The 72,089-nt window shown below is 38.5% G+C and overlaps 1 protein-coding gene across 1 annotated transcript in view; it reads left to right on the top strand.

Moving 5' to 3' along the window:
- Window positions 1-70,485: 70,485 nt before the first annotated feature.
- DSPP (dentin sialophosphoprotein) overlaps window positions 70,486-72,089 on the top strand; it is a 5,730-nt gene continuing 4,126 nt past the window's right edge. Inside the window, exons 1-3 of the mRNA XM_055296198.2 lie at window positions 70,486-70,536; window positions 71,663-71,746; window positions 71,880-72,089. The exon at window positions 71,880-72,089 is cut by the window's right edge and continues 777 nt beyond it. Of these exons, the coding sequence (XP_055152173.2) occupies window positions 70,486-70,536; window positions 71,663-71,746; window positions 71,880-72,089 (345 nt within the window). The remainder of the gene's footprint in view (window positions 70,537-71,662; window positions 71,747-71,879) is intronic.

The raw sequence follows: 72,089 nt of genomic DNA, 5'->3' as shown, positions 1-72,089 counted from the left end.
AAGTCCTACAGCCTTCATTTTGTCCTACCTCTGTTTCGTGAAGCCCAGGTTGGCAGTATTTCTGCTGATATAACATTCTTAAAAACATTATTGGTTTCCTATGCAATTCATGGGGATCTGGGCCATCAGACAAGAAGGTCCTGCACAGATTTTTCCTGGATAAACCCACTTATATTTCTGGCTCCTGCTGAGAAGGTTGAATCCATGGGTCACACTCACATACCTAATCTCTATAACAAAATGCTGTTTAGCCAAATTCTTGATGTTCTCCCCAGTGCATGCTTTCTCACCATTTGCATTCTGGATAGGCTGAGAATTTCCAAAGTCATCAAGTTCTATTTTGCTTAATAGTTTCTTCCTCCAATTGTCTCTTCCCTCTCATTTTCTACTATAAACAGCAAGAGAAAACCAGGCCACATTTTCCACACTGTGTTTGGAAATCTCATCAGTTCAATATCCAAGTTCATCACTTAGGAGTTCTGCTTTCCACCCAACAGTAGAACATAATTCAGTCAAGTTCCTGCTATTTTATAACCAGAATCGCCTTCCTGCCAGTGTCAAATAACATGTTCATCATTTCCTCTGAGTCCTCACCAGAAGCACCTTAACATTTATATTTCTACCAACATTCTGTTTGTGACAATATACATGTTCTCTAAGATGATAGACAATTTATCTGCAGTTCTCCTTACTTCTTTCTGAGCCCTTCCTGGAATCTCCTCTAATGTCCACATTTCTACCAACAATCTTTTCAAGGCAATCTAGGCTCTTTAAAACCATGTGTCTAGGCTGGGAGTGGTGGCTCACGCCTATAATCCCAGCATATGGGAGGCTGAGGTGGGTGGATCATTTGAGCTCAGGAGTTCGAGACCAGCCTAGCTAACATGGTGAAAACTGGTCTCTATCAAAAATATGAAAATTAGCCTGGCACAGTGGCATGTACCTGTAATCCCAGCTACTTGGGAGGCTGAGGCATGAGAATCCCTCCAACCTGGGAGGCTGAGGTTGCAGGGAGCCAAGATTGCACCACTGAACTCCAGCATGGGTGACAGAGCCAGACTCAGTCTCAAAAAAATGAAAAAAAAAAAAAGTGTCTAAAAATTCTTCCCACTACCACCGTTATCCAATTCCAAATCCACTTCAACATTTTTAGGAATTTGTTATGGCGGTATCCCATTCTCAGTACCAAAATCTGTATTGGTTTCCAAGGGCTGCCATCACAACTTACCATAAACTGTTTGGCTTAAGACAATAGAACTTTATTTTCTCAAAGTTTTGGAGGCCAAAACTCTAAAATCAAGGAAGCAGGACCATACTCTCTCCAAACTCTGTAGGGAAAAATCCAAAAGAATCTAGCCTGATGGTATTTGCTGTGAACATGGACTGTCAGGTTTATTGCCAGAGTGCTAGACATGTGCGTCTGAGTTCCAGCCCAAAGAGTTATGTATATCCAGTGCTGTGATTCAGAATTGGTACATTCTAAATTGAAGAACATTTGGAGTTGAAGTTCACTGCCTGTTGTTTTCTTAACCCTTTAATCCTTCATGCTACCTCCCTATCAGGTGCTAGGCTATCATAAGACATAAAAAAGGCCTGGGGGGTTTTGCTAATCACTGATGCCACTGAATACTACCAGAAATAAGTTCTATTCCTCAAGCTAAATTACACCAATCAAGCCCTGTAAGGAAAGAGAGTGTATTTAAAATCCTTGCTCTCACTGGAGGAAGTATAGCAGAAAATTGATGAGTCAGAAAGACCTGAATCCAAGTTCCAGCTCTGATGCTTCCTAGCTGTGTGATGTTGGGCAAGTTACTTAACCTCTCTCTCTGTGTCTCATTATCCTCATGTGTCCAATAAGGATGATAATAAAACCTGTCTAATAGGGTAGCTGAGAGGAAAAGAGATGATGTTGGCATAGTGCTTTGCCCAATTCATGACTAGACTGGGGTTCAATATATGATAATAATGGCGATGATGATGAAGGCCAATAAGAAAGCTGAATATTGTTGAAGATTGTGTCAAGGAACCTCTGTAATAGGATATAGAACACCTCCTCTTTTCACATGAACTGCTAATACTCTGTGAAGAATGATGATTTTTAGGCAGAGGGGTGAAACATATCCCTTTAGTCAAGCTTTGCAAACACAGCAGCTGCTCACATAAATCCCTTGAGTTTTATGCCGTTGTCTTTTCTCAGACAGAGCCCTCATTTAGTTTGGGAGAATTGGGGTTGGCTGGGTAATAGCAGCATGAGCTATGTAGCTATTCTTTCATTTTGACCTCACCTTGGTATAGACACAGAGCCCAATGTATCAAATCGCCTGGTGTACAGATCTCTTGTCCAAGTGAGGTGCAGCTGGACTTTATATTTCTGTGCATTTGACTTGTAGGCTATGTCTTATTCACCAGGACAGAAGTTTATACTTGGGCCTTCTCATGGGTGAGGTCACTTTGCTGTTATTAGCCAAACACCACTCTTCTCCAAATATCTGATGTTTTCTTGGCTGTAGTGTTCAGTTCCCAGAGCAAGATGTTTTAGACTAAGAAGTACTGCTTTTGCGATGACGTAAACCTATTCTGGAAATTTGTTCCAATGGTTGTGTTTTCTTGTTGGTTTTGAGCAACGGTATTTGTATTTTTGTTGATATTTCCCTTGTGAAGGAGCAATGAGTTTGTTAGATTTTGCATGGTCTGATTGTACAACGTCAGGGATGCAGCTGAGACTTTGTCTCTAGCAAATGTTAGGAGAGCCAAATTCGGACTGTTTAGAGTCTACATCGGCATTAACTGGCCGGCAACTTGAAATGAGACAAAAATGAATGATTTGCACAATGCCTGTCCTCGCTAGCCCAGTATTTCTCAAAAATTTCTTTTCATTATCACTCCCCCAAGGAGCTTTTTGAACATTTTTTTCCTAAATGTCTCCTCCCACCATGAAATTTTAATACTCCAGATATGCTGTATATCTCGTTATATACTATTATCTGTATCTGTGTTTTATATATAAAAGAATAGAATTCTAGCTACCCCTGAGCCAATTTTGCCCTTTTACTAACGATCCTTACCAATTGACTGAAACACATCTCATGCCTGAAAAAAACACAATTTACTATGGGGTAATTCATTGGCAATTACAATTTATAGCTGGAGAAACTGAGTCATGAATGATTTTCTGAGAACTTGATATAATATTTATGACAGCATTCATTACTCTACAAACATTTATAAAAGAACACAGAAGAATAACTTTTTGAATACATTACAGTTACTTTTCTGAGGAAATGCAGTCAAAATCTTTATAATTATAAGCTTTTTGTCCATGTTGTTAGCGCTTCTCATGTTGTGTGCTAAAGTTGGTTGAGATCTGTAAAAGCACAGGGCAAATATTTCCTGCACATGCCCTTTTTCATTCCTATGCTCAAATCCCTGATGAAAGCCCCAAACACTTCACATCTGACTGTTTTCCCTACCTCTGGACTCACATTCACAAATGCAAATTGCCCTCAAGGGCCAGGGAGGCCCCGGAAATTAACGAAGGGGGCCCGAAGTAAGAAAACAACACTCTCCCTACACAGGCAGGGATTACTGGCAGCTGGCCTTTGTGTTAGGAAGACAAGAGGGGGTGCATGGGACTTGGGAAATGGAAAATATGTAGTCCATCTGAAGGTGGCAGCCACTACTCAATTCTTGTAGCTTTATTGTCACAGGGAAATGGCAGCCCAACATTGTCTGATCATTTTACTGTTTTAGAGAGAAACCAGAAATCTAACATTTTATGGGATTATTAAATATTGACCAACAGTCTTTGTGCCAAATAAAACAGGTCTGTGAGCTGGGCTGGGCCACTGAACACTAAGTTTTGAGCACAGTTCCAGAGACTTCCTTCTCTTTCCAACCCAATCTATCTTAAACACTATTTTAAACAATTTCACCCTCTCAAAGTGTAATTCACATCATGTTCCTCTCCTGCTTAAAAGTTTTCAATAGCTTCCCACTGCCTACCAAGTCAATTCTAAACTCGTGAGCCAGGCATTTTAAAGCCATCTGCCACTTTATGTAATATCTTCCCTTCACTTATGTGAACATCAACTTTTTCTCCTTTCCTTGACTTGCTTTTAATTTTCTGCCTCACTCCTTTGACAAAGGTGGCTTCTTCTGCCTGAAACCTTCATGTTTAAATCTTACCAATCTTTCAAAGTCGAACTTTAGATGTCTCCTATCTAAGAAGCCTTCTCTGCTATATCTGAGAAGAGGTTATTTTTTTTCTCTGAATTTCAATAACGTATTATTTTTGATAAAGTGCTTGGAACACTGAGCAGAGTGCGATAGGACAAGTTGGCTCTGAAGGAGTGGTTCATCACCCTCATTTGCCCTTCACTTCCCATCTCTGGCTCTGTCCTGTGTCATAGGGGAATAGCATATTCATTTAATTTTTTCTCTGGCATTTTTCACTTTTCATTGTGTAATACAGTTATTTGTATAGAGGTCCTCTATCCCTTACTAGGTAATAGTTTCAAACAGGGATTCTTTCTTTCTTTTCTTTCTTTCTTTCTTTCTTTGTTTCTTTCTTTCTTTCTCTTTCTTTCCTTTCTTTCTTTCTTTCTTTTTCTTTCTTTCTTTCCTTTCTTTTCCTTCCTTCCTTCCTTTCTTTCCTTTCTTTCTTTTCTTTCCTTGCTTTTCTTTTTCTTTCTTTCTTTCTTCTTTCTTTCTTTCTTTCTTTCTTTCTTTCTTTCTTTCTTTCTTTCTTTCCCTTCTTTCCTTCTGTCCTTCCTTTCTTTTCTTTCCTTCTTTCCTTTCTTTCACTTTCTTTCTTTCTTTTTCTTCTTTCTTTCTCTCTCTCTTTCTCTTTCTTTCTTTCTCTCTCTCTCTCTCTTCCTTCTTTCCTTACCTCCCTCCCTCCTTTCTTTCCTCCTTCCTTCCTTCCTTCCTTCCTTCCTTCCTTCCTTCCTTCCTACCTTCCCTCCTCAGGGTCTTGCTCTGTCACCCAGGCTGTGGTGCCATGGGCCAATCATGGCTCACTGTAGCCTTGACCTCCCAGGCTCAAGCGATCCTCCTACCTCAGCCTTCTAAGTAGCTGGGACTACAGGCTTAAGCTACCAGGCCCGGCTAATTAAAATTTTTTTTTTTTCTAGGGATGGGTGTCTCCCTATGTTGGTCAGGCTGGTCTCAAACTCCTGAGCTCAAGTGATCTTCCCACCTGAGCCTCTCAAAGTGCTGGGATTACAGACATGGGCCATTGTGCCCCGCCGGGGATCATTTCTTATATAACCTTGATTCCCCACAGTGGCAAGTACTTAAATATTTGTAAAATGAGCATTTGCAACTCTATTGATTGCTTCATTCACCAGATCATTCCTTCCCACATGCCCCAAAAGTTCCAAATCTATGGATGTGTTACTTGAAGGGAACCAAATTGAGAGAAGGCAAACAAACTTCAGGAAGAGTATGTATAAGGAACCATCAGGATTCTCATGCATTTGAGTCATTTGTCTACCCTCTTTGGCCCAAATATTGAGCCTTTTAAACATTTAAAAATATTGACCAATGAAGATTTAATATGTTCTATTGACCCTCGTTTTAGCATGCTCTTCAACATCTGCCAATTTTTAAAAACTGGTCTGATATTCTAGAAGGAAAAAAAGAATGAGCAATTTCCAGGTTAACTAACATATATAAAGGAATTTGATATCTCTTTTGCCTTACTGGGCTCCTGGGTACAGGCCACTATACTTGGAAGTGGCCACAAGAGGGGAGTATGAACCACAGTCATCCTTAAATGAATGAGACCAAGGATTCATTCTTTCTCCAGCTGAATGAAGAAAGCCCCATCCTGAACAATAGTCAATTGAATTATCATTCCCTTTCCAGCTGACGATCAAAGACTGAATGTGGATCTGCCCTTTCTGTGTTCACAGAGACTGTAACCTTCACCTCTCAGCTGTCCAATCAGACCATAATCCTGACTGGAAGAAATACTTATGGAGGAGGGCCTGAAGGATGTGCAGTCCCTCTCGCTCAATTTCTCTCACATTATTTTACCTTTGCATGAAACCAGAGCCCTGAGAGAACTGTGTTCCTGGATCATGTTGCTTTGGGTCCTGTAGAATTATTTCTACTGAATTGTGATTTGACCTCCCTCAAAATCTTTGTACTGAGGGAAGCTTTAAGAAGCAGCTGTTTAAAATGTGTTATTAGGCCAGGTGTGGTGGCTCACGCCTGTGATCCTAGCATTTTGGGAGGCCGAGGAGGGTGGATCACCTGAGGTCACGAGTTCAAGATCAGCCTGGCCAACATGATGAAACCCTGTCACTACTAAAAATACAAAAATTAGCTGGGTGTGGTGGCAGGCGCCTGTAATCCCAGCTACTCAGGAGGCTGAGGCAGGAGAATCACATGAACCTGGGGGATGGAGGTTGCAGTGAGCTGAGATCACACCACTGCACTCCAGCCTGGGTAACAGAGCGAGACTCTGTCTCAAAAAAAAAAAAAAAGAGTGAAACTCTGTCTCAAAAAATAAAAATAAAAATAAAAAAATATTTAAAAATAAAATGTATTATTATATCAACATAAAGATGTTGTCTACAAATTCATACAATGTTCTGTTTTTAAGGACCCATGGGAGAAATTTCGCTTAAAACTCAGAATGCAGGAAAAGCTGTTTGTCTTGATATATTGACTTTCTAAATATTTTAACTTATTATGCCTTTCTCTTTCCTTTGACTGCTGGGAGGCTTCATTTATTCAACCAGTATGTACGGAGTGCCCGTATGTGCCAGCTGGTTGCTGGAGATATGATGGGGAGCAAAAGGAGAAGGAATCCTGTCCTCACGAAGCTTCCAGTTTAGAGGAAGAAACAGATATTTATTTATTACTCAGATAAATGCACAAACTGAAAAGTGCTATGAAGGGAAGGGCCCTTGCTATGAGAACATAGCAAGACAGGACTTCATTTGAAGAAGTCTCCTTTGGGCCCGAGGCGGTGTGAAAGTTTCCTAAGGGAAAGGAGGTGGGGTGCTGGCATTCCTGACCTGAAAAGGAACCACCTACTGGGGAGAAGAACTGCATTCTGGCAACTGGAAGAATTCCAGGGAGCTAAAGTGCACTTTATGTGGATGGGGAAGGTGTGGAGCAAGGTTTGTGTGGGGAGTGAAGTTTTGGTGCCCTGTATACACGTTTCTGCTTGCTAATCTTTTTTTTTTTAACTTTTATTTTAATTCGGGGGTCCATGTGCAGGTTTGTTATATAGGTAAACTTGTGTCATGGGGGTTTGGTGTACAGATTATTTTGTCACTCAGATGCTAAGCCTACTACCCAGTAGTTATTTTTCCGGATCCTCTTCCTCCTCCCACCCTCCACTCTCAAGTAGGCCCCAGTGTCTGTTGTTTCCCGCTTTGTGTCCATGAGTTCTCATCATTTAGCTCCCACTTATTTTTAATTTTTATTTTTTTGAAACAGAGTCTCCCTCTGTCGCCCAGGCTGGAGTGCAGTGGCGCCATCACGGCTCACTGCAAGCTCCGCCTCCCGGGTTCACGCCATTCTCCTGCCTCAGCCTCCGGAATAGCTGGGACTACAGGCACCCGCCACCAGGCCCGGCTAATTTTTTTGTATTTTTTACTAGAGACGGGGTTTCACCATGTTAGCCAGGATGGTCTCATTTCCTGACCTCGTGATCTGCCCGCCTCGGCCTCCCAAAATGCTGGGATTACAGGCGTGAGCCACCGTGCCTGGCCTTAGCTCCCACTTATAAGTGAGAACATGCAGTATTAGTTTGCTAAGGATAATGGCCTCCAGCTCCATTCATGTTCCTATAAAAGACATGCTATCATTCGTTTTTAAGGCTGCATAGTATTCCATACAGAACAAAATAGTATTCCATGGTGTATATGTACCACACTTTTAAAAATTCTATCTGGCCAGGTGTGGTGGCTCATGCCTGTAATCCCAGCACTTTGGGAGGCCGAGGTGGACAGATCGCAAGATCAGGAGATTGAGACCATCCTGGCTAGCACAGTGAAACCCCGTCTCTACTAAAAATACAAAAAATTGCCGAGTACCTGTAATCCCAGCTACTCGGGAGGCTGAGGCAGGAGAACAGCGTGAACCTGAGAGGTGGAACTTGCAGTGAGCCGAGGTCGCACCACTGCACTCCAGCCTGGGTGACAGAGGGGGACTCTATCTCAAATAAATAAATAAATAAATAAACATAAAAAAAATTAAAAAAAAATTTAAAAATTCTATCTGTCCCTGATAGGCATTTAGGTTGATTCCATGTCTTTGCTCTTGCGAATAGTGCTGCAATGAACATATGCATGTATGTGTCTTTATGGTGGAATGATTTCTATTCCTTTGGGTATATACCCAGTATGGGATTGCTGGGTCAAATGATAGTTCTGTTTCTATGTGCATGCTAATCTTACCCAGGCTTTTGTTTTACCCTATATCCCTTGATATATTATCTTTTCATAAGAAACATATTTTGTAAAATAAGATGGAATAAATAAAAAGTTATTCAAAATTGCACTATAAGCAGACTCCATCTTGAATTAAATAAAAACAGATTTCACCCCATACCACCCCTGCCAAGGCTCCCTCAGGCCCATGGGTTCTCACTCTTGGACACAAGGTGTACTGTCCCACTCTGGGTGAGCCTGTGGACTTGAGAACATAGGCTGGCTTTGCTCTGCTGGCATCTGAAGGCTCAAGGTATTTTTCCTTCACAGCACATTAGGATCCAGAGTTATAAAGTACTTGCTACTAGATGGATTTACTGACAATTTAGAAATTATAGTCCTGCCTTCTGGTCCTATAAAAAGTTACATCCAGTTCCCTCTGAAAAACACTCCAGGAATAAACAGGCCAAGTGAATAAGGCAGTATTTTATAGTTGCTTTTCTGATCAGAAACCTTCATTCTGCTGGCTTTGCTGAGGATTAGAATGTGTTGGTAAAAGGTTGCTAGAGGAAACCTCTGCGGTTAGGCATTCTTGTCTTCATCTGTCATCTCTGTTCTCAGTATTGATTTGAACCAAGGCCTTAATGGGGACAAAATAGAACATATCAATGTCTATTTCTGAGACCTTACTCATTGTAGTAACACATTTCATTTAACAGAAGGGGGTGGGGTGGAAAGGAAGAAAGAAGAAAATGAATTGTGATACCAGTGAGGTGGTTAGAAATAGGGTTGCTCATCTTCTGCCTCAGCCAGACAGAGCTCTTTGCTGAGCTCCAAAATGCACTGGACATATTGCTGCCACAGGACTTTTGCACTGGCTGCCCATCAACCTGGAATGCTCTTTCTCTATATAACCACAAGCTTGACTTGTTCACCTCCTTCTAGTTTTTGATTGAATATATTATCACCTTGATTATCCTGTTTAAAATTGATGACCCTCTTGAACTCCTGATTCCCTTTACCACATCTCAGAGGTTGGCAAATTTTGACCTCTAACCACCTGTTTTTGTAAATAAAGTTTTATCGGAACACAGCCAAACTCATTTGTTGTTGTTGTTGTATTTTACACCTTGAGTATGACTGCTTTTGTCCAACAATGGCAGAGTTGAAAGACAATGTGGCCCACAAAGTCTAAACAATGTACTACCCGGCCCTTTTCAGAAAATTTGCCAACACTGCCCTGTTTCATTTTCTGTTTCGTTTCTAACCTTCTAACGGTATACACATATCTATATATCTATATCCATCTATATCTATCTACATATCTATATCTTATTTTTATTTTATTCTATTTTTTGAGATGGAGGCTTGCTCTGTTGCCCAGACTGGAGTGCAGTGGCACAATCTCAGCTCACTACAACCTTCGCCTCCTAGGTTCAAGTGATTCTCCTGCCTCAGCCTCCTGAGTAGCTGGGATTACAGGCATGTGCCACCAAGCTAATTTTTGTATTTTTAGTAGAGATGGGCTTTCACCATGTTGGCCAGGTTGGCCTTGAACTTCTGACCTCAGGTGATCTGCCCACCTTGGCCTCCCAAAGTGCTGGGATTACAGGCGTGAGACACCACGCCCAGTCCATCTTTTTTTTTTTTTTTTTTTTTTTAGTTTTGAGATGGAGTCTCCCTCCTCTGTGGCCTAGGCCGGAGTGCAGTGGCGTGATCTTGGCTCACTGCAACCTCCGCCTCTTGAGTTCAAGTGATTCTTCTACCTCAGCCTCCCTGAGAAGCTGAGACTACAGGCATGCGCCACCAAGTCCAGCTAATTTTTTTTTTTTTGTATTTTTAGTAGAGACGAAGTTTCACCATGTTGGCCAGGCTTGTCTCGAACTCTTGACCTTAGGTGATCCACCTGCCTCAGCCTCCCAAAGTGCTGGGATTACAGGTATGAACCACTGCGTCCGGCCTACCCATCTTATTTTTAAAAATCTCCACAGGGGCAGAGATTTTTAATTTTTTTTGTTAGTTCACCAATATATTTAAATATCTAGAACATTGCTCAGTAGATTTTGAGTAATGATTTGTTGGAGGAACAAATGAATAAGTGAATATAAAGTGTCCCACAAAGATTAGACAGTTAGTTTGATCATTATTATTATTTCAATATAACTGCAACTTATGAAAAGGGGAAGATATCCATTACACCAGTGTATATTCTCAACCTAACACGTAGAAAGTTGTGACTATTAGAAGCTCCTCTCAGCTGCTGCAAGAAGCATGCTGTCACAGGCTTGTCTCTGAGCCTTATATACCTGCTTACTTCTGCTAGGACACCTACACAGTCCTCAAATAAACACTAGAGGAAAAGGCTTTTTTATGAAAGTAAACATTTTTTGTCATTCTAAAAGTTTTGGCTTTTGTTGGGGAAGTGCTATTTTCATGTTCAGACAGAGGAATGCCTATTTTTACACTACAGCCAGACAAGACTCAACTATTGAGCCAAATGGGCAGGTGTGTTTTCAAACTATGTCTTTATTTCACTTAGAAGAAGATGGGAAGAAAGAAACTCACCTCTTGACCAACGAAATAAAAGGTTCAGCCTTCTAGTTCCTTTCAGCAGCTGGTAAAATTTTTCATATGGGTTACATTTCTCGATCACGTAAACAAAAACCAATTTACGTAAATTAGTCTCTTGTCAATATGAAATATCTATGTAGTTGCTGCAAAAACATTAAGGTTGGACAGCATCTAACTAGAATTCTAAAGTTTTTTTTTATTTCTGCTGACATTTTGATCGCCACTTCAGTGCTAGTTTTCAAAAGTACAGATATGTCAGCCTCCTTATTATTTGTAGGTGGGTTTTGAGGATAAGAATGAGGAAAGAGTTACATATGGCACAAGTAGGTCACACTCTGAGAGCTGCGCTCAATTGGGGGTGATTTTGCATTTAGCAAAGTCTGGAGACATTTTTGATGGTCACAACTGGGAAGGTGCTATTGGCAGCTTAGTGGGTAGAGGACAGTGCGGTTGTTAAAACAGTCTGCAGTGCCCAGGACGGGCTCTCCCCATCCCCATCCTGCCCCAACCTCCCAACAAATAATTATGCTGTCCAAAATGTCAGTAGTGCCGAGGCTGAAAAATCCTGTCCTGTGATCTAGTTAACATGCTGCCTTTTCCTTTCTCAGCCTTTTGCTTTCTTGTTGCCTAGGTGATGTCATTCCTTACAACCTGGGGTTAATAATAGATGCCCATTTCTTCCTTCACTGGGAGGAAATAAATCATGGTGAGCCATTCAAGCACTGAAAACACCTAAGGAAAAGTGTTATTACTATTCATTAAGAGAGAATTTTGTGTCTCCAAATTTCATGGCTGTATTTCTTCATGATTGCTTAAAAAAAGTTTAAATAATTGAAGGGTGCCTATAATCTATGTGTCATCTGTCCCTTTGTGGGGTTGTAGAGAGAGGGTCACAGAACAGAGGCTGCTGAAATCCACTTTAAAAATCTGCAGCTGATGTGTTTGCTCCTTTTGGTCTTCACTCAAGTAGCTTTTTAGCAGTTTTTCTGAAGGAAATGTTCTCCATCTTAACATAAATATAAATATTACCCTTGAATGTTGAAAGTCATGGCTAAATAATAATACAAAATGAGAACCAAAGGAAAGAATCACTTTACTTAAACATTAATTTGGGCTGGAAAGATAACTTTGTGGTTTTAAACCAGATTCCTGATGTTTTAGGTATCTAAATCCCCAAATTTTTGTCAGAATAAATTGTATTTGTTCATTTTTAATTTTATGGAAGTCTTGGGTTCTCGAAGTCCTGGAGCTTCAGGACCCAATTGGCAAGCATGAAGGGCTGGAAAATTCTATTGTTAACTGACAAAATATCTTTTCACAAGAGTTTATGCAAGCTAAAAGAATATATCTGAAGACAGGATTATGTGCTTTTCTACAAAGTTCTCTTACAGTTTTAAGGGGAGGTTAGTGATTAGGATACGGCACTGGTTTTTTCGTTGTTGTTTGTTATTTTCTTTTGAGATAGAGTCTCGCTGTCGCCCAGGCTGGAGTGCAGTGGCACGATCTTGGCTCACTGCAATCTCTGCTTCCTGGGTTCAAGCGATTCTCATCCCTCAGCCACCCAAAGAGCTGAGATTACAGGTGCATGCCACCATGACTGGCTAATTTTGTATTCTTAGTAGAGATGGGGTTTTGGCATGTTGGCCAGGCTGGTCTTGAACTCCTGACCTCAGGTGATCTGCCCACCTTGGCCTCCTCCCAAAGTGCTGGGATTACAGGCAGGAGCCACCGCACCTGGCCACAGCACTGGGTTTGAAGGAGATCTTAGAGAATAAGTTGTTCCCCTCGGCAAGTTGGAAACACTTTAGATGTAGGAGATTAACTTGGTTAGGTCATGGTCCTTCCCATTGTGTTATTTCTTAGATTTTTATATGTTTTCTTAAAAGAGGAGAAATATTCTGTCTATATTAATTAAATCGGGAGAAAATGAAATCGACCTTCTATTTGCACCCAGTTTCACTCAGAGTAACACCCCAAGTCCTCACATTGGTCTGCAAGTTCTTGAGGCTATGGTGCAGTAACTATGCTGACCTCACCTTTGCTATTGTCTGCCCACTCACTCACCCTGCTGCAGAATGCTGGCCTCCCTGCAGCTCTTCACATCCTTTAGACACACTCTTGCTGGGGAGCCTTTGTGTCTGCTCCTCCTTCTGCCTGGAATGCTCTTCCCTAGTTTGCCTACTTGGCTTACTCTCTCACCAACCTCAAGTCTTTGTTCCAGTTTCTCCTCAATGAGACCTATCTGCCCACACTATTTAATTCTGAAAACCACAGTTTTTCCTTCTTCCCTTTGGTCTTTTAATCGTTTTTCCCTGCCAATTTTTTTTCTCCTTTTTTAAAACGTAGAGGCCAGGCACGGTGGCTCATGCCTGTAATCCCAGCACTTTGGGAAGACAAGGGGGGTGGATCACGAGGTCAGGAGATCGAGACCATCCTGGCTAACATGGTGAAATCCTGTCTCTATTAAAAATACAAAATATTAGCCGGGTGTGGTGGCGGGTGCCTGTAGTCCCAGCTACTCGGGAGGCTGAGGCAGGAGAATGGCTTGAACCCGGGAGGCAGAGCTTGCAGTGAGCTGAGATCACACCACTGCACTCCAGCCTGGGGGACAGAACCAGACTCCGTCTCAAAAAAAATAAAAATAAAAAAAAACATAGAATAATGATCTTTTAACAAACTATTTACTCATTTATAATGCATTGTGTTTATTTCCTGCCTGCCCTTGCTAGAATGTAAACTTCTCAAGGGCAGAGATTTTTGTCTGTTTTGTTCACTATTGTGTCTCAAGAGCCTAAAACAGTACCTGGCTCTGTGTGAAGCCGCACATCATTGTTGAATAAGCAAGTGGGTTGGCTAAGCATAAGCAGGGACAGAAAGGTGTAGTCAGGGCAGAGGCTTTTATGAGGAATTTGTAGCTGTCAAAAGAATAGCTTGAAGGCCAGGTGTGGAGGCTCATGCCTGTAATCCCAGCACTTTGGGAGGCTGAGGCGGGTGAATCTCCTGAGGTCAGGAGTTTGAGATCAGCCTGGCCAACATGGCAAAACTCTGTCTCTACTAAAAATACAAAAAATTAGCTGGGCGTGGTGGTGGGCGCCTGTAATCCCAGCTACTTGGGAGGCTGAGGCAGGAGAATTGCGTGAACCTGGGAGGCAGAGGTTGCAGTGAGCCAAGATTGCACCATTGCACTGCAGCCTGGGGGACAGAGCAAGACTCTGTCTCAGAAAAAAAAAAAAAAAGAATAGCTTGAAGACACCCACAAAAGTAGGACAGAAGGAAGATAAAATGGAGATGGAGGAAACACATACAGATGATCCTTGACTACGATGGCTCAACTCACAATTTTTCAACTTTATGATAATGTAAAAGCTATATACATTCAGCAGAAACCATGCTTTGAGTACACTTACTGTTCTTTTTTTGACTTTCAGTACAGAATTCAATAAATTACATGAGAAATTCAACACTTTATTACAAAATAAGCTTTGTATTAGATGATTTTGCTCAACTGTGGGCTAACATAAGTGTTCTGAGTATGTTTAAGGTGGGTTCAGTTTTCTAAGTGCATTTTTGATTTAGGATATTTTCAGCCTTCAATGGGTTTATCAGGAAGTAACTCCATCATAAATCGAGGAGCATCTGTATTGCCCTTACAATTTTTTCTAGGGTTTACCTTGCTGACAGGTATCTGAGGTATAGGAAAATGCCTGGATATAGGTGCTCAGGGGTGGCTGCTGCTAGTGAATTTTAGGGGAGTGTGTATGTGACAGAGACAAGAGGAAGAAGGGAAGGCATCGCAATGAATATAGCTAAGAAACATCCCATCACTCCCTTGATCTTTCATCCTTCCAACCTTCATGCACTCAACTTTTGTGCTTGTACCTGCAGCACACCATTGGTTTTATTTTTGTAGTCAGACAAAGATGACAAGCATAAGATATCTCTGGATAGAACCTTAAATACCTCTCAGGGCCGTAATGAGACAAAACAACTTCATTTTTACCAGACACAAGACAAAGATGACTGGCTTATCAGACCAAATAATCTACCTGTTCACCCGTGTGGAACTGTTTTAACTCGATATTCCAGTGTGCTCCTGCTGAATTAGAAGAAAGAATGGAAAAGCTATTGGAAGATGAAAAAGTCATGTTAGTTTATGCTTTCCCCAACAAACAGCAGATGCTGCTAGTAAGCATCTTTTATGTGCACAGCTCGGAGCCTGAGCTCTGTATTTCTTTGGGGGATAGGAATCAGGCTGTCTCTGGGTTTAAATCTTGTTTCCACTACTCGCTAGCTGTGTGACTTAAAGAAAGTTATCTGATCTTTTAAATCCCATTTTACCATGTGTAAATAGCACCGTGAGATTATTGTGAAGATGTACGTGTGAAGTGCCTAGCACAGTGCCTTCATAAAGAGCATCTATTAGGCCTGCTCTATAATACAGGCAGTTAGGCTGCCTACTTTCTTTTTTCTTTTTTTTTTTTTTTTAGGTGGAATCTCACTCCCATTGCTCAGGCTGCAGTGCAGAGGCATGAACTTGGCTCACTGCAACCTCTGCCTCCTGGGTTCAAGCGATTGTCCTGCCTTAGTCCCCTGAGTAACTGGGACTACATTTGCGCCACCACGCCAGGCTACATTGTGTATTTTTAGTAGAGATGGAGTTTCACCATGTTGGCCAGGCTGGTCTCAAACTCCTGACCTCAAGTGATCCACCTGCCTCAGCCTCCTAAAGTGCTGGGATTACAGGCATGAGCCACCATGCCCGGCCAGGCTGCCTATCTTAAAATTCTGGTATTATTCTTCACCTCACTTTGCTTCAGCTTCTGCATTTTCTTTTCTTTTTTCTTTCTTTTTTTAAAAAAATATTTTGTAGAGATGGTGTTTCACCACATTGTCCAGGCTGGTCTCAAACTCTGATCTCAAGCGATCTGCCCACTTCGGTATCCCAGAGTGTTGGGATTCCAGGCGTGAGCCACTGCACCTGGTTTCAGAGTCCTTATTTTCAAAGGAGGCAAATTAATTACTATGCAGAATTGTTATGAGGATCCAATGAAATTATTTAGGAAAATAAGAAAGACTTGGCATGTGCAAGTGTGCAGTAAAAGACAACCTTTATTACTATTTTTTTCTATTTTTTTTTTTTTACTTGGTAAGAAAAATACTGTGGTATGTGATATACATAACAGAAAATTTACCAACTTAACCATTTTAAAATGTATAGCTCAGTGGTATTAAATACATTTATAATGTTCAACCATCACTGCCATCCAACTCCAGGACTCTTTCCAACTTGTAAAACTGAAATTCTGTCGGGGCGTGGTGGCTCAGGCCTGTAATCCCAGCACTTTGGGAGGCCGCGGTAGGTGGATCACTTGAGGTCACGAGTTCGAGACCAGCCTGACCAATATGGTGAAACCCTGTCTTTAATAAAAATACAAAAATTAGCCAGGCATGGTGGTGCACGCCTGTAGTCCCAGCTACTCGGGAGAGACAGGAGAACTGTTTGAACTGGGGAGGCGGAGGTTGCAGTGAACCAAGATTGCGCCACTGCACTCCAGCCTGGGTGACAGAGTGAGACTCCATCTCAAAAAAAAAAAGACCAAAAAAACGGAAACTCTATACACATTAAACAATAATACCTCATTCCCCACCCTCCTCCCAGTCCCTGGCAACCATCATTCTCCTTTCTGTCTCTCTGATTTGACCACTACTATAAGTATGTCATATGAGTGGAATCAGTGTTTTTTTGTGACTGGCTTATCTCACTTAGCATAATGTCTTCAAGTTTCATTCATGTTGTAGCACATGTCGGCATTTCCTTCATTTTTAAGGCTGAATAATATTCCATTGTATAAATATCCCACATGCTTATCTATTCAACTGTTGATATACATTTGGGTTGCTATTGTGAATAATACAGCTATGAACATGGGCATATAAACATCTCTTTGAGACCCTACTTTCAATTATTTTGGGTGTCTACTCAGAAATGGAATTGTAATCATATTGCAATTTTATCTCTAATTTTTTGAGGGACCACCATACTGTTTTCCCTAGTGGATGTACCTTTTTACATGTATTCCCATCAACAATGTATAAGAGTTCCAATTACTCTACGTTCTTCTCAACACTTGTAATTTTCTGGCTTTTTCTTTTTGGATAGTGGCCATCCTAATAGATGTAAGGTGGTAACTTGTCTTACTCTTTTGTTTTTGAGATGGGGTGTCATTCTTTCATCCAGGCTGCAGCTCAGTGGTGCAATCTTGGCTCACTGCAACCTCGGCTCAGTGCAACCTCCACCTCTCAAGCTCAAGCGATCCTCCCACCCCAGCCTCCCGAGTAGCTGGGACCACAGGCTCACACCACCATGCCTGGCTAATTTTTTGTATTTTTGGTAGAGATGGGGTTTTGCCATATTGCCCAGGCTGGTCTTGAATTCCTGAGCTCAAGTGATCCATCTGCCTTGGCCTCCCAAAGGCCTGGGATTATAGGCGTGAGCCACCGTGCCTGGTTGGTTAACTTGTCTTACTTTTATCTACAACTCCAATTCCTACTACTATTGCTATTACTACAACCATGGCTGCTGCTTCTACTACATTTATTAAGCAATGTGAGAAAGTTGAACAAAATTAAAAACATAAATTTTACTCTCAAAGAGACTTCTGTTTGTTTTATTTATTTATTTATTTATTTATTTTGAGACGGAGTCTCGCTCTGTCGCCCAGGCTGGAGTGCAGTGGCGCAATCTCGGCTCACTGCAAGCTCCGCCTCCTGGGTTCAAGCCATTCTCCTGCCTCAGCCTCTCCGAGTAGCTGGGACTACAGGCGCCCGCCACCACGCCTGGCTAATTTTTTGTATTTTTAGTAGAGACGGGGTTTCACCATGGTCTCTATCTCCTGACCTCGTGATCCGCCCGCCTCGGCCTCCCAAAGTGCTGGGATTACAAGCGTGAGCCACCGCGCCCGGACTGTTTGTTATATTTAAAACCAATTTTCCTCATCTTCCTATCCATATTCCTTTGTTTATCCCTGAAGTGCAATCACTTACCAATAGGAACTGGTGAATGCCATCAGCATACCAGTAAGAGGAGAGAATGTATTTCAGACTTGCCTCTAGAAGCAGCCATAGAGTTCCTTAATTGCAAATCAGACAGCATCCTGGATTGCAAAAGTTCCTGTTTTCTACTTCATTTCAATTGTGAACTTGGACTTGGTGATATACTGAAAATAATGGAAGGGATGATGAAAAGCTGGCTATAAATGAGAAAGAACTGGTCATTGTGGGAGAGATGGTGAGTTGTCTACCATTATCTGTTTTGTCCTTTTTTCTTTAGCATCAAAACTCCTGAGTCATAGCTGGGCATGCTGCTTTCCAGCTGGAGTCTATATTTCCCACATTCACTTGCAGTAGCTGTGCCCTTATGACTAAGTTCTTGGCAGTAGAATAGCAGCAGAAGTGATGTTTGCCAGTTTCATATCATGCCCTTGAAATAAATGAGTAACACAAATTTATTTTCTTTCTTCTTACTGCCCGAGAGGTAGATATGATGGAGGGTTCTGGGGCAGCCATTTTAGAGCCAGCAACGGAAGGTGTGTAATGGACATGGCGGAGATGCCCTCCCAGTCTCAGATCGTCTATCTATGGACTGTTACGTGTGAGACAGCAATAAACTTCTACCTTGTATTAGCCACTGAATTTTGAGATGTCTTAGCTTAATCTATAACAAATACAGACAAATTAATTCAATAAAACTGGCATTCTACTCAACCACAATAATAAAGACAATTTCAAATAGTTTGAATGTAATGCAGACATTTTCAGAAAGGAAATACATTAGCCTTTGAAGTAGACCAATTAAAATTCAAGAAACCACATTAAGTTTTGAGTTTCCAAGTATTTTCCAAATCTTTTTCTCATAGTTCTTTGTCCCATAATGAAGGTCTAGCTCTAGTGATCAGTGGTGATGCACAGTTATATTTGCAATGTTATCAATTATCAAAGCTCTTTTGGGTTTTTGGTTAAATGCTATTTTGTATGATTAGAACTCTAACAAGTAGCAATGTGATTATCTACATAGCCTGTACTTAGGGTTTTAAAATACTCTGTCCATGGATAGAGTGGTGTTGACATCAAAGTATTATAGACCCTAAAATTTAGAGTAAAAACTACCTCTGCGGTCAGTGCAATCACATGCTGAGGACTCCTAAGTCTGATTTACTCAGGACATGTATTGCTTTCACATTTCACAACAAGCTTTAAAAAAATTCAGTCTAAGGTTGCAATTGGTTACTTACCAGTTTAGAATTATCCTATAATTTAGAGGTAGTTTTCTGCTCTAAGAGAGTGGGTCCACAGTGTCTGTAGGAAGTCAGCATTTTAAAATATAATCAATGAAAATTAATACACTTGGGAATTAGCATGTTAATGGAACTTGAAAGAAGAAGGCTCATATTGCAATGTTACCTTTAGAAGAGGGTAAGTAACCCTTTTATAGAAAGGGGATTAATAGTGGGTCTTTTTCTATAGCATGGTCAATGGCCAAAGAATGATTTCACCTCATAGACTGTAATTGTGATTCATTTGGGAATACCTGAAATGAAGGGAGCTTTCTATCCAGCCGGCTTAGCTTCATAAATATGCCTGTAAGAACATCCCACGTCCTGTACTTTCCTTCTGTAAATATTTGCTCTGAGGTTTGTGCTCTTGGGTGATCCACCAAGCCAGAGGAAATGAGTATACCCTTCCCCTGGGCAAGCTTTGTCTGATATAGTTATACTTGATATGGTAGCTTGTAGATACATCTCTTGGGAGTTTGGCATGGCTCAATGCCTGTATATTCTTCTATCTCTAGGTCAATGAATAAAGTAGCTTCTAGTCCCTAAAGCTGGGAGCAGATCATTGACCTCAGTGTAAGCCATTCACTGAGAGTCAGTTTGAAATAGCCATTCCTGAGCTCAAATTATCACATTTACCTTATACTAACTTTATGTTTAGGAAGCACTATTTTAATTTAAATAGTTCTCAATTTTAAATTGGGCATACAAAGAAAGGAAAGGTAATGCTGTTAAGTAGCATTGGAAAAAATATTGATAATATTAAATGCTGTTGAGAATGCAGAGATACTTAGATCTCTCATACTGAGATCTCTCATAAATTGGGGCAGCTACTCTGGAAAACAGTTTGGCAGTTTCATATAAAATTAAACATTACTTACCATACATTCTAGCATATGCAGTCTTGGGCATTTATCCTAGAGAAATGAAAACTTATGTTCACACAAAAACCTTTACACAAATATTTTCTGCGGCTTTATCTGCAATAACTCTAGGTGGAAACAACCCAAGTGTCCTTCAAAAGGTGGCTGGATAAAGAAACTGATGTAAATCTATACAATGGAATTCTATGCTGAAATATAAAGGGGTGAAGTATTCATATAGCATGTCAGCTTGGATGGATCTTAAGGGTATTACGCTAAGTGAAAAATGCCAGTTTCAATGGGTTACATAATGTATGATTCCACGTATATCACATTCTTGAAATGGTAACATTTTTAGAGATCAGGTAATGGAGACAGATCAGTGGTTGCCAAGGATTAAGGATGGGGATGGAGAGAGGGTGCGGCTATAAAGGGGCATCACAACAGAGCTCCTTCGTGGTGATGGAATCTATATGTGAGACAACATTTCACAGAACTATGCAAGACAATGACTGCATGTGAAAACCAGTGGAATTTGAGTAGTCTATAGTCTAGTTAGTAGTATTCCTGGTTTTGATAATGCATTATACTTAAGTAAGATGTTACCTTTGGGGGAAACTGGGGGAAGGGCCCGCAGGACTTTCTGTACTATTTTTTGCAATTTTTCTTGAGTTTGTAATTATTTCAACAAGTTAAAAATAATGACTACATTAACACATAAGCCATGACAGATTTCTTTCTTTCTTTACTGGGGAGCAATGCAATAGGAGAGAAAATGCCAAACTGCAAATTAAAAGAGTTCTGCTTTTATCTGTCTGTTGCTCTGGGAATATTTCTTCTGAAGAAAGATTTCCCAGGATAAAGTTTGAAAAAAACCACTTCTTAAAAGATTGTGGAAATTTCTTGAGACAATAAAAATCAAATCATGTGAAATCATTTAGTTTTTAATCAAGAAAAGGAGTTGTATTTTAGAAGGTGATCTGATATATTATTTGCTACAATCAAGGGTTATACCTTCCAAGGGAAGTGATTACAAATAGCCACATAATTTAGACATGGCATTAGAATTCGTTGGTTTGTTATGAAATCACAGATGCTGATTTAACCCTAGCTAATATACTGTTTGCTGCATTGCAGAGAAATGAAACTGTTAGAGGACTCATCCTAGGAGTCACTTAAAACTGGCAGTTAGCTGGTAGAGTCATGAGTTTTTGATCTGAGATCCAGATAGACAAGACACAGGATTTGTTGCCAAAGCAAACTGCATCTCCAGATACTCAAGCACTATTTATTTGCATTCATAAAATTTTGCTCTCATTCAGATATTTTGAACTGCAGAGCAGTTTGTGGTGGTTGTCCATTGCCTTGTGTAGCATGTACAAGATGTTTTGTGTAGCATCTGTGGAGGCAAAGCTTTCTTGATAGGCTCTGTACAAATGGGGTTTGGATGGTTCACTGTCTGTGTGCAGCATATCTATCCAGAGCCCCAATTCGTCTCTCCTTCCGGTGACCGATGCCTGATTACTACTGTGGTACCTAGGCAGGGCCTCCGGGTAATTATAGAGTCGGCCCTGTGGTTGTCTTCCAGGAAATGGCAAGTACCAGTTGCCCTAGTGTGTCCCTGCAGACTTCACTCAAGGGACAACAGGAAACAAATGCCATATAAGGGCATCCTGCGGCAGCTGCTGCTTTTTTGAGGACAATTGGAAGGTAGACAGGTTCTCTTTTGCCATTTCCATTACTGCTTTCTAGATCAATTTTAGCTCATTATTAAGAAAAATGTGTGGATATATGATGATCCTCAAAAGGACCTATATGAACTTTTCTTTAATCTTTTCTTTCTTTTTTTTTGAGACAGAGTTTTGCTCTTGTCACCCAGGCTGGAGTGCAATGGCACAATCTCGGCTCACTGCAACCTCCACCCCCCCGGTTCAAGTGATTCTCCTGCCTCAGCCTCGTGAGTAGCTGGAATTACAGGTGCCTGCCACCATGCCCGGCTAATTTTTGTATTTTTAGTAGAGATGGGGTTTCACCATGTTGGCCAGGCTAATCTTGAACTCCTGACCTCAGGCGATCTGCCTCCCTCAGCCTCCCAAAGTGCTGAGATTAGAGGCATGAGCCACCACGCCTGGCTACATGAACTCTTGCACTAGAGTTTTAGATACTTGCTGTTGACTTTCTTCTGTTTACAGTGACTCTGAGAATGTATTTGCAGCTTTTTAAATACTATTAGCTTTCTGCTAAGTCTCCTGGAAAGTCCTTAAAAGAGTTTCTCTGTTTTTATCATTTATTTGAGAGAACAGTAGCTTCATTAGCTTGTAGCCAGAAATAGATTTTAAAGTTATAACTCAATTCCCAGAATTAAATTTATCAGTTGTAGAAATTCAGCTCTGAACCGTTAACTTTTGCTGTATGATGTGAAATGAGAGCAGGAGGGGAGGAAGTATGTTATTGGCAGAAGACAAGTCAGACAGGATCTTCTCAGCTATCCTCATAGTCAATTACTCTTGGAAACTTGTTCCATTTTCCTACCATCAGAGGAAGTTGACAGGATGTCGTAACCTGAAAGGAGGCCGTTGTAGGAAAAGCTTTGGAATGCCATGGAATATTATGTGGCCATTAAAAATAATGAATTAGAGGGCATCCAAATAATTTGCAGGAATTTCTATAAATTACTGTTGAATGAGGAAAACAAGAGGCCAAAGAGTGTGATACTGTATGGAGCACTCAGCACTGTCTCTCTTGTTCGCAGGTTGTACATTTGGCAGGAGTAGCAGCTAAATTAATCTTGATGAATGGGAACCTAGGTTGGACATATGCATAGCCTGTCTCCCTGCCATGATGGCTACTTCATCCACTTGGCTGTCTGACTGGGGTTGCTGATGACAGAGGCTGACTGATGTGAGCTGGCTGAGTCATTTTGTCTATGACTGGCTGTTTGATGTTTCTTCCATGTTGGCACTCTTTGGTGGGTGTTAACATGTCTCATGAAACTCTTCATTCTTCATGCTTGTTCTTTAATGTCCAACTGCATGTCTATTTCCAAGATCTCCTTTTTCTAGATTTTCCAATCTTTTCCTTTTTTAAGCCCCTGTGGTGGGTTGAACAGTGTCCCCCAAAATTCATGTCCACCTGAAACCTCAGAAAGTGACCTTATTTGAAAATAGTGTCTTTGCAGATGCAATTGGTGAAAAATCTTGAGATGAAACATCTTGGAATTGTCCTGAACATATCTTGACTTGTGTTTTTATAAGAAGAGGAGAGCACAAGAGAGATCCATAGGGAAGAAGGTGATATGACAATAGTGGCAGAGATTGGAATGATGAGTCTGCAAGTCAAGGAACACCAAGAATTGCTGGCAATCACCAGAAGCTAGGAGAGAGGCCCGGATACTTTCTTCCTTGGAGCCTCCAGAAGAACGAACCCTGCTGACAACTTGATTTCAGAATTCTGGCCTCCTAAACCATGAAGGAGTAAATTATTTTTATTTTTTTGTGGAGACAGAGTCTTGCTACATTGCCCAGGCTGATCTTGAACTCCTGGCCTCAAATGATCCTCCTGTCTTGGCCTCCCAAAGCTCTGGGATTATAGGAGTGAATCACTGTACCCAGCCAAGAGGGAGTAAACTGAAGCTGCTCAATTTGTGGTCATTTCCATGGCAGCTCAATGAAACTAGTACAGTCCCTGACCAGCTGGCCATGCGTTGGCCACTGTCCATAAGTCCATGTATATTCTAATCTTGGATCACTTTCTTTTTTGTACAAAGTGGGTGATCAGGTACCCAGCTTGAAGCTCTAATCATTTGGAAAATTTCTCTTATCACCACCCTTCAAGGCCATCCCTTAAACTTCTATGACAGCAGACGTCTCTGACAATAAATTTAATATATTAAAACTAAAAAGGTCTGAATATTAAAAGATATTTTTAAGGAAGTGGAAAAATAAACTGAGACAAAATATTCATGACACCCTGGCAAAGAATTGATAGCAATAATATCTAAAGGACCTAAAGGACATCTATAAGCTAATAAAGAATGGCCATACCAGTGATTTAATAATGGACAAAACCATGAATAGGAAGCTCACAGAAGAGATAAAACATATGGCCAATAAACCTATGAAGAGATACTCAAGTTCATTAGTGATCAGTGAAATGGATAACCAAAAATCAAGATGACGATGAGATACTATTTTAAACATGGTAAATTGGCAAGTTAAAAAAGTCTAATAACACAAAATATTGGGAAGGTTGTGGATCAGTAGATTAGTTTATAGTTTGCTGGTGGGAGTGTACATTGGTTCAACCACTTTAGCAAGCAATTTGGCATTATCTCTTAAAGTTGGAGACTCATATATCTATGACGAGTAATTCTACACTGGGCGTATACTCAAAAGAAATAATTGCAGGTGTACATTAGGAGACATCTACAAGAATGTCCATGGAAGCATTTCTGTTTGAAATAGCAAAAACTTTGAAAAAAACTTACATGCCTCATGACAGGAGAAGAGATAAATTGTGGTACCTTCATACAATAAAATATCTTACTGGAAAGAAAATGAATATGAATGATGCTAGAAATATAATTTGAATAAAAACTAAGCTCTCAAAAGGTTACATATACTACAAAACTCGTTTTAAAAAGTTACAAACAACTAAAACTAACCAATATGCTTTTAAAGAAATATTTATATTATGGTAAAACTGTAGTCTAAAAAGCAAAAGGAAGACTATTACAAGTTGCAAGACAGTGGTTACCTCTGGCGGAGGGAGGCAGGGTATGAGATAGGGAAGATAATATTGGAGGATGTTAGAAATTATGAATGTTTTCATTGTCATGCAGGGTGGTGTGTACACAGGTATTTATTGCATAACAAACAAATTGTTCAACAAATAGGTAAATAAATAAATAAATAAATAAATAAGAAGGCCATGCCTGAACCAAGGATGAGACCATGTCATGAACCAAATTTTATGATTAATTAAATTTTAGGCATCCAGCATTAGAAACACAACCACTGGATTTTTGATTGGGCAGAGATGTTTCTGGTTGAACCAGCAATGGAAGCAGGAAGAGCCCTAAACCTGGGGCAGGGGGAGAGACAGGATGGGGTGTGAAAGAGAAAGGAAAGAATCCCCAAGAAAGTCACACAAGTGGCCTAAAGGGAAAGGTTTGTGAGAAATCCCCTGTAGGGGATGGTCCAGGAGCTTGGAAAAGAGAGCTGTCTAGGGGTCCATTTGAAGTTGTTTCCTGTTCTGAGCCTTGGTATAAGTAATCTCCAGTATCCAAAGCCCACAGTAAAACTCTACTACATAGTTAAAATACATAACAAATAGCAAACTCTCTTCATTCAATCACTCGTTCATTATATGCTTATTTATTGGGTTCCTACAGCACGAGGCCCGGCATTTAGCAGCAAACAAAACAGACCAAGTCTTTGTTCTCATGGAGTTAATACATCATTTTCCAGATGATACTAAATGCAATAGCAAACAATTAAGCCGTGTAACAGATTTAGGGAGAGCCGGGAGTGGAGGTGATTTATATCAGTGGTGTTTGGCATGAATGAAGAGAAAGCAAGTGCAGGGATGGCTACCCGTACAGTGGAGTGGGGACAGAGGAAGGGGGATAGATAGTGAGTGGGGATTTGGAATTCTGCAGGAGCAGAGATTTGGCATCTAGGAGAATGTAAGTCCCCTTTAGAGCAAACCGTGGGAACATTGGAGAAGGCTCTGAATTTCCCACCATACGCAGAATTTGGCTTGTATTACTTAGTTTGTAAGTTAAAGGCAAAGTTAATTCTAAAAATTGGAGAACTTGGGGCCTTTGCCATTATACTTCTGTTTTTCTACTTTCTTTTGTGTCAGTGGTTCTTAATCTAAAGGAGCAGTAGAGAGGAGCATGGGCATTTGTGCTTTGGAAGAGCTTTCCCAGTAATTCTGATATACCTCCTCTTCCTGCTTCCTCCCTGCCCCACGTAACTCATGCCTCCATCGGTAAACATTGCTTATTTACAATAGTCATTCCTGGCTTAATTATCCTAGGGTAGCTCAAATAATCTCAGGCTATAATTTTTCCTTAACAAAGTAATAAATAAAATCATTGACAACATATTTAATTAAATATTTAGATTTTTAATTTAAATTTAAACATTTCAAAAGATTGATAACATGTTTAAATTAAAAGCAACCTAGCAGAATATTTATTAGAAAACAGTAGAATTTTTAAATGAAATGCCAGGTTCCTCAATGCCCCACCTTAAGAATCATTGTGTTAGAGTTTGTTTTAAAACCATTTTCTTGATCCTCTTTAACAATGGCTTCATTTTTTATGACAATATTTGTTTCCAGTATGTTGGAAATGAAACTGGACAAAACAGTTAGATGAATGCTGAATTAGCATAAAGGTCTCTTTTTTTATTTCATCTGTGTGTTAAGTTAATGTGTTGAATGCTTAGTACATGCCAGGAAATATTTTAAGCATTTTGTGTGTATTATTTAGTGTTCACAATATCTCCATGAATTGTATTCATTAATATCCCCACATACAAACAGGGAAACTAAGGTCCAGCTTCCTGAAGCTGGTGAGTACAGTGCTAGACTGTCATCCAGGCCGGCTGTTTCCTGAGCTCGTGGCTTTAACTCATTTGCAATACTATCTCCAGTAAATACCAATGCAAGTAATAGAACAATGTCTCAATATTATCCACCCCATGCATTTCACTTATCTCACTTGTTAAAATGCTTTGAAAAATTTGCTACCTTGAATTTTCAAAGTCTTCCAAGTTCATGATTATCAGCTCATGAATGCTAGAAGAAAAGATGATTCACTGCTGTCCAAATTAAAATGCAGCAGGTTCTAGCTGAAAACAGTCCAGGGTTAGCTGATGACTAAATCTAAATGTCACATAGAATATGCTGTTTTATTTTTAGGAGCTCCAGGAAACAAAGATATCCAGGTACAAGCACATTACAAACTCAGTGGGCTTTGCCAGACAGCATAACTTAAGCATTTTATTTTGAGTAGAAAGAACTCACTTTGTGCCCTACAAACGGTCACACAGTTTTCTTTCATACCGTGTTCCTTCGTCTGCGGTTATTACTTCCTTCTAAAGTACACAGATAGAAACCTTTGCTTGCATGAAGAAAACTTTGCCACACTCCTATTTTCTTTCCCCACCACATTCCATAGTAGAATAATATATTTTTTTACATCTCAAGTTACTTTTCTCCTTCTATAACTATTTTAGTATTTCCAGGATTTAAAAAACCACACATACACACCCCCCCCACACACACACACCCCAATCAGCATCTCTTCAAAAAAAGAAAGTTTGTGAGCTCTTAATTTCTCTATTTTGAATTTGTTTTCCTCAGCTCCGATAACAAAGTTATCCTTAGGGCATAGGGAAGTAGGCTGTTTACAATTAGTTAACACCGGGTCATCCTTTTTTTGACTTAAACCAGTTTTGGGGCATCAGGTATTCTTAACATTGATGCTGTGAAACTTCTAATGACCACAGGATTCAGAATTGGGCTGATGTATAAGTTATATATATTGTAGATATTGAAACAAAAGTGGGACGAACACACTAACCTTATGATGCATGGTAACGTATTCCATTCTATTAAAACAATGCTAATTGGGACCTGTTAAGATGATTTCACAACTCAGAATGAGTGATGGCCCACCATCTGAGAAGCACGGGCCCCAAGCACAGCATCTGTGGATGGTGGATGGCGGTTTTCAACCCAGGCTGAATATTAGAATTACTTGTGAAACTTTTTAGTAGTACAGATCTCATAGAGGCCCTCTTAGTTAAGAATATCCAGGGAGTCATAAGGAACATTTCTGAAACTTTTCACTTGAGAGATTTGGGAGTACAGTCGGACCTGGGGAGTGACAAGAACAGCAGGTTCATTTGTCACCATGAAGAGAGATAAATGAAATCTGAGGGTGGATCCAGGTTTTATGGGGCCTGAAGCTCATACGATTTTGGAGTTCTTTGTAAGAAAAATGATACAAAATTAGGCAAGAAGAGAAATATTTTTTGGTGAATGAGAAAGCAAACCACTACAAATTACAAATTTTAAAAAGTGGACAAATCCAACAAATACAAAAAATTCACAAAAATAAGATTTTTATTAATTGGTTACCTACACAGCTCGTTAATACTTTCTACTTTACATTTATTAGATTCATGCTCGTTTGATTTATATTTAGAGATAATAGAAATAACAGGATGACTATCTGGTCTTTCGTTTAGTATGGTTGATGGAAGCTTATTTTTTATTGATGATAGTTGAGAAATTTCTTCCAGCTTCACAACTTGTTATTGGAAATGTCAAGTGAATTTCTGGACTATTGTCTGAATTCGTTTGTTGGTGCTTCCATTACAAAATACCACAGACTGGGTGACTTATACAACACTTATACAACATGAATTTATTTTCACAGATTCTGGAGTCTGGATGTTCATGATCAAGGTGTCGGCAGGTTTGGTTTTTTCTGAGGACTCTCTCCTTGGCTCACAGAAGGACGTCTTCTTGCTGTGTCTTCACATGGCTGTCCCTCTGTGTGTGTTTGTGTCCTAATCTCCTCTTCTTATAAGGACATCTGTTATACTCCATCAGGGCCCATCTTAATGACTCCATTTTAACTTAATTACCTCTTTAAAGATATTTTCTCCAAATACAGTCACATTCTAAAGTACTGAGGAAGGGTTTTATGAATTTTGGGGGGGACACAAATCAGCTTATAACATTGCTAAACTTGGAAAAACATCTTTCAGATACTTTCATATTAAAATTTTCCCTGTGCAGTGATTGATCCTAAATACTCTGAACTACTGACATTTCTACTAATTTGATGGCTAGGTCCCCATTATATTAGTTTATTGCTATCTCTTTGTAGACATCAAAGCAGCAAAAAAGAACACATTTTCCAATAATTTATTTTCCTTTATTATTTAGATTTTCTTTTTTTTCCCATTCTTTTGAGATAAGGTCTCACTCTGTTGACGAGGCTGAAGTGCAGTGGTATGATCATGCCTCACTGCAGTCTTGACCTCCTGGGCTCCAGTGATCCTCCCACCTCAGCCTCCTGAGTAGCTGGAACTACAGGTGTGCACCACCAAGCCGGGCTAATTTTTAGTATGTTTTGTAGAGAGAGGGTTTAGCCACGTTGCCCAGGCTGGTCTTGAACTCCTGGACTCAAGTGATCTGCCTGCCTCAGCCTCCCAAATTCCTGGGATTACAGGCATGAATCACCGTGCCTGGCCCATTATTTACATTTTCAAAAAATCCAAGCATTTACTTGTTACTTCTATTTGAAATTTGTCACTTTATCTTAATGAATTACTGATTTTGGTATAATCTAAAAAAAAAATTTACAGTTTGTTTCCACAACATTAATTTCAGTTTATTTCATCTTTAATCTTTATTGGTTTTGTTTTATATGTAATTAATTTTTATTTAAAAACTTTCTGCTACTTAATAAATATTTAAATTATAAAAGAAGCTATGCTTTATATAAGACCAAATCAGAAGCTTGTAATTTGTCCCTGTTTTTTAAAGAAAACATTCCTAAACTTCTTGCCAAATTGCAGTTGAGCTTTATTATAATAAGTATGCCATTTTTTATGAGAAAAAACTTTTTTTAACTGTATTTTTTTAATAACTGTATATCCTGACTTATTGGGTATATAATCCTGACAGGACAGAACTTCAGTTTGGACAGGGAAGAGATGAGAACTGAATCTTCCACTACATTTCACATGGCTGATGTGGGAAGCATTTGTACAGACTCACTTCTGTTTCCATACATTTCAAACTTTGTTTCTCATTGATTATCCACATGCTTCCAGTGCCAGTTGCCATATGAGATGTTCGTTTCTTGAACTGGCTCTGTCCTTGCAACTTCAGGATGCCAGGTGAGTTGACACGGTGGGGGGTAGAAGTATTCCTGGAAGCCGTTTCTACACTGGGACAGTTAGCAATGACTTTACTATACACGGAAACGACTGTGAACCACAGAAATATATCTAACTCAACTCAAACTGAAAATGTCCCCATGTCACCTTTCACTTTTGCTATTTTCCAAAAGTGCCTGTGGTTACTCCAGCATCAGTGGACACAGGGGAAGTCAGAGTGGAAAGGGAGAGAGGACTGAATCAATTGTGGCTAAAATAGCCTGCTTTTGAAGATCTCATAAAAACATGACTATCTGAATATACTGCTAGGGCCCTCCCAGAGTTCTGGAAGTTGGGGCACGGGGTGCTCTGCATCTTAGCCATTTATGCCTAGTGTTCCATTTTTGGAACGCTAAGCATGTGGGAGTTATTTACATCCTACTGCTCAAGATCATCGCCAGGTCTGATTTTTTCACGCACAAAAAATTGCAACCTCCAGCATAGATGGGTTACGGTTCATTATCTTTATGAAAACCTGACCCTGGCGAAATGTCAGGGAGCTCTGTTGTCCCCATACCATAAGTGGTTATTTGAGGTTTCTCTCTAGTACAGTGGTTCCCCAAGGTGTGTCTCCAAATTAGTCCATGATGATTTCAATAATGGAAGAAAAAACAAAATGAAAAAGATAAGGACAGTGTGATACATATGTATCGCATGGGGTTGACAACTGTTCTCCTTGAGAGGGACTGTCATTTCTGAAGGAGAGAATACCCTTCCTATTAATTTGGTGTCAACATATCCTTCCTTATTTGAAATAGTGACACCAATGGAGAGTAAAGTGACAAGCTGGCAACCTTATGCTGGTCTCTCCCCCTTCTGCTTTTACTATCATAGATCCCATTCAGCCTGTTAGTCCCTTTGGGCTGCTATGGCAAAGTACCATAGAGTAGGTGGCTTCTAAGAACAGACATTTCTTTCTTTCTTTTTAAATATTTTTAATTTGTTTTATTTTTATTTTCTATTTCCATAGGTTTTTGGGGAACAGGTGGTGCTTTGTTACTTGAGTAAGTTCTTTAGTGGTGATTTCTGAGATTTTGGTGCACCCATCACCCAAGCAGTGTACATTGTACCCAATGTGTAGTCTTATATCCCTCACCCCCCTTCACCCTTTCCTCAGAGTCCCCAAAGTCCATTGTGTCATTCTTATGCCTTTGCATCCTCATAGCTTAGCTCCCACTTATGAGTGAGAATATACACTGTTTGTTTTTCTATTCCTGAGTTACTTCACTTAGAGTAATGGTCTCCAATTTCATCCAGGTCACTGCGAATGCCATTATTTCAATTACAGACATTTATTTCTCACAGTTCTGGAGGCTAGTAGTCCAAAATCAGGGTGTCAGCACTGTCGGGTTCTGGCGAGGGCCCTTTTCCTGGGTTCTGGCAAGGCCCCGTTTCCATTGTTGTGGACTTCTAGCTGTATTCTAACATGGTGGAAGGAGAGGATAAGAGAGATCTCCAGGGTCCCTTTTGTAATCCCATTCATGAAGCCTCCACTCCCATGACCTAATCACCTCCTAAAGGTCCCACCTCCAAATACCATCACATCAGTGGTTAGGATTTCAACATAGGAATTTTGGGGGAACAAACATTCAGCCCCTAACAAGGAAGAGAGAGAAAATGGAAGATTGCTTGAGACAATTTCTGGCCAGACCTAGAAGTGCATTCATTTCTTTTTTTTTTTTTTTTTTTTTGAGACAGAGTCTTGCTCTGTTGCCCAGGCTGGAGTGTGGTGGCACGATCTCGGCTCACTGCCACCTCCGCCTCCCAGGTTAAAGCAATTCACTGCCTCAGCCTCCCGAGTAGCTGGGATTACAGATGCCCGCCACCATACTTGGCTAATTTTTTGTATTTTCAGTAGAGACAGGGTTTCACCATGTTGGCCAGGCTGGTCTTGAACTCCTGACCTCATGATCCACCTGACTAGGCCTCCCAAATTGCTGGGATTACAGGTGTGAGCCACCACGCCCAGCCTGTGCATTCATCTCTTTTGCCTACATTTCATTGACCAGAACTCAGCCCCATTGTTCCACCCTAGTTGTGTGAACAGCTGAGACGTGTGTTCCCAGCAGGAGAATTCATTGGCAAACCACAGCATTACCTCTACCATCTGGACTTTTTCTGGATCCTGATAATGTTTTAAGCAGTAGGAGTAGAATATGATTATTATTTTAGGCCTCTAGTCTATTTCATTACTTTTTACCACATAAAGTGACAACCTCAATACCTAAATTTAGTATTTGCTTTGTATTGTTGTGTAACAAATTATCACAAATGTACACCACCACCCAATTATTATCTCATAGTTCTGTATGTCAGAAGACTGGCATGGTATAGCTGTATTCTCTGCTCAGAGTCTTACAAGTCAGAATCAAGGCATGCTTTTCTGGAGCATCGGAGGAGGAATTCACATCCAAGCTCATTCAGCTTATTGCAGGATTCTGTTCCTTGCTGTGAACCTGGGACTGAGGTTCTGAATTATTTGGCTGTGGCTCTTTCCATCTTCAAGCCAGCAATGGTGTATCAAACCCTTCTCACCTTTGAATCTCTCTGACTTTGTCTTCTGCTTTTAATGGCTCAGGTGGTTACCTCGGGCCCACCAAGTACCCCAGGATAATCTTCCTGTTTTAAGGTTTAACTGAGTCATAACCTTAATTACAACTGCAAAGTCCCTTTCACTATGTAAAGTAGCATATTCATGGGTTGTAATGCCAGGTCTAATGTCACTGGGACCAAAATTCTGCCTACTACACCAGGAGTATCTCACGGAGACAGCCTTCCTTCTGTTTTCACTCGTTTTCCAACTCTGTCAAGGACCCAAGAGAACTCTAACCTCTTCCAAGTGCAGCCAGAAGGACCAAATGTTACCAGTTTTGCTTCTCTGTTTGATTACAGGTGTGTGTGGAAGAGTGGGCTGCTCTGTCTCACCACTGGCTGGGTGGGTGAAGAGGGGACGGGAGCACTGGGGAGGGGTCTGGCACTGTAGGTTGTGGTGGTGAGACACTACTGTGGTTGAGTCTTCCTTCTTTTAAAAATCAACTGTATTATACTATGGGGCTGACACACGTTCTTTAATGCCACTCTCGCTCATATTCTAACCCATTGGACCAAGAAATTAAATAAAAAAGATCTAAAAAGAAAAGCACTCTTTTGCTAACACTAGATAAAAACTGTTTCAGGAATTCTCTCTTTAAAACTCACTTTCCACATACATTCAGATCCCAAGAAGTCTCCAGTAACTTGCAAACCTCACAGTTCAAAGTATTGGATATCATTGGTTTTTCTCCTCTACCCAAATGCAGATATCTGAGAGGGTGCATTGGGGACATGTATCTGACATATTTTGAGGAGAGCTGATTAACAAAATTACAGTGCTCATAGGCAAGAGTAATGTGTTACATGCTTCTTTGTAACTCTAAAAAGAAACTGTCATCAGAGTGAGCAGGCAACCTACAGAATGGGAGAAACTTTTTGTAATCTATCCATCTGACATAGGGCTAATATCCAGAATCTACAAATAAATTAAACACATTTACAAGGAAAAAAAACCATCAAAAAGTGGGCAAAGGATATGAACAGACACTTCTCAAAAGAAGACATTTATGCAGCCAATAAACATATGAAAAAATGCTCATTGTCACTGGTCATCAGAGAAATGCAGATCAAAACCACAATGAGATACCATCTCACACCGGTTATAATGGTGATCCTATGCAGCCATAAAAAAAAGATGAGTTCATATCCCTTGCAGGGACATGGATGAAGCTGGAAACCATCATCCTCAGCAAACTATCACAAGAACAGAAAACCAAACACTGTATGCTCTCACTCATAAGTGGGAGTTAAACAAGGAGAACACATGACACCCAGGGAGGGGAACATCACATACCAGGGCTTGTCAGGGGATGGGGGGCTAGAGGAGGGATAGCATTAGGAGAAATACCTAATGTAGGTGACGGGTTGATGGGTACAGCAAACCACCATGGCATATGTATAGCTATGTAACAAACATGCACATCCTGCACATGTACCCCAGAACTTAAAGTATAATAATAATAACAAAAGAGATTTCCAAGTTGCTATAAACTGTAGGGGTGACAAAACACCACTTCTATTTTCTTAGGGTCTCAACTGGGCTTGAGAATTAAATTGACATAAGACAGATTAACAGGAGAAAAACATACAAATGTATTTAGTACAAACTTTTTGTGGCATTGGAGTCCTCATAAGTAAATAAAAACTTGAAGAAGCAGAGCCAAACACTTACATACTGAATTGGACAAAGAGTAGTAAATTTCAACAATGTGATAAGGCAAAGGGGCTTGGTCTAGGGTAGTCAGTTGGGTAGAGAAGTGGCTGGGAAGATAAGGATTTGTGTAACAGGGTTTGTTTTGTACAGAGTTCCTTGGCTTCAACTTCCCATCCTTGACCATAATAATGTTGCTTTCTTTTCTAGTATAGGGAGGACTTTTTTACATGAGAATTTCATCCCTGTTTTTAAGAAATAGTATGAAGGCTAGAGTGATCTTGCATCTGCTGTTTTTTTCTTAAGTGCCTTTAACTTCAATATGTCAGAGCAGCATATTTTGGGGTGGCATATTTTTAACACCTTCGGAACATATTAGCAATTGGCTAAATTCTTGCTGAATGAAAGGATGAATGAATGAATAAAACCTGAAGTGTAGTTCAACCGTTGCAACATTATAAGCAAATGAAATTGAAAAAGACAGACTATGTAATGAGATCAATGTGTGTAAGGAAAGCTATTCACGTCAGAAGAAAGAGCAGGTTCACATCACATATTGCGACTGTGGTTTCAATTGTTATGTCTAAACTCTGGAATGACTTGTTATAAAACTCTGTTTTTTGTGTTCTATGCCTCTAGTTTATGTTTGAAGATGGCATCACACTAACTGCTTCCCATAAAAATAGTATTCTCATAGAAAAACAGTGTTTTCATAGATAGATAATTATAATTGTTTGCATTGTCTTTCAAAACTAGACACACCATTTGAGTCAAAGTTAGAAATTTATGTTAAGAGGTAAATATGGAAAACTAAATCTAACCTTCTGTTACTTTATGTGGCAGGGAGTCTGCTTCTATGCCCTATTGATCAATTCAGTAGAAAAACGTTTGCTGACATAGTGTTGAGTGGCAATGTAACTAACTACCTGAGTTTTTTGTTTTCCACCAAATAGTTTTAAGATCTAGCAATACAATGAAGATATTTCTATTTTAAAATGGTACACAGGTATTTTGAAACAATTTGAATTTACATAACAGTTGCCAGAACAGGTAAAAGAATGCTATACAAATAAATAATAAAAACAAATGAATATTAAAATAATAAATAAATAATAATAAAAATAAATAAATGGAAAACTGCTATATCTCTTTCACCCAGGTTCCTCAAATGTTAACATTTTATTGCATTTGCTTCGTCATCTACACTCCATTAATCATCAGTCTCTTTCTGAACCTTTGCAGAGTAAGTTTCAGAAATGACGTTCTATGACCCCTGCATATTCCAGTGTGTCGTAAAGGTAATGACACTGTCACATAATAGAGCCTATAACTTGTCAAATAAACATGTCAGCATTGATACAACACGACTATCTAATCCAAAGATCCTGTTCAAATCTCACTAAATAGCCCTACAATGTCTCTTTTTCCTTTTTGATTCAGGATTCTATTCAGGAAAAAGTGTTGCATTTAGTTGTCTTCTCTGTTAAGACACCTCCAAGTTGGAATAGTTCCCACTCTTTATTTGCCTTTCATATGCCTGACAGTTTTAAAAAGTAGAAGCCTTAGATTCTATAGGATGATCCTCAGCTTTGGTCCATCTGATGTGTTCTCATGATCAGCCTCAAGACACTCATTGTTGGCAGGGATACCATGGAAATGATGCTGAACTGTTCTCAGTGCATCATGTCAGGAGGCAGGTGATGCTAACCTATCCTATTGCTAGTACTGGTAACCTGGATCACTTGCTCACGTTGCTCTCTGCCAGAATTCTCCATCTTAAAGTCACCATTTTTCCCTTTATAATTGAGTCGTATTTGGGAGATGTATGGGGGTAGTTATTCTGATACCTCATCTAATCGCCACTCACCAGCTATGGCATCCATTAACAGTTTCTGTCTTGATCAGCCTCCTCTATAGTGGTTGCAGAATGGTTGTTCTCTATTTTTCACATTTAATAGTTGACATTCTGTAAGAAAAAACTTTGTCTTCTCCTCCATTTATTTACTTATTCCTTTATTTATTTATATCAATATAGACTCGTGGATTTCTGTTTCATCATGGGTCATACTTCATTAATACCATTATTTATTTTGACTTACAAATTGTTCCTATCTTGGTCAGTGAGAGCCCTTTCAAGTTGGCTTTTGTACCTTCTGGATGTGTGCCCATCATTCTTTTTTTTTTTTTTTTTTGAGATGGAGTCTTGCTCTGTCGCCTGGAGTGCTGTGGTGCAATCTTGGCTCACTGCAAGCTCCACCTCCCGGGTTCACGTCATTTTCCTGCCTCAGCCTCCTGAGTAGCTGGGACTACAGACGCCCGCCACTACGCCCCGCTAATTTTTTTTTTTTTTTTTTTTTTTGAGACGGAGTCTCACTCTGTTGCCCAGGCTGGAGTGCAGTGGCGCGATCTGGGCTCACTGCAAGCTCCGCATCCCACACCTGGCTAATTTTTTTATTTTTAGTAGAGACAGGGTTTCACCATGTTGGCCAGGATGGTCTTGATCTCTTGACTTTGTGATCCACTCGGCCTCCCACAGTGCTAGAATTACAGGTGTGAGCCACCACGCCCAGCCTCAAGAAAGTGCTTTTTTTTTTTTTTTTTTTTTTTTTTTTTTCAGACAGAGTCTGGCTCTGTCGACCAGGCTGGAGTGCAGTGGCACGATCTCGGCCCACGGCAAGCTCCGCCTCCCGGGTTCATGCCATTCTCCTGCCTCAGCCTCCCGAGTAGCTGGGATTACAGGCGCCCACCACCACGCCCCGCTAATTTTTTTGTATTTTTAGTAGAGACGGGGTTTCACCGTGTTAGCCAGGATGGTCTTGATCTCCTGACTTCGTGATCTGCCAGCCTCGGCCTCCCAAAGCGCTGGGATTTACAGGCGTGAGCCACTGTGCCTGGCCGCCCATCATTCTTTAGTATTTATGTTCTTTCTGATATAAAAAGATATTCTAGACTCATCTTGTGTTTTTTATTTTTGGCTTCAGTCCTAGAATTAGCCAATCAATGCCTTTCCTGAGGAAAGAGGTATTCTCTAAGGAGCTCTAATTTCTTTCAGAGGAGAGTGGTATTTAGCAAGACGTGTGATTTGGTGTACTCAAATCCATTTGCCTGAGATCTTGACTTTAGTACCTACCAAATCAGGCCCTAGGCAAGGCATTTAACCTTCCTGTGCCTCAGTTTCCTCATTTGTGAAACAGGGATCAAAATAGTGATCACCTCATGTTATTGTTGTGAGAACCAAGTAAGTTCATCCATGTAAAGCTCTTAGTGCTTAGCACATATTAAATTCTCAGTAAATTCTAACTATTATTTTCGGTCAAGGTAGGATTACTTTCCTCAGTTTATTCAAAGATAAAACAATCCAGAGCCCCAGAAATGTAACATGCTCCTTGGACTTTCTCCGTCTCATTTCCTCAACCAGACATTTAGTAGGTCATAGTCATTTCTAAATTGAGGCTTCTGTCCAGGGTTTGAAGTATAGCTATTGTGTGTCATTGATTGACGGTATATTGTTTAGTTACCAAATAAAAGGGGGCAAAGATTTTTTTTTTTTTTTTTTGAGATGGAGCCTTGCTCTGTTGCCCAGGCTGGAGTGCAGTGGCACGATCTCTGCTCACTGCAACCTCCACCTCCTGGGTTCAAGTGATTCTCGTGCCTCAGCCTCCCGAGTAGTGGGGATTACAGGCACACGCCACCATGCCTAGCTAATTTTTAAAAAAAAATTTTAAGTAGAGATGGGGTTTCTACGTTGGCCAGGCTGGTCTCAAACTCCTGACCTCAAGTGATCTGCCCGCCTTGTCCTCCCAAAGTGCTGGGTTTACAGGCTTGAGCCACCACACCTGGTAGGGGGCAAAGATTTTTAAAAATTCTTAAGAAAATTAGAGATCCAGACAGTTTTCTTGTTCATATCGGCAGACATAGCAGAAAGCCTCTGTCCTCAGAAGACAGCCTATGGATTTGGACAGATGTCTGCACAGGAACTTGATGGAGACTCCAGAGTTCCACTTCCTAATGTGACAAACCCACAAGAGAGGATCTGAATGATAATGGCATCAATAGTGTGCCTAGTGCATGAAAGAAAGAATGGCTCAAAGGAGAAGAGTGCCTGAATGAAGGCCACCTTGAATTTTCTGTGCAATGTATCTCAAGTAGTTGAGTGATCTATTGAGTAGGGTCCTTTAGGGTCATTCACTTTTACACTGATTGATGTCTATCAAAATTCTGTTTTAATCTTTCCTTGACAGTGACTAATCAAGAGACCTGGTCATGCCTTAAAACTGTTCTTATTTCATTACAGGACAGAGAAGTTTGTTTTCTTACGCTTCATGAGGTGATTTTTTCATTAAAATCTGTAATTCACACTTAAGGCTTTTAAATTATTTAAAAGGATGTTCTTTTCTGCTATTTTTGTGTGTGCCTGTTTAAAACTCTCCTGTACAGATTTTATAGCACAAATCAGAATCCTTTTAGACATGCAATTTTATATTGTGCTGACTAAGCCAAAGTTTGTACAGTCATCTGTATCCTTTTACTATTTTTATCCTCTGACATGGTTTTAGATAATGATGAAAAATAGACCTGCCGAAAACAACACCAACATTTCTGAAGAGTGAATTAATCCCTTCCTGTTCGCAACTTGGGTATCGTCGGTGACATTATCACATATCGTCAAACTTGGAAGATGACTGTGGTATAGCTTCCTGCCTCCTCCAATACAGCAGCCATCAATTTAGACAAAATACAGACATAATTATGTCCCTGAAAAACCAGAAAGGATGGTAAATTTCTCTTACAAGTGAGTGAAGACCCAGGCCTCCCAAATTTAGCCAGCTTTCTCTTGCAGGGACTGATTCTTGCCTCATCTGTTTTTCCCACAGAAAACACATCCTTTGACAAAAATGAGAGAGTGTTTTGTGGAAAAAAAAAGAGATCCAAGAATTAGCTTACTTTGTATGAAATAATGCCTTCCTCGACTGCAGGCATCACTGAGATATTGATTTATGTTTTTTACTTTGACAGTTTAAATTTTAGGTAGAAATAATTTACTTTCCAGGATATCTTTTTTGGTATAGTACAGTGTCTTTTAAACATTCTCCATGTAAGCATGTCAATTTGCCTGAAGTTCCCCTGTCCCTGGATCAGGTGCCGGCATGCATTTCCTCTCTCTCTGCCAGCCTGCTGCTCTCACCCTCCCCTCCACCGCCAGATCAGAGGAGAGCTGTGGTCCCAGTAGAGGTGCTCAATTCACTGATCCTTTGGAGGTGGTAACAGAAGCAGTAGCAGCAGGAGATGGGGGGTTGAAGGAAGGGGCATGGAGCCAGCAGACTGAAAAATACTACTGTGGGCTTGCATTCAGTAGTGTCTACCTTGTGAACCATATCAGAGCTGGACTCCAGGACACTGATATGTAACTACCTATTCTGTAGGGAAAAGGAAAGACTCAGTATCAGTAATAACAAACATGCCTATTGTTCTTTTCTGGTTATGAAATATTTTTACACATATAATATTTGATTCTCATAATAACTTTGTGAAGTAGGCATAAAAGGCATTCTTATTAGTCATCCCCCTTTGTAAATGAGACAAGTGAGGTTCAGAAAGTTTAAATGGCTTACTAAAATACACAAAGCTAAGAATCATCATCACGATAGCAGCTAACATTGATCTAATCCTTATTATATGCCAGGCACTGTATTGTGTGCTTTATATGGATAGCTTTTTTTTTTTTTAATTTTTATTTTTTGAGACAGAGTCTCGCTCTGTCGCCCAGGCTGGAGTGTAGTGGCTCGATTTCGGCTCACTGCAAGCTCCGCCTCCCGAGTTCACACCATTCATGAACCAATAAAATGTTCAACCCTTTTATTCTTCTGCCTCAGCCACCCGAGTAGCTGGGACTACAGGCACCCGCCAACACGCCCGGCTAATTTTTTGTATTTTTTAGTAGCGATGGGATTTCACCGTGTTAGCCAGGATGGTCTCGATCTCCTGACCTTGTGATCTGCCCGCCTCAGCCTCCCAAAGTGCTGGGATTACAGGCATGAGCCACCGTACCCGGCCTATACGGATAGTTTTTTAAATTTAAGATAGCAAACTGCAAAACCAAAACCCAAAAATAGGCAAAGTTCTGTATCATTTCTACCATACCAAACAGCCTTCTTCAACAGTAATGCTCAGACACCCAAAAGTAAGTATTAGGAAGTCCAATACAAAATTTAAATTCCCAGAAAGCAACAGATCCTATAACTAATATCTTATAGTTAGGCCTACTTTAAGAAGGTTTTTGAGAAAATAATTTATTTGAATTGACTATCCTTTCCAAATTTTTTCATTCAGTTTTCTATTACATTGACACATCTTATGATTTCACAAAAAGTTGGTAGAAAAGTGTAGCAAACAGCTGCCCTCCTTTAAGGTTGCCACCATCCTTTAGCATAAAACAGTTCAGGCATTCAACATGAAAAAGTTCAATTACTCAAAGGTGTCTAAAATAATTTTATAGTTGATTACATGAAGGCATATTCTCTCTGCTGAGATTGCGTTATCTACCTAAATACATATTGGAACTGCTCATGTAGTTTCCTGATAGATAAAGTGGTACATTTTCTTTGGATTTTAGTGTGTTCAAACATTTATAATATATTAAATAAAAAGAGAAAAAACTACACTTCACTAAGCATGAGCTCTAAGTGAATAATTTAAATCTGAGAGCATTTTGCTTTCAGAGTAAACACATTTGTAGCAAACACGCTCCCTGCTCCCAATCATGAGCCAGTGGCAGACATTGCTAGTTGCTGAAAACATTTGTTCCTTCTAAAGCAGGACTCAAAGCAGCATCAAAGCTTGTACTCTAATCGGCTATTACTGATCAATCACAGTTGGCACCTGTGAAGAAACCTAGACCTGAATAAGGTTGGTGGATTGTAGCAAAGTCAATATCCCTGTTGAGATATTGTACTGTATTATGATTTTGTGAGATGTTACCACTGGGGGAAACTGGGTAAAGGGTACACAGAATCTCTCTCTATTATTTCTTACAACTGCATGTGAATCTACAATTACCTCAAAACAAAACGTTTAATTAAAAAAAGAAATCTATTTGTCACTTGAGATTTGCAATACATTTCAATGAAAATCTGTTTGATGCATTTATGGAATGACCATTTTAATTAAATGACAATTTCAGAGCAGGTAAACCACTGGGACATTTGGTTCAACCCTTTTATTTCAAAATGAGGAAATAAGGCTAAGGGGGCCGGGCGCAGTGGCTCACGCCTGTAATCCCAGCACTTTGGGAGGCTGAGGCGGGAGGATCATAATGTCAGGAGATCGAGACCATCCTGGCTAACAAGGTGAAACCCCGTCTCTACTAAAAATACAAAAATTAGCTGGGCGTGGTGGCAGGCTCCTGTAGTCCCAGCTACTCAGGAGGCTGAGGCTGGGGAATGGCGTGAACCTGGGAGGCAGAGCTTGCAGTGAGCCGAGATCGTGCCACTGCACTCCAGCCAGGGCGACAGAGTGAGATTCCATCTCAAAATAAATAAATAAATAAATAAATAAATAAATAAATAAATAAGGCTGAGGGAAGGTAAATGGCTTTTGTTGTGATGCCTGAATCTATTTACATGCAGGATACCTTACATGGAACAGAGAAATAAACCAACATTTATTAGGTGACTCTTTTGTTGCAGACGCTGTGCTAAGGGGACTTACATAAATGAACCCGCTTGACTTCCAAAGACTTCTCGTAGGTGTTGGTCTCTCTCTTTTTTTTTTTTTGTCTCTTTTTTTACTTTGAGATGGAGGCGTGAGCGGTGTTAGTCTCATTTGTATATTTGAGGAAGTTGAAGCTTGCGGCACCATGACATTAACTAGTGGTAGAGCCTGTATTCAAACTCCCCATGCTTTCAGAGCAGTTAGCTCTCTCCTACACCACTTTTCAGACTTTTCCCACTACAATGCACTCTAAAAAATAAATATTACATTGTGACCCAAATACACATGCAAACTGAAACAAACCCTTAAAAATATCCTTATGATGTGTGATGCTCTAGTCTGTTCTGTCTTATTCTTTATTCTATTCTATTTAAAAATAAACTAAAATTGATTTTATAGTTCATTAATGGGTTGTGACCTGTATTTTAAAAAACACAGCGTGCTATTTTCTCTTTACTATGCCACTTCTACTAATACTTTGGAAGAATTCTTCATGCCATCCAATTCTTCATGCCATTCAGCTTTGCTCAGATCTTTCATACCAAAATTGAAGGGGATGTTGTCTTGGTCAGCCTTTGGTTATTTAAATTCATAATAGCATATGCAGAACATTGTAGCAGATTCTTTCTGTGGGCTTAAGGCATTTTAGTCCCTTCCCCCCTCTTTTCTCTCTCTCTCTTCCTGACCACATCCCTGTGAGGGGGAAGATAGACCCTTTAAAATTGAACACTGTCATTTTCTGAACTGATGGATGGTTTGTTCTTTGAGGAGACTCCAAGGCCGTGTCTATAAGAGGCAAAAGTAGACAAGTTATCCACCAATTTACATTTGGCTTAAAACCTTCTGTGAGTGGGAGTGCTGGGTGGTAGTAGTGGTAGAATTGGGCTGTGTGTCATTTACCCTGGCAATACTCCATGGCATAGGGTGAGCTTGGGTGGCCTGCCATTCCTAACTCATTTCCTGGTAGATACCATGATATACCTACTTTACGTTTGAGGAAGTTGAAGCTTGCTGCATCAGAACATTAACTAGTGATAGAGTCTGTATTTAAACCTGCATCATCCATGCACAATCTTCCTTGGGTGATGTATATCAGGGCCTTCAATTTCCTAGCTCTCTGTGGGTTTATATTGAGAGCCTAGGAATACTAGGGCTCTGTCAGTGGGTATGTTAGCTTTTGACAATCGTTGGCATTGATTTATCCTTCTGGGTGTTAGGAAAAGGGTTGAACACTTCACGTTAAGTTAACTTGTTGAATCCTCACAGCAGTCATGTGATGAGGATGCTATTACATGATTTTGAATTATCATAAAGGCTAGGCTGGCTTTTGTTTAGTAGGTTATTTGAAAGGCAGAGGTGGGTTGAATTACAAAATGTGATGACAAAGGAAGTGGTAGAGGTGAGATTTATACACACACACACACCCACAACACACACACATCAAAAATAAAATATTGAATGGTTTGATGTCCAAGTAAAGCATGTCTTGCTTTTTTCTTTTTCTGTCCTTGATCATCTTGGCTCTGTCATCATCTGTGTCAGCCAACATTATGATAATTTAATCCTAGAATGTTCTATGCTGGCTTTTCTTACTTAGAAACGATGATTGAAATTGGCTCTGAGATCTGAGCTTATTTTGTAATCACTGGCAAACTCAGCTTTCTTGTGGAAGATATTTTAGTCCTTGCTGAGCAGTGTTTCTCAACTATTAGCACATACAAAGTAATCTAGGAAGCAACTTAAAATGCAGATTCCTGGCCACCAAGATATATTGTGATTTAATAGGACAGAAGTGAGTCTCTGAAGTCTACCTTTTTAACAAATTTTGATTTAACAGTTGGAACCAAGGTGATTCAGGTATAAATTATCTAGGAGCCACATTATAAAAATGCTTATTCAACATATTCCCAAAATGTATGGGGGAATAACCCATATTTGGGGCCTGCCTTTTGCCTCCTTCTTAATATCTATATTTAAAATGTCTTAGAGGTCAGGCATGGTCATTCACACCTGTAATCCCAGCACTTTTGGGATGCTGAGGGGGGCGGATCACTTGAGGTCAGGAGTTTGAGACCAACCTGGCCAACATGGCGAAACCCCATCTGTACTAAAAATACAAAAATTAACTGGGCGTGGTGATGCATGCATGTAATCCCAGCTACTCGGGAGGCTGAGACAAGAGAATCGCTTAAGCCCAGGAGGCAGATGTTGCAGTGAGCCGAGATCGCACCACTGTACTCCAGCCTGGGTGACAAAGTGAGACTTCATCTCAAAAAGCAAATAAAATAAAACTGTTCTAGAAAAGATTTCAAATATTGGTATTAAAGACAGCAGCAATAATATTTATAATAACCATGGATAAAGAGAGTACAGCAGTGCTTCAGAACTATCTAAAAGTGTCCTCACAAATACACTGTCCCAAGACTAAACCAGAAAGAGGTAGAATCCCTGAATAGACTGATAACAAGTTCTAAAATTGAGGCAGTAATTAATAGCCTACCAACCAAAAAAAGCCCAGGACCAGATGGATTCACAGCAGAATTCTACCAGAGGTACAAAGAGGAGATAGTATCATTCCTTCTGAAACTTTTCCAAACACTAGAAAAAGAGAGAATCCTCCCTAACTCATTTTATGAGGCCAGCATCATCCTGATACCAAAACCAGGCAGAGATAAAACAAAAAAAGAAAATTTCAGGCCAAATCCCTGATGAACATTGATGCGAAAATCCTCAATAAAATACTGGCAAACCGAATCCAGCAGCACATCAAAAAGCTTATCCATCATGATCAAGTCAGCTTCATCCCTGGGATGCAAAGCTGGTTCAACATATGCAAATCAATAAACATAATCCATCATATAAACAGAACCAAAGACAAAAACCACATGATTATCTCCAGAGATGCAGAAAAGGCCTTCAACAAAATTCAACAGCCCTTCATGCTAAAAACTCTCAATAAACTAGGTATTGATGGAACATATCTCAAAATAATAACAACTATTTATGACAGACCCATAGCCAATATCATACTGAATGGGCAAAAGCTGGAAGCATTCCCTTTGAAAACCAGCACAAGACAAAGATACCCTCTCTCACTACTCCTATTCAACATTGTATTGGAAGTTCTGGTCAGGGCAATCAGAAAAGAGAAAGAAATAAAGGGTATTCAAATAGGAAGAGAGAAAGTCAAATTATCTCTGTTTGCAGGCAATATTATCGTATATTTAGAAAACCCCATTGTCTCAGCCCCAAACCTCCTTAAGCTGATAAGCAACTTCAGCAAAGTCTCAGGATACAAAATCAATGTGCAAAAATCACAAGCATTCCTATACACCAATAATAGACAAGCAGAGAGCCAAATCATGAGTGAACTCCCATTCACAATTGCTACAAAGAAAATAAAATACCTAGGAATCCAACTTATAAAGGATGTGAAGGACCTCTTCAAGGAGAACTACAAACCACTGCTCAAGGAAATAAGAGAGGGCACTAAAAAATGGAAAAAATTCCATGCTTATGGATAGGAAGAATCAATAGTATGAAAATGGCCATACTGCCCAAAGTAATTTATACATTCAATGCTATTCCCATCAAGCTACCATTGACTTTCTTCACAGAACTAGAGAAAACAACTTTAAAGTCCATACGGAACCAAAAAAAATGGCCATAGAGTCATGATAATCCTAAGCAAAAAAAAAAAAAAGAGCAAAAAAAAGCAAAGGCATCACGCTATGCTACGTGACTTCAAACTATACTATGCTCTACTATACTATACGATACTACACTACACTACACTACACTACACTACACTACACTACACTACACTACACTGTACTATACTACAAGGCCGCAGTAACCAAAACAGCATGGTACTCAGTAACCAAAACAGATATATAGACCAATGGGGCAGAACAGAGGCCTCAGAAATAGCACCACATATGTGCAACCATCTGGTCTTTGACAAACCTGACAAAAACAAGCAATGGGGAAAGTTTTCCCTATTTAATAAATGATGTTGGGAAAACTGGCTAGCCATATACAGAAAACAGAAACTGTACCCCTTCCTTACACCTTATACAAAAATTAATTCAAGATGGATTAAAGATGGCCAGGTGCGGTGGCTCACGCTTGTAATCCCAGCACTTTGGGAGGCCGAGGGGGGTGGATCACGAGGTCAGGAGATCGAGACCACGGTGAAACCCTGTCTCTACTAAAAATACAAAAAAAAAAAAAAATTAGCCGGGCGTGGTGGCAGGCGCCTGTAGTCCCAGCTACGCGGAGAGGCTGAGGCAGGAGAATGGCATGAACCCGGGAGGCGGAGCTTGCAGTGAGCCAAGATTGCGCCACTGCACTCCAGCCTGGGCGACAGAGCGAGACTCCGTCTCAAAAAAAAAAAAAAAAAAAAAAAGATGGATTAAAGATTTAAATTTGAAACCTAAAACCATAAAAACCCTAGAAGAAAACCTAGGCAATACCATTCAGCACATAGGCATGGGCAAAGACTTCAAGACTAAAACACTGAAAGCAATGGCAACAAAAGCCAAAATAGACAAATGGGATCTAATTAAACTAAAGAGCTTCTGCACAGCAAAAGCAACTATCATCAGAGTGAACATGCAACCTACAGAATGGGAGAAAATTTTTGCAATCTATCCGTCTGACAAAGAGCTAATATCCAGAATCTACAATGAACTGATACAAGTTTACAAGAAAAAAACAACCCCATCAAAAAGTGGGTGAAGGATATGAACAGACACTTCTCAAAAGAAGACATTTATGTGGCCGACAAACATGAAAAAAAGCTCATCATCACTGGTCTTTAGAGAAATGCAAATCAAAACCACAATGAGATACCGTCTCATGCCAGTTAGAATGGGGATCATTAAAAAGTGAGGAAACAACAGATACTGGTGAGGATGTGTGGAAATAGAAACACTTTTCCACTGTTAGTGGGAGTCTAAATTAGTTCAACCATTGTGGAATACAGTGTGGCGATTCCTCAAGGATCTAGAACTAGAAATAACATTTGACCCAACAATCTCATTACTGGGTATATAACCAAAGGGTTATAAATAATTCTACTTTAAAGACACATGCACACATGTGTTTATTGCAGCACTATTTACAATAGCAAAGACTTGGAACCAACCCAAATGCCCATCAATGATAGACTGGATAAAGAAAATGTGGCACATGTACACCATGGAATACTGTGCATCCATAAAAAAGAATGAGTTCATGTCCTTTGCAGCGACATAGATGAAACTGGAAACCATCATTCTCAGCAAACTAGCACAGGAACAGAAAACCAAACACCAGATGTTCTCACTCATAAGGGGGAGTTGAACAATGAGAACACATGAACATAGGAAGAGGAACATCACACACTGGGGCCTGTTGGTGGGTGGGGGGAAAGGAAAGGGAGAGCACTAGGACAAATACCTAATGCATGTGGGGCCTAAAACCTAGATGACAGGTTGATAGGTGCAGCAAACAACCATGGCACATGTATACCTATGTAACAAACCTGCACGTTCAGAACATGTATCCCAGAAGTTAAAGTAAAATAAAAAATAAAAATAAAAATATAAAAGTGTCCTCAACCAAACCTACTCAATCAAGACACTGATCCCTTGCACAAATGTGCCTATTGATATGTAGGCTTTTCTGCCTGTGACAGAGATTATTAGTGCTCATCCATAACTGAGTGCTCCTCCACATTTCCCAGCTTCTCTTGGAGTTGGATTGGCCCGTGACTGGGTTCTGACCATCAAAATATGGACAAAAGTAAAGAACCACTTCCAGGCCTGATCTCTACATTATCCAGCATAGTCTTTTATGCAATGTGTCTTCCATTCTCCATCTTTCATGTATGTGATGCCAGGGTGGCCTCGAAGCTGCAGGATGATGGACCAACAAGATGGAAAAAGCCTGGGCCCCAGAGTCACTGACTAAGGAGAGCTACCTGGGTCTCTATTGAATTATGACAAGAGCAATAATAAGCCTTTATTATACTATAACCCACTGAAATTTTGGGGCTTATTTTTCTTGGCTTCATAGTCTATCTTTACAGTGTTACTAACAACTAATTAATAATCATAATAGACATTCTTCCTTTACTATAGCAGAACAGACTAATTGTAACTGGATCCCCCAGTGGGCCAATAACCCATCAGGATGGAGCCTGAGCAATCCTGTCGTTGCCCCTTCAAACCAATAGCCCGCACAGGACCATTGCAATCAAACATTTGCTGAAAAGCACTAAAAGACAGTCTTGTTTCACACGCAAGGAATAATTACCCACTTTTTCATCTGAGAAAATTTTCTGGCCTTCTTGCATCAAACTGGATCCCAAAACAAACTTTTTTTCCTTCATCTCCAGAAGATTATCAACTCCCTCAAATGTCAGAAAGAGAAATGGTGTTCATGAATTAAATGATTCTTATATTCAACAGCTGGTACATATTCAAAAGGAAAATACAAAGTAACATGGCATCTAAAGGATAAAAAATAATAAAAACCTAAGAACTTACTGCTCTCATTCTTAAAATTTCTTAAGAAGGCAATCATAAAACTTGGCCCATTATTTTTTCTGTAACCTTTTAACACTGATTTTATTTTCTAACCTGAGAAAATTTTTTTCTTTCTGTGTGTGTTGGAGTATCTCAGTGTTTTCCAGTTGCACATCATGACCTATTAATGGATCCTAAAGCCAATTTAGGGAGTTGAAACTGCTACAACCAGCATTAAAAAGAGAAACATAATATAAATTATCAATGTGTCATACAGTAATGGTATTACATTTCATGAAAATTGTTGCTGATGCACACACTCAGACACGCACACAGAGTTGATTCTTGTTACTAAGAAATTATGGTCTGTAAAGTTGCCTTGAACACTGAATTAACTAATACCGAGGAAATACAGAGTTAGGGTCCTATAGGCCTCTAGTTATGACATTTGTGTAAGTTTGAAACCATCCTTATAAACTTTATAAAATTAATCAGGGAAGAAGGGGGTGGGAAATGAAAATAAGCCAAGCTTGCAGCACATTCAGCATTAACCATGAGGTCATCTTGCTCTCTGATCTATTTTTCATTTGAGTTATTCTTCCAGTCCTGCATACCAATGAAACTACTGATGTCAGCTGGTCTGAAGGACCCCACAGAAGCTGACTCAGTAAAGAATGTGATTTCCACATCCTGATGATTTCATCCCCTTTACCCCAACCAATCAATGATCCCAATTTTCCTTCCTCTTTCCTTCCACAATCTCTTTAAAAATCCTAGCCCAGACCTCCTCAGGGAGATGAATTTCAGGGTCTCATTCCATCTTCACATTCAGCACCCTGTGATCATTGAACTCTTTCTCTGCTGCAGACGCTGCTGTCTCAGTGTAACTTGTCTGTTATTCAGTGTAATTGGTCTGTTGCTGTCACAGTGGGCATGTGAACCTATTGGTCTTATAGTAAACTGGTCAGTATATAATCTTGTTTTATGTCTGTTCTTTTTAAAGACACCTTATTTAATATATATGTGTATATATATATATATATATATATATATATATAGTTGATTCATTCACATTGAACTCACTCACATAGCACTATAATTCATGCCTGAATGAAGCTCATCTAACAAGTCTATGTTTTTCTGTAAGGCACATCACAGCCTTCTTGTGCTTTTAAACACTAGACAGTACTTTAGCACTATGTTTCGGGGCCACTTTAGACAGGGACATCACCAAAAAAAAAGAAAGAAAGAAAGAAAAAAAAAGCCAAAACAAAGAATGTGGTACTAAATAAACTGCAAAAAGGACACTTGTTTACCATAGGAGAACTAGAAACCAGAAGGCTGAGTGTTACCTTGCTTGACCTTAGTTGGGAACATCCACGTAGGGCTATTCAAATTTTTTGCTGCTCTGCACATGAGAATATTCCTGACTTACCACAAAATCTTTGCAAGTATTTTGGGTTACAAGTAAATGTTAACAAGTAGGCAGATGAGCAAATATGGGATCTGTGAATAGTGAGGATTGACTATATGTATATGTATATATACAGCTAGCCTTCCATATCCATAGTTTTAGCATCCATGGATGCAACCAACTGTGATAGAAAATGTTTGGAATAAAATTTAAAAATACAACAATAACAAAGAATACAAATTAAAAAATACAGAATAACAACTATTTACATAGCATTTGCATTGTATTAGGTGTTATAAGTCATCTAGAGATGATTTAAATTACACTGGAGGATGTACATAGGTTATATGCATATACTATATCATTTTTGCATACAGGTCATGAGCATCCACAGATTTTGGTATCTTTGGGTGGTCCTGGAATCAATCCTCAGAGGATAGCGAGGGATAACCCTTCACACACACACACACACAACACACACACACACACACACAATATTGGATTGTGACATAAAATGTATTTCTTACTGTGTCCTATGATTTAAAAAAAGTTGGAAAAGCACTACTGCAATGTTTCCATTTTTATCTTATTTTCCTAAGTCCTTTTCTTTGTCTAAAAATCTTTATGAATTAGTGTATTGTTTTGCATGTGGGGACAATAAACTCTTCCTAGTTTTGGAAAAATTATGAAAAATAATTGTTCTAACTGCTTCAGGAACCTTGATTTTATATTTGTGTTCTGATTGTGTGCCATATTGATGCCAGTTGAAAATCAGTGAAAACCTTTTCAGATTAATTTATTTTCTTTTAATGTCTTTCCTCTCAAAGCTATTGGATACTGAGAGGTTGACTTATTTAAAAGCAAAATGACTGACAAATGAGTTCAGTAAAGTTTCAGGTTACAAAATCCACATACAAAAATCAGTAGCATTTCTAAACACTAACAATAAATTAGCTAAAAAGGAAGTCAAGATGGCAATCCCATTTACAATAGCTACAAAGAAATAAAATACCGAGGAATAAATATAACCAAGGAGGTGAAAGACCTCTACAGAGAAAACTATAAAACACTGATGAAAGAAATTGCAAAGGACGCAAACAGATGCAAACGCATCCCATATTCATGAATTGGAAGAATTAATATTGTGAAATTACTATACTACCCAAGACAATCTACAGATTCAATGCAATCCCTATCAAAATACCAATAACATTCTTGATTTTTAAAATTTTATTTCTTTAAATTTTATCTTTACTACACTGAACCAGTAAGATTCTTCACAGAAAGAAATAGAAAAAATCCTAAAATTTGTATGGAACCAGAAAAGACCAAAAATAGACAAAACAATCCTGAGCAAAAGGAACAAAGCTGGAAGCATCACACTACCTGACTTCAAAATATACTACATAGCTATAGAAACCAAAACAATCTGGTATTTTTATAAAAAGACACATAGGCCAATGGAACAGAATAGGGAATGTAGAAATAAATCTACATATTCACAGCTAACTGATTTTTGACAAAGGTGCCAAGGACATACATTGGGAAAAGGACACCCTCTTTAATAAATATGCTGGGAAAACTGAATATCTATATGCAGATGAATGAAACTAGACTACTTTCTCTCACTCCATAAAAAATCAACTCAAAATGAATTAAATACTTAAATGTAAGAACTGAAACTATAAAACTCCTAGAAGAAAACATAGGAGAAATGCTTCAGGACATCATTGGTCTAGGCAAAAACTTTAAGACATCAAAATCACAGCCAACAAAAACAGAAATAGATAAATAAGACTATATTAAACTCAAAAAACTTCTCTACAGCAAAGGAAACAATCAACAGAGTGAAGAGACAACCTGTTGAATGGGAGAAAATACTTGCAAACTGTTCATCTGACAAGGGACTCATATCTAGAATATACAAAGAACTCAAAAGACTCAACAACAAAAATCCAAACAATTCCATTAAAATGTGGGCAAAGGATCATCTGAACAGACATTTCTCAGAAGACAAACAGATGGCCAGTGGATACATGAAAACATGCTCAACATCACTAATCATCAGAGAAACGCAAATCGCAAGCACAATAAGATATCATCTTACCCCAGTTAGAATTGCTATTATTAAAAGGTAAAAAATAAGTAATGCTGGCAAGGATGTGGAGAAAAGAGAACTCTTATACACAGTGGAAATAGATTAGTACAGCCATTATGGAAAACAGTACAAAAGTTTCTCAAGACACTAAAAATAGAACTACCATGTGATCCAGAATCTCACTAGTGGGTATTTATCCAAGGGAAAAGAAATCAGTATATCAAAGGGATACCTGCACCCTCACGTTTATTGCAGCACTATTCACGATAGCCAAGATATGGAATCAACCTAAATGCCCATCAATGGATGAATGGATTTAAAAAATGTGTTATATGTATGAAATGGAATACTACTTAGCCATAAAAAAGAATGGATTCCTGTCATTTGCAGCAAAATGGATGAAAGTGGAGGTCATTAAGTTAAGTGAAATAAGCCAGATGCAGAAAAACAAATATCATATGTTCTCACTCACATGTGGAAACTGAAAAAGTTGATCACATGGAGATACAGCAGAGAATGATAGTTACCAGACACTGGGAAGGGTGGGATGGAGGGGATGAAGAGAGATTAGTTAATGAGTTAACATAAAGCTACATAGAAGGAAAATGTTCTGTGTATCACCTTACTGATAGCACAGTAGGGTGACTATACTTAGCGGCAGTATATTACATATACTGAAATAGCCAGAAGACTTTAAATGTTCTCAACACAAAAAGTGACAAATGTTCAAGGCAATGGATATCCTAAATACCCTGATTTGATCATTACACATTGTATGCAAGCACAAAACTATCACATGTACCCCATAAATGTGTACAAATATTATGTATCAATAAAAGGGCAGAATAATTGATGGTTTTATATAAAACTCTTCAGGGAATGAAATTATTTCACAAAGTAGCAGCCATGAATAGTGCTGTTATAATTATTCATTTCAAGTTGGAATTTCTTTTTCTGCTCATAAGTAATGCTGTTCCTTTTAAGAACAGCCTTGACACGTAAAGGCCTATTTTTTTCTGTAATTCTTTCTTTAATACATTCAACAATTTTCTTTAAGGATTGAAGTACTTCAATAACACTGGTAGCCCTTTCAATCTGAATAATCATATTGTTAAAGAGATATTGACAAGTATGATTAAAAAATAAATAAGCCTCATTTAATGGATTAGTTAAGAAGTCAACAAAAATTTGGGGAGTCTTTTCTTTAGAATTAAAATGTAATTTATTTAAATGCTTCAGATAACCTGGGGATTCTCTCAAATGCCCTTGTTCAAGAGACCCAATGGGTTTCTGAATGCAAGAGAATTGAAGACTGCTGCATGCCAACAGAATCACAAAAATTTTTTAATCACCCTGAACAGTATAAATGCTGTAGTAGGGGAATAATTTTATGGCAATGACTTCGATGTCTATAGAAAGAACATTAAGTGCAGTTTCAACAGCATTATTTGGAATATAGTCAGACAGTCAATGCCTTCTATTCATGTTTTGCTTCGACTTTGAATAAACACTATCTGCACTTTTTTTTTTTTTTTTTTTTTTTTTTTTTTTTTTTTTTTTTTTTTTTTTTAGACAGAGTCTCTCTCTGTCACCAGGCTGGAGTGCAGTGGTGCGATCTAGGCTCACTGCAACCTCCGCCTCCTGGGTTCAAGCGATTCTCCTGCCTCAGCCTCCCAAGTGGCTGGGACCACAGGCAGCGCCACCACGCCCAGCTAATTTTTGTATTTTTAGTAGAGACAGGGTTTCACCAGGTTGGCCAGGATGGTCTTGACCTCTTGACCTCGTGATGTACCTGCTTTGGCCTCCCAAAGTGCTGGGATTACAGGCATGAGCCACTGCACCCGGCCACATTATCTGCACTTTTATGCAAATATCCATAATATGAATACAAATATCAAAATTTGTGTCAAAATTTTTATTCATATTATCACCACAAAAAGAAGTATAATTTTTCTTATTAATTCTTAACTTAGTAAATAATAGAGGCTTTGCGAAAATCTGCTTTAAATTTTCAAGTCTCATCTGGAAGAGATGTTACAGTAATCTTAAAAGTAACTCTTTTTGTTCCGCGTATACTGCTTGGGAGATGAGTGCACCAAAATCTCACAAATCACCACTAAAGAACTTACTCATGTAACCAAACACCACCTGTTCCCCCAAAACCTATGGAAATAAAAAAGTAACCCTTTTTCATATGACAAATATTGCACAAGCAAAGGGAACATGTTTTCCACTTTATAATTACTTGCATTCTTAGCTATATTGTAAAAATTTAAGGCATTAGGTCTTCAATAAGCTCTGTAACAGAAAATGGAACGATTACATTTTAAAAATTATTGCAGTATCTTTCATCCTGGCACTTGATAATTTTTTCTGGAGGTGGAGGAGGGAGGTTGAATCAGAAAACTTGACAGAGGATGATATTCCAATACCAGCCATTCCAGGAACTGGTTTTATTTATTTTTTTAATTATTAGGGATACATGATAGTTGAATATATTTATGGGGTACATATGGTGTTTTGATACAGGCATACAACGGGTAATAATCAAATCAGGGTAATTGAGGTATCGATTACCTCAAGCATCTATTATTTCTTTGTATTAAGAACACTCCAGTTCTACTCTTTTAGCTATTTAAAAATATACAATATATTTTTGCTACTTATAGTCACCCTATTGTGTTACTAAATACTAGATCTTATTCGTTCTAATTGTATTTGTGTGCCCACTAACCAATCTCCCTTTTATTCCTCCTCTCAACTACCCTTCCCAGCCTCTGGCAATCATTATTCCACTCTCTACCTCTATGAGTGAAAATATGAAATATTTGTCTTTCTGTACCTGGATTATTTCACTTAACATAATGTCTTCTGGAACTGGTTTTATTTTTGCCTCTACTTTCTTTAAAAATAATTTTTTTTTAGCATTTCAATAATTTTGGGGGAACCGGTGGTTTTTGGTTACATAGATAAGTTCTTTAGTGGTGACTTCTAAGATTTTGGTGCACCCATCCCCCGAGCAATGTACAATGTACCCAGTGTGTAGCCTTTTATCCCTCACCCCCTCAGTCTTCCCACTGAGTCCCCAAAGTTCATTATATCATTCTTATGCCTTTGCATCTTCATAGCTTAGCCCCCACTTATAAGTGAGAACGTACAATATTTGGTTTTCCATTCCTGAGTTACTTCATTTAGAATAGTAGTCTCCAATTTCATCCAGGTTGCTGTAAATGCCATTATTTCATTCCTTTTTATGGCTGAGTAGTATTCCATGGTGTATATGTACCACATTTTCTTTATCCACTCTTTGGTTAATGGGCATTTAGGCTGGCACCATATTTTTACAATTGTAAATTGCACTGCTATAAACATGCATGTGCAAGTGTCTTTTTCATATAGTGACTTCTTTTACTCTGGGTAGATACTCAGTAGTGGGACTGCTGGATCAAATGGTGGTTCTACTTTCAGTTCTTTAAAGAATCTCCATACTGTTTTCCATAGTGGTTGTACTAGTTTACATTCCCACCAGTAGTGAAAAAGCGTTCCCTTTTCACCACCATGATAACATCTATTGTATTTTGATTTTTTGAATATGGCCATTCTTACAGGAGTAAGGTGGTATCTCATTGTGGTTTTGATTTGCATTTCCCTGATAATTAGTGATATTGAGCATTTTTTTAATGTTTATTGGCCATTTGTGTATCTTCTTCTTTTGAGAATTGTCTATTCATGTCCTTTGCCCACTTTTTGATGGGGTTATTTGTTTTTCTGTTGCTGATTTGTTTGAGTTCCTTGCAGATTCTGGATATTAGTCCTTTGTCAGATGCATAGCTTGTGAAGATTTTATCCCAGTCTGTGGATTGTCTGTTTACTCTGCTGATTATTTCTTTTGCTATGCAGAGGCTTTTTAGTTTAATTAATCTATTTATTTGTATTTTGTTGCATTTGTTTTTGAATTCTTGGTCATGAACTCTTTGCCTATGCCAATGTCTAGAAGAGTTTTTCCAGTGTTACCTTCTAGAGTTTTTATGGTTTCAGGTTTTAGATTTAAAGGCTTTGATCCATCTTGAGTTGATTTGTGTATAAGGTGAGACATGAGGATAGAGTTTCATTCTTCTACATGTCGTTTGCCAACTATCCTAGCATGATTTGTTGAATAGGGTGTCCTTTCCCCCTCTTTATGTTTTTGTAGGCTTTATTGAAAATCAGTTGGCTGTAAGTATTTGGCTTTATTTCTGGGTTCTCTATTCTGTTCCATCGGTCTATGTGCCTATTTTTATGACAGTATCATGTTGTTCTGGTGACTATAGCCTTGTAGTATAGTTTGAAGTCAGGCAATGTGATGCCTCCAAATTTGTTCTTTTTTCTTAGTCTTGCTTTGGCTATGTGGGCTCTTTTTCTTTCCATATGAATTTTAGAATTTTTTTTCTATTTGTATGAAGAACAATGACAGTATTTTGATGGGAATTGCATTGAATCTGTAGACTATTTTTGGCAGTATGTTCATTTTCACAAAATTGATTCTACTCATCCATGAGCATGGGATGTATTTCCATTTGTTTGTGTCATCAATGATTTCTTTCAGTAGTGTTTTGTAATTTTCCTTATAGAGATCTTTCACATCCTTGGTTGGATATATTCCTAAATATTTTAATTTTTTGCAGCTGTTGTAAAAGGGATTGGGTACTTGATTTGATTCTCAGCTTGTTTGTTGTTGATTTATACCAGTGCTACTGATTTGTGTACATTGGTTTTTGTATCCTGAGACTTTGCTGAATTCATTTATTAGATCTAGGAGCTTTTTGGATGTCTTTAGGGTTTTCTAAATAAAGGATTATATCATTGGTGAACAGTGACAGTTTGACTTCCCTCTTTACTGATTTGGATGCTCTTTGCTTCTTTCTCTTGTCCGATTGCTCTGGCTAGGACTTTCAGTACTATGTTGAATAGAAGTGGTAAAAGTGGGCGTCCTTGTCTTGTTCCAGTTCTCAGGGGGAATGCTTTCAATTTTTCCCAATTCAGTATAATGTTAGCTGTGGGTGTGTCATAGGTCGCTTCTATTACCTTGAGGTATGTTCCTTCTATGGCAATTTTGCTGAGGGTTTTTATCATAAAGCAATGCTGGATTTTGTCAAATCCATTTTCTGCATCTATTGAGATGATCATATGGTTTTTGTTTTTACTTCTGTTTATGTTATGTATCCCATTTATTGACTTGTGTGTGTTAAACCATCCCTGAATCCCTGGTATGAAACTCACTTGATCATGATGTGTTATCTTTCTGATATGCTGTTGATTGATTTGGTTAGCAAGTGTTTTAAGGATTTTTGCATCTATGTTCATCAGAAATACTTGCCTGTAGTTTTCTTTTTTTTGTTATGTCGTTTCCTGATTTAGGTAGTAGGGTGATACTGGCTTCATAGAATGATTTAGGAAGGATTCCTTCTTTCTTCATCTTTTGCAGTAGTTTCAGTATTTTTGGTACTAATTCTTCTTTGAATGTCTGATAGAATTCAACTGTGAATCCATCTGGTCATGGACTTTTTTTCTTGGCATTTTTTAAATTACTTTTTAAATCTTGCTACTTGTTATTGGTCTGTTCAGAGTTTCTATTTCTTCCAGATTTAATCTAGGAGGGTTGTATATTTCCAAGAATTTATACATCTCTAGATTTTCTAGTTTGTGCACATAAGGTGTTCATAGTAGCCTTAAATGATCTTTTATTTCTGTGGTATCGGTTGTAATATTTCTCATTTCATTTCTAATTCAGTTTGTTTGGATCTTCTCTCTTCTTTTCTCGGTTATTCTCATTAATGGTCTATCCATTTTGTTTATCTTTTCCAAGAACCAGCTTTTTGTTTCATTTATCTTTTATATATTTTTCTTGTTGTTGTTTAAATTTCATTTAATTCTGTCCTGATCTTTGTTATTTCTTTTCTTATGCTGGGTTTGATTTGTTTTCTTTCTCTAGTTCTTTGAAGTGTCACCTTAGATTGGCTATTTGTGCTCTTTCAGACTTTTTGATGTAGGTATTTAATGCTATGAACGTTCCTCTTAACACCGCTTTTGCTATATCCCAAAGGTTTTGATAAGTTGTATCATTATTATCGTTTAGCTCAAAGATTTTAAAATTTCCATCTTGATTTCATTGTTGACCCAAAGATCATTCAAGAGCAGATTATTTAATTTCCATGTATTTGTCTATTTTTGAGGATTCGTTCTGGAGTTAATTTCCAGTTTTATTCCACTGTAGTCTAAGAGGATACTTGATATGATTTTGATTTTCTTAAATTTATTGAGTCTTGTTTTGTGGTCTGTCATATAGGCTATCTTGGAGAAGGTTCTAAGTGCTGATGAAAAAAATGCGCATTCTGCAGTTGTTGGGTAGAATGTTCTGTAAATATCTGTTAAGTTCATTTGTTCTAGGGTATAGTTTAAGTCCATTGTTTCTTTGTTGACTTTCTGTCTTGATGACCTGCCAACTACATAGGAGACAGTGAACTCACCCACACACCAAAAATATAACGACTACATTCAGCATCTGGGAAAACCAGTGCACAAAGAATCTCTGTAACTAAGGTTCTCATATAGAGACTTCATCCTGACAAGCACCAACAATCATGTTAGGCTAAAATAAACATTAAATCTGATCCTTAAGAGGGGAAAAACAACAACAACCCCCCTCCCAAAAAAAAACCACAGTCCAATCAAAAATAAATTCAAGAACAATTTAAGAACTAATCTACCCAAATGAGAAGAAGCCAGAAAAGTGACTATGGTGATATGACAAAACAGGTTGTATAATATCCTCAAAGATCACACTAGCTCCTCAAAAATGAATTCAAACCAAGAAGAAATCTCTGGATTGCCAGATAAAGAATTCAGAAGGTTGATTATTAAGCTACTCAAGGAGATACCAGAGAAAGGTGAAACTCAACTTAAAGAAATAAAAAATACAAGATATGGATAAAAAATTATCCAGAGAAATAGATATCCTAAAGAAAATCAATCACAACTTCTGGAAATGAAAGACACACTTAGAGAAATACAAGATGCAGTGGAAAGTTTCAACAATAGACTAGAACAAGTAGAAAAAAAGAACTTCAGAGCTCAAAGACAAGGCTTTTGAATTAACCTAATCAGACAAAAAAAAAGGAATTACAAAAATGAACAAATCTCCAAAAAATTTGAGATTGTGTTAAATGGTTAAACCTAAGAACAATTGGTGTTCCTGAGGAAGAAGATAAATCTAAAAGTTTGGAAAAATTATTTGAGAAAATAATTGAAGAAAACATCCCTGGCCTTGCTAGAGATCTAGACATACAAATACAAGAAGCTCAAAGAACTCCTGGGAAATTCCATCACCTGGGCACATAGTCATCAGGTTATCTAAAGTGAAGACAAAGGAAAGAATCCAAAGAGCTGTGAGACAAAATCGTCTGGTAACCTATAAGGGAAAATTTATCAGATTAACAGTTAATTTCTCAGCAGAAATCTTACAAGCCAAAAGGGATTGGGTTCCTATCTTTGGCTTCCTTAACCAAAATAATTTTTAATCAAGAATTTTGTATTCAGCAAAACTAAGCTTCATAAATGGAGAGATAAAGTCTTTTTCAGACAAACAAATGCTGAGAGAAATTGCCACCACCAAGCCTGCACTACAAGAAATGCTAAAAGGAGTTCTGAATCTTGAAACAAAAGTTCAAAATATACCAAAATAGAACTTCCTTATAGCATAAATCCAACAAGGCCTATAAAACAATAATACAATGAAAAAAACAAGATGTTTAGGCAACTAGCATGATGAATAGAACAGTATCTCACATAGTTTATGTGAGATATGCTGTGGTCTGAATGTTTGTGTCCCCCTGCAAAATTCATATGTGGAAACCTAATCTCTAATGCAATAGTAATTAAGGGATGGTGTCTTTAGAAGGTTATTAGGTGATGCTTTGCTTTCAGTGGGATTAGTTCCGTTTCAAAAGAGCCCTGAATGAAGGCGCTTGATTGCCCCTTCCACCATGTGAAGACTTAGCAAGAAGGGGCCACCTGTGAGGAAGGGAGTTCTCACCAGACACTAAATCTGCCATTTCCTTGATCTTGGGCACCTCAGCCCTAGAACTATAAGAAATAAATTTCTGTTGTTGATAAACCACCCAGTTTATGGTATTTTGTTATATCAGCCTGAACTAAGAAAAGCCATCAAAATTTCTGCTGTGATTAGTTTATCTTCCTTATCTCAATTTATCTTAAAAATTTATTATTTTATCACATTTTTGGTAGTAGTTGATGAAATCATGTATCTCTTATGTTTAGTTAGCATCTGTTGGTTTATATCTGACTTTTCATAATTTTTTATACTAAATGAACAATTTGGAACTGCACAAACATTAATAGTTTCCAGAGGATTTTTTCCCTCATTTAATAAATATCCACTGTTCAGAAAATTTACTACAAAATTTACACTTACATTTTGGCATTTTGATGTTCAAATATACACAAATGCAAATAAAGAGCAGCCACCACTAGAATTGAAAGGACTGAATTTGATAACCTAACAGTAACAATAGTATGTCACTCACAAATCAGAACTCATAGCTAATCATAAACAGGGCTGAAATGTTGAAAGACCAACTAGCAATAAATTGAACTCAGCATCTGATGTAAAAAAGGTGAACTTTCCCTTTGCCTACAAGGTAGATCTGCAGCAAGACACAGTCTTTCTAAATTGTTGGTTAGGGAAGCCAGACATTCAGGGATTGGTGGACTTTCAGGAGTGGGAGTGCTCAGGGATTGATGGACTTTCAGATGTTTTAATATGGTCACTGGAGTAAGGCATTTACTGATTGGCTGTTGTCTAGAGGCATAGACTTGTCATGATTAGCTGATTTCCAGAGCTTGGGCCATTGATTTCCTAACTTTTGGAAACAGTTACTGGTGCAAGGAAGTTACTGGTTGGCTGATTTTCAGAGCATGTGTACAGATCTGTTACTGCTAATTAATGGTGGTTATTTGTTCATGAGTTGGGACATTAGCCAAAGGACAGTCTTCCTCTTTTGAATATGAAAAATAAATACTTTAATTTTCAGTTCCCCTTTTTGGTCTGTCCTCAGCCAAGCCTGCAAGAGGAATCTTACAGGATTGTCCAGATTTTTATTTGTGGAGGCATGACTTTTTAGCTAGTGTTACCATTTAAGATTCAAGTACCAATAACTGTGGCAGAAAACTAACTACAAACTTTTTGTAGTTGTTGGAAAAAAACTGAATACAGGACATTTAAGGCATCCTGGCAAAGCCAATATAGGACTCGGGACAAAATCATTTAGTACAGGACACCTCTTGTATATACAGGACGCCTGGTAATCAGATGCTGGCTATTTCTCAGGCCTGCATCTCTGTGATATTCCCAGAACAGATTGTGCTTCAAGTTCTATGAGTTCTCAAAGGAGAGTGAGTGGCCCAAGCTGAGGCTGGATCATTTGAGAAGTTCAAAGCCAGACTAAACAACTACTGAAAAGTTTGAATCAAAGAAGTGCCATAATTAGATTTGATTTTAGAAAGTTTTTTTTGGTATTTATATGGGAGATTTGGGATAGGCAGAAACAGAGACTGGTGACAAATGAGTCTATTAGGAGGCTCAACGCCCACGACGTGAGTAAAAATGGGAACCATTAAACTTCTGTTTTTACCAAAGATTAGTAATTTACTTATAATACTGAATAAAATAACGTATCAAAGTTTTGGGGTTTAATTTAAAATATATCACTTTGCAACAATTCTAAGAAAGTTTATGACAAGCACAGACCTTGGACTTGGTGAATATATTATTCTAGGTTCTCTTGAGAAGCAGAACCAATTGGATGCATGTATACACATAGAGAGGATTGTTTAGAGCTCCCGCACTTGGTTTTTGAGGCTGGTAAGCCCAAAACTTGCAGAATGAGCAGATAGACTGGAGGCCTAGGGAAGAGCTGATGTTGTGGTTCAAGTTCAAAACTGGCTGTTGAAGAATTCCTCCTTGCCTGAGGGAGATCAGTCTTTTGTTTTATTCAGACCTTCAGCTGGCTGGATGAGACCCATCCGTATCATGAAGGAAAGTCTGCTTTACTAAAAATCCCCCAATTTAAATGTTACTCTTATTTCCCAAATTGATATTGTATCTGTCTTCTGAATTGCAGTGTCATTAATCCAATATTGAGAAGTTGAATTGAAGATTTTTGCCTTTTAAACTTCCACCAGTCAAAGACACCCAGCAGAGATGTTGTAAATCTGCACATGCAGTGAACTTCTACTCAAATGCCTTCTGCTGGTTTTGTGAACAGGTCTTGCACCAATTTAAAGTAATTTGAGTTGGATGATCCTCTGTGGCTATGCTGCTATTATTATTCTTGCCTTAGTTTTGCTATTTGGCTCAGTGATGTTCATCCAAATTGAACAAAACAAGAAGGCAAATGGTTCAAAATCATGGTAATACAATAGCTAACTAGGTGAAGAGTTCAATTTCAAATTCTTTCCTTAGGAACAGAGTAATTGATTCTAATTAAGGGTTTTTAAAGAACTTATTTAGTTACCAAATTGAGGTAGATTTCTGAGTTCTGATCTTTAATTTTAGGTAATTGTTCACTTTCCACAACAAATTGGGGTTTATGTTTTCTTTTGGCAATTCCTTACTATAAAGCCTTAGTTTTAACTTCTCAATTTACAGGATTTGAAATGGGGCTGGCAGAAATGGGTTAATTACTTCTTTTTTTAAAAACCAGCTTTACTGAGATATGAATACTGAGATGCACAAGAAACTGCGCATATTTAAACTGTACAATTTGATAAGTTTTGTTGTAGGTAAACAGCCATGAAACCATCACCACAATCAAGACAGTGAAAAGTCTCCATTCAAGTTTCCTTGTGGTCCTTTATAACTCCTTCCTCCCACTCCTTCCGCCTTGACCTCAGGCATCCACTGATCTATTTTCTGTCACTATAGATTAAAATGTGTGGTAAGTAGAATTTTAAGATAACTCCCAATGACCCTCACCCTTATATAATCCCCTTCCCTTTGAGTGGGAGTGGAACCCGTAAATATAATGAGATATCATTTCCATGGTTATGTCTTATTATGTAGCAAAAGTGATTAGGCAGATGTAATTAAGTTTACTAATCAATTGACCTTAAAGGAAAACCTGAGTGAGTCTAACCTAACCTAATGAGCCCTCTTTTTCTTTTGAAAAATTACTTTGGCTATTCTAATTCCCTTGTATTTCCATGCGAATTTTGGAATAACTTTCCAAATTTCTTCATGGATTTTAATTGGCATTGTATTGAATCTATAGATAAATTTTTGGAGACTTGACATCTTAGTATTGAGTCTTTTGACCCATTATTATGGTATAGATCTTGATTTATTTAAACAGTCTTTAACTTCTCTCAGCAATATTTGCAGTTTTTCAATGTTCAAGTCTTCAGATTTATCACTACATATTGTACTGTTGATGGAACTATAAATTTATTGTTTTTAATTTAAATGTTTGATTGTTAGTTGCTAGCAAATAGAAATTTTTTATTATTGATATCATATCCTATAACCTTACTTAACTCACTTATTAGTTCTAGTAACCTTTTTGTATATTCAGTTGGATTCTCTACATAGATGATCATATTGTCCACAAAATAAAGACGATTTAACTTATTTTCCGATCTGAATGCCTTTTATTTCTTTTCTTTCTTAGAAACTCAAGAACAATATTGAATAGAAATGGTGAGAGCAGATATATTTGCCTTGCTTCTGGTATTTGGGGAAAGCGTTCAGTAGGTAAGCATTAAGTATGATGTTATTAGGTTGGTGCAAAAGTAAGTGCGGTTTTGCCATTAAAAGTAATTGCCCATTCATTCAATATGATATTGGCTGTGGGTTTGTCATAAAACTTATTGCGGCACTATTCACAATAGCAAAGACTTGGAACTAACCCAAATGTCCAACAATGATAGACTGGATTAAGAAAATGTGGCACATATACACCATGGAATACTATGCAGCCATTAAAAAATGATGAGTTCATGTCCTTTGTAGGGACATGGATGATGCTGGAAACCATCATTCTCAGCAAACTATCGCAAGGACAAAAAACCAAACACCGCACGTTCTCACTCATAGGTGGGAATTGAACAATGAGAACACATGGACACAGGAAGGGGAACATCACACACTGGGGCCTGTTGTGGGGTGGGGGGAGGGGGGAGGGATAGCATTAGGAGATACACCTAATGTTAAATGACGAGTTAATGGGTGCAGCACACCAACATGGCACATGAATACATATGTAACTAACCTGCACATTGTGCACATGTACCCTAAAACTTAAAGTATATATAAAAAAAAGTAATTGCAAAAAACACAATTACTTTTGCACCAAAAGATGCCTTTTATCAGGTTGAAGAAGTTCCCTTCTACTCTTAAATAGCTGAGAGCTTTTGTTTATTTTTTAAATCAGAACTGAATGTTGGATTTTTGAAATGTTTCTTCTTTGCTTAATGAGATTTTAAAAATCAGAAGTGAACGTTGGATTTTTGAAATGTATTTTATTTGCCTAATGAGTTTTTTTTTTTTTGAGATGGAGTCTCGCTCTGTCACCCAGGATGGAGTGCAGTGGTGTGATCTCGGCTCACTGCAATCTCCGCCTCCTGGGTTCAAGCAATTCTCATGCCTCAGCCTCCCAAGTTTCTGGGATTACAGGCATCTGCCACTGCGCCCAGCTAATGTTTTTTTCTTTGTATTTTTAGTAGAGACGGAGTTTCATCATGTTGGCCAGGCTGGTCTTGAACTCTTGACCTCAAGTTATTCGCCCACCTCGGCCTCCCAAAGTGCTAGGATTACAGGCGAGCTACTGCGCCCAGCCACCTAAAGAGGTGTTTAAAATCAGAAGTGAATGTTGGATTTTTGAAATGTTTCTTCTTTGCTTCATGAGATTTTTAAAATCAGAAATGAATGGTCGATTTTTGAAATGTGTTTTATTTGCCTAGTGAGATTTTAAAAATCAGAAGTGAATGTTGGATTTTTGAAATGTTCTTCTTTGCCAATGAGATTATGTGGTTTTCTGTCTTTGTTAATATGGTGAATTAAATTGCTTTTTTTTTTTTTTTTTTTGAGATGGAGTCTCGTTCTGTCGTCCAGGATGGAGTGCAGTGGTGTGATCTCGGCTCACTGCAAGCTCCGCATCCCAGGTTCACGACGTTCTCCAGCCTCAGCCTACCGAGTAGCTGGTACTACAGGTGCCTGCCACCACGCCCGGCTAATTTTTTGTGTTTTTAGTAGAGACGGGGTTTCACCGTGTTAGCCAGGATGGTCTCGATCTTCTGACCTCGTGATCCGTCCACCTCGGCCTCCCAAAGTGCTGGGATTACAAGCGTGAGCCACTGCGCCAGCCATATTGTTTAATTTTTAAATGTTAAGTCAGCCTTGCACACCTGGAATAAATTTTACTTGCTCATCATGTATTATCTTTTAAAAACATATTATTGGGTTTGATTCACTAACATTATATTTAAAAATTTTGTGTTAACATTTATGATGGATATAGGTCAGTAGTAGTATATGCTTATAACATTTTTGGTTTTGGTATGGGATAATGTTGGCATCATATAATGAGCTGTGAAGTATTTTCTCCTTCTCAATTTTCTGGAGGAGTTTGTGTAGGATTAGAATGATATCTTCCTTAAATACGTCATAGAATTTGTCAGTGAAACCATTTGGGCAGCAAGAATTCTACCACTGAACAACCAATCCCTCTCAAGTGAAACCATCTGGGCCCAAAGTTTTCTCTCTGGGCAAGTTTTAAACTATGAATTTAATTTCTTTAATAGATACGGGGCAATTGAAGTTATCTATTTTTCCTTGAGTGAGCTTTGTTGGTTTTAAGGAATCTATCCACTTTGTCTAAGTTGTTAATTTATTAACATAAAGATGTTCCTAGTATTTCCTTATTATCCCTTATAGAATATTTATAGAATGTCTATAAAATCTGTAGCGTTGTCATTTCTCTCATTCCTGATATTGCTAATTTGTGTCTTCTCCTTTATTTCCCTCATTAGTCTGGAAAGAATCTTCTAAATTTTATTGAACTTCTCGAAGAATCAGCTTTGGTTTCACTGACTTTCTCTATTGTTTTTCTGTTTTCTATTTAATTAATTTCAGTTCTGATCTTTATTATTTCCTTTTCTCTACGTACTTTGAACTTAATTTTTCCTTCTTTGTTGGAAAATGAAGTCATTGTTTTGAAACTTCTTCTCTTCATATATGGTTATTTAGTGCTATAATTTCATCCTAAATAACTGCTTTAGTGACATCCCACAGATTTTGATATGCTATGCTTTCATTTTCAGTCATCCCATATATTTTGAATTTCCTTTTTGGTTTCTTTTTTCACCCATTGACTATTTATGAGTGTTCCACTTAGACTTAAAATACTTGCGGTTTTCCGGGATTCTTTTGTTATTGATTTCTAATTGCCTTCCATTGTGATCAGTAAACATAATTTGTATGACTTGAATTCTTTTAAATTTATTGAGATTCATTTTGGGGCTCAGACTACCTTCTGTCTTGGTAAATGGTCCAGGTACACTTGAAAAGAACGTTTATTCTTCTGTTGTTGGATGAAGTTGTCTGTAAATGTCAATTAGATCAAGTTGGATGATACTTCTGTTTAAAGCTTGTATATCCATTATGTTTTTCTTTCAATTATTAGTAGACAGCTATTGAAATCTCTGACCATAATTCCTGTTAATTCAAATTAAGGAAAAGAAAGGCAGGTTTAGTTCACCAACCTCCACTGATGAATGTGTGTGTAGGTAAGGGTGTCACTCCCATAAGTGACTCGAGCCTTGTTAAAAGTTCTTAGGCCCTTTAATCTGCCCAAGTAAATATGCTATATGAATAAAAACAAAGTATTCGCTATGAAAACAGCTTCAAGGCAAATTTCCTTTCCATTCAATTCACTTCCTTTTAACCTTACTTTTTCCCTACATATAAAGCTTTATGCTGTACATAAATACCATATCTTTTTGTATATATAGTTTCTGGAGATACCACTGTTGCATAGTGATATAGCGTTAGTGGTCTTATGTGTTTCACCTTCTTTAATATTGTAACACGACAATTGGCATATTCCTGAAAATTCTAAACAAGTATCTAGAGAAAGACTGTCAAGTTTTTGAATGCATGAATTGAAGAAATAGTTTAGGGATTACCTGCATTATAGTACATCTAGGGTTCAAGAGAATGGTGCACTCATGTTGCAAGACTTGTTAGACATAAAGTCTAGTTTTCTATTTTACATTCTGCAGCTAACACAGATAATTGAGAGATAATGGACAGCTAAATCTGCTGTCTTTATGCATCTTTGGACATCTTGCTACTTTTGATATTTTGAATATCTGCTTTTGAAATGTAGTTTGAATACTCAACTGATAGATTTTTAAGCTTTTATGTCACTGCTTATTTCAGTTAAATCAGAGAGATTTCAGGGGAGTTACTGTTTATAGATTGTTAAAGATCCCTCAGGCAACGTCGAGGCTGCTGCATGTGGACAGTTTCTTGAATTATAGCACAGAAACTTTAATACCTACCTCAAGAATGATAGGGGTCTTAAATAGGCAGTCATATTTACTAAAGAAACCTAGAGTTTTCTTAGATTGCCAACCTTGGTAAGACAAGAAATGTCAGGGTGACAGAGTTTAAGTGGCTCTTTTCAGGTATGTTACACTGATTCTCTATATTTAAGATGTGAAACAGCCTCACAGGAGCTGTTTAATTAAGTGAAAGTAAGTCTAGTCCTTTTGGAACCGAATGGTTCAGTGATCAAATACATATCACCAAGTGAAGGAAGTGGGGAAGTTATTACGTGCTTCATAGACACGATGACACTTTATAACCCCATATCAGGGATCCTAAACAGTGATTGGTTGAGAAAATTATCAAACTGAGTTTAAATTTCGGCAAGTACAAAATTGTCATGCAAAAGTCCAGGACAGTGGGCCACTTTCAGTCTTCAAAGAGAAAGATAAGAAATTCTGGATTTTCAAAATCCTTTTGAAGTCTTTTAAGGTAAGATGAAATACCCTTTTTAGTCAGAACCAACTGATTCATTTAGAAAGAACTTTGAATTTCAAAGATAAAGCCAGTTTGGTTTTAAGAAGCGAATACCCCTTAACAATTAGATTGTTTGCTTCCTTTTTGACTTGTCATATTGATAGTATGTATAAAAGATAACGGACAATTATGACCTAAGGAAGAGATAGATTGGGAAGAAGAAAGACCTCGTACTGAAAAATTGGCCAACTGAGGTGGAAATTTGACAATTAACTCTCTGGGCACTTTGATTAGTTTTGATAAAAAATGAGATAACTCAGATTTCAAAAAATCCACCTTGGGCTTTCAAACAAGGCTTTAATTAGGCTTTGCTTTTTAGTATTTTATTACTTACTATTACTTATTATTTATTGTCCCACATGAAATGAAATTTAGCAAGCACTAATGATGCCAAATCTAATTGCTGAATGAAATGAAGCTAAATCTCATTTCATTAGTAACAATAAATGAAATAATCTAATGGAGGTTCACAAATTCTGAAGTCTCTGTTTCATGCTGAGATCACCTGGGCCATTTTTATAGTAGTCTTTGGAGTCATTCACCTGCCTTGGAAATGGTGATAACCATCATGGAATTGTTCCGGAGTGGAGCTGAAAGAGAGGTGTAGTGGTCAGATTTCTGAACTGTAGCTCAGAAACGAGACACACATCACTCTGGCCTTGGCTGCAGGTACCTTTCCAGTATGCTGTGGCTCTTCCAAATCACAGTGCAGACGGGCCTTCTGCAGAGCTATGTAATGATTAGGCTTGGGACTGCAAAGTACAGGAAAACTGTGGCTTAGTAAACGGCTGGCCTTCAACATCTGTGCCCCAGAGCTCTGCACGATACTTGTCCTGGTGTCACCTCAGCCTCACTTGAATCTATGGCATTTCAGAAGGAGCTCTAGCTGTTTTTGGCTTTCTGTTGAACAGCTATAAGAGTGAGCACTTTTTTCCCCCTCAGTAGCTCTGGAACCGTGTCATCTCTCCTGTGAGAAAACGCCAATAATTCTCATGACAGTTGATATTCAGTGAAGTTTTATTATGTTTTCACTATCACCATTAAATTCAATCAAAGCCATTTTATGACATGCAGCATTATAATCTATACATCCGGTGGGAGTTCATGAAATAGGAGTAAAACTCTCCTTTCTATGGTAATGGCATCATTACATCAAGAAATCCAACTTGCAATATAAATTAATATTCTTGCTCACACAGATTATAAAATGTCTATTCCAACTTATCAGAAACATATATCAGACCACTTCTGAATTTGAATTCTAACAGGGATGAAGAATCATGATTTTAGAAGTCCCATATAATAATTGCTATCATTTATTCGAAAATTGCAAAGTGCTGGAAGCAATGCTAGATATTGCTTATAGTCACAAATATTTATCAACAACATTCAGAAAATGTCTTTTTCTGTGCTTTGTATTAGAATACAATAATCACCAAGACACTCTCCTGGGCCTCAGGAGCTTACAGTAAATCAGGGCAACACATAAGTAACTAGGCAATTTTAAACAGTGCATTGTGTTACCAGTGAGATGTGCAAAATTACTTGATATAAAAAGGAAAGAGATACCAAATACCCTTTGAAGTGGAGTCAGAGAGGGTTTCTCAGAGATAATTCTGCCAAACTTCAGGATAATCCTGAGATACAGGTTTTGTTATTATTCCAGGAGGAGGGATAATAAACCTACTTAAATTTCTCAAGCTTACACAGCAAGTAGCAGGGGTAACATTTGAACCCAGGTCTCCGAATACAAACCCCGTATTATTTCCACTAGCGTAGTCTCCCTCATGTTAGTAATTTTTTTCTCTTAAAGTCTGGTATAGCTCAATTCTATAGATTTGGAGTAAGGATGACAAGTGTTTTATCTTTTAAGCACAATTTCAGCAGAATTAGTTAATACTTGATTAAAGCTATTCAGAAGAGAAATAGATGTTTTTACATCCAAGAATTGCAGAAGAACAAAGTTACAGCTATGCCCTTTGTACCTATATGGCTGTTTTCCTTCATTGGCACAGGCAGAAAAAAATCTAGGAAGCTACATTAGTGCTGAGCCTGGTGATGCCCCCATAACCACACCAGGTATGTTCTGGAATGTCTTCTCATGTTAGATACATGCTTCTTGTCCAGGAAAAGGGCAAACGCTTGCATATCAAAATAATATAGTATTATGATTATCCCTTTACTTTATAAGTAATTTTGTGCTGTTCCTTTTTTATACAGCCATTGATTATTATTATTCCTAAAGAAAATGAAGATAATTACATATTTTTGCATTTGGGCAGTATCATGGGCCATTCCAGTAAGTATGCCTTTCTTAGAAAACCTCTTCACTTTGTTATCTCTTTTAACCTAACATTAATACAAAATGTAGTGTGTGTGTGTGCATGCGTGTGTGTGTGCATGCGTGTGTGTATATATGTTTCCTTAATATTTTTTTTAACAGGCTGAGTCTAAACATTTAGACTTGCACCAAGGGCTTTATGTGATATCTGTGAGGTTTCAACAAAACCACTCCAACTCATCATCTCATTCTTCTATAGAAACTCATCTCTTGTCTGAAGGATTATTATTATTTAAAACATTTATTCAGATTAATTTACTCTGAATGCCCAGAAGTCATGGAGACTTTGTCCATCTTTGCTTCATACTCTGTGAATTTCATTCTAATACGAACAAAGTCTGTGCTGTTTAGGAAGTTTCCAAGAAAGAATAACAAGAAAAAGTAGATTTTTTTTCAACATATAGGAAACTAATGTTTCACTCAGAGTTATTATTTATGTGGTCACTGTGGAAAATTTGGAATATATGATAAATACCAATAAAAAATTGAGAAAATTCAACCATTTATAATTTTACTAGCCAGCCATCATGTTTAACATTTTCATATGCTTTCATAATACCAAGCATTTGGTATTTATGTAGTTGCAAATGTTCTCAAGCATTTCATATGTGCTCTTGCAGAGCACAGAAGTATACCAGCGTAATACTTGATTTTGCTTCTGTGCAGGCTCTGGTTATGCCTCCTGTTCTCTTAAGAGTTTTCGTCAGGATTACACTTAGAGCAGGTTTGTGCTAGTGCAAGAGGATTTTGGTACAGAAACACCAGAGGTCTATCCCCTCGTCTTTCTACAAGACTCTTTCCTTCTACAGTTGAGATAAGTGGGCTGATCTAACATGTCCATAAAATTGGTAATACCACAGCGAAAAATATCCATGTGCCCAGTTTAAATTCTACACAAGCCCTGTAAGAAGCCACTTCTCTTTTCTATCTGATTAGATCATACTTTGGCCTTTGTGTTAAATCTTTCTTCTTCATGGAGGGAAGAATTGTGTGTATGTGTGTGTGTGTGTGTGTGTGTGTGTATGCTCACGCACATATTCACAGATAAGAACCTTTTCAATAGCCAGGATTTTCTACTTGGCAGGTTCCTCAAAGCAAACCACTGGAGAGACATGTAGAAAAATCCGTGAATTTGCATCTCCTAGCAAGATCAAATGTGTCAGTACAGGTATAGGATGTAATATATTTCATTTTATTTCCTATTTCTGAGTTGCTACATTCCATTAACTTCCCCAAGAATGCAATTTGCTTTCCTTCAAGATCATTGATACTTATAATTGATTGAATTGTTTCTTTTTTAGGATGAGTTAAATGCCAGTGGCACCATCAAAGAAAGTGGTGTCCCCGTGCATGAAGGTGATAGAGGAAGGCAAGAGAATACCCAAGATGGTCACAATAGAGAAGGGAATAGCTCTGAGTGGGCAGAATTAGGAGGGAAGAGTTTTTCTACATATTCCACATTAGCAAACGAAGAGGTGAATATTGAGGGCTGGAATGAGGACACAGGAAAA

This window comes from Symphalangus syndactylus, chromosome 10 (assembly GCF_028878055.3).
Source record: "Symphalangus syndactylus isolate Jambi chromosome 10, NHGRI_mSymSyn1-v2.1_pri, whole genome shotgun sequence".
NCBI classification, from domain to species: Eukaryota; Metazoa; Chordata; class Mammalia; order Primates; family Hylobatidae; genus Symphalangus; species Symphalangus syndactylus.
Note: the sequence above shows the minus strand (reverse complement) of the source record. Positions and strands in the feature narration are given on the sequence as shown.